A 63114-nucleotide genomic window follows, 5' to 3' on the forward strand; every position below is an offset into this window, starting at 1 on the left:
TGCATCTCGTTGTGACTAGCCGGTTAACGAATGAATCTCTTGTGATGAACATTGCACACTAGCTAGAAAGTGTGGAGTCTCGTTTGATATTGGTGACATTGCCTTGTGTGATGAGCTTACCTTGAACATTGTGTGATGACACCTAGAATTAGCCCCGTTGGTAAGGTTGACTAGGTGATGCAAGCTCTTGAAATGATCTTAGGCAATAAATTCAAAGAGTGAAACAATATACCTGTTTTTGTGGCCAACCTTGTGAGATGTATGCACCTTGCTTGAAACCTTATGAGCCTTATCCTTTTTTTGGAAGAAACTTGAACAATTGTGACCCCTCTTTATCCATTCACCCATAACTCTCATGAAGTGTGGTTTATTTGAATAGCCAACTTAGGCCAAAAGCCCAAGTTGGGGGCGTGGTGAAAAGAGAAGGCAAATCTAGAAGTGTGAAAAATTCCCCTTTAAGCAATGGTCTTGAAAAAGATGGAACCCCTCCATGTAAAAAAAAAAGAAAGAAAAGAAGAAAACAAAAGAAAAAGAATGAAAAAGTTGTGAAATAAAGTAGTCAAAGTTGCAAAATAAATAGGGTATTCGGTAGTCCATTTGAAGTTGAAAAATGGGGTGAATTATGAGCATGATCAAAATGTTGAAGAAAAGGAAGAAATTAATGTCCAGACAACATTTCACGAGGGTAGCAACCACTAATCCTAAATGAGCATACATTTACATTCAGCTCTGTTACAAGACTTGAAAAGACCTTTGTGATCTTGAGTGAGCTGAAGCGAATGTTGATTGGAAAATAAGGGCAAACCTATGGGTGAAGTCATGCATGTGTTCATCTCTTTGAGTGTGTGAGTTGTATGTGATTCCGGAACTATAAATTGTTGAGGAACTTTGTGTGAATAGAGAATCATTTTTGTTGTGAGGGCATTTGAGTACCTTTGTTGAGCTTGAACTAGCATTTGAAGCAAGTATTGTGAACTTGAGCATCTTTGATAATAGTGACTCACAACTTGATTCTTTGAGTGTACAATTGATCATTGCATGTGTAAGTTTAGTCTTGTTGTGTGCATTCATATTGAGTATTTTGTAGCACTATTTGAGTTGGGGTGTTGATGAGTCCGAGATTTGGACTTATTTAGAGCTTTAATTAGATAGATTTAGTTTCCTCAAATACTTAATTTACGTCGTTAACTAATATTTAATCCTTGATTTTCAGGTATATGGATTGAGGAACAAAACAAGGACACTAACATGCAAAAAGGAACAAAACAAACTGAAGAACTGAAGAAAGGCAAACCTAGTGATCGCCAAGAGAGTTTGGCCACTCGTCGAGTGGCTAGTTCCACTGCCTAAACTTCCAGTGTACCAGCCCTGAGGGAAGAAACCAAGTCGGCGACAGGAAGGAGCAGTCGGCAAATTTCCGAGCAGTTCCTCGAAGTAGTGATAGATCGCACAAAGTTATAGAACCCAAGGATGCTGAGTGCCAAAGCGAAAAGGGGATGGAAGAGATCAAAAGGGTGGCTCGTCGAGTGGTTTGGCGAGCCCGACTTACTTCGCCAAATGTCCATTCGTAGCTTATTTATGGCGAATATAAATTAGATTTTGAACAATTTATTTTGAATATGAGAACTTATGATGAGCATCTAATCTAGTTTTAGAAGTTTCTTTATAGTTTTCCTTAGCTTTGAAGATTTGAAAAATTCAATTTGGAGAATTTGGAATTGGATTTCTAAGATTACACATATTGGAGCATTGTAAAGACAAAATCACTCTTACCCAGTTGATGGATAATCGATTCGGTAATGGTTTTTTATCCTTTTATGATGTTTAGCTAATACCCCAATTCTTGGAGTGTGATCATGTGATTATGGGCTGAAATATTTTATGGGTATTGCTAATTGCTAGTTTAAATGCTCTTTAAAAGCGAGTTGAATCATTAATTGTAGTTTAATTTAAGAATTGTAGTTGCAAATGCAGTTCTATATTTGTGTTCTTGGCTTGCTCGAGAGAGAGAGATTTTAGAACTAAGATTATTGATTAATGGTTTGTAGGTATTGGGTTGACCTGGGTTTAGCTCTAGAGAGTGAATCCTAAACCCAATACCACACATTTAGCTTGAGAGAGTGAATGGATTAAGGTGTGGGTTGTTCTTCATTGTCATGCTTGTTGATGTTCGAAAGAAATCACATGATTCGGAATAGTTGTTCGAGAGAAAACTATCTCCCTTATAGTTCGCATCTTAGTTAAGAATAATAAAATTGAACAATTTAAGCAAATTATAGGCATAATTAAGGATTTGATTTGTCCAACACTAATACATGTCAACTATAAGTTGATAAAAGCAATTGCGTTAGAACTACATGATTCAGGAGTGCCTCATACCTTTTAATGGAGCAGTAGAATTCCTTACTTGGTCCGTTGTTTTCATTTACCAATGCAAAGAGTTATTTCCTTTTATTTAGAGATTCAAAAAGATGTCTTGTAACACCATAACTCAATTCCAAATGATAACTCTATTGTGGTAAATAAAATAATCTCTTCTCAATAATGTTATCTTAATTGGAAAAATCTGGCAAGAAGGGGTGTGAAAAAGTTATCCTACAAAAGTCATACATCTAAGTGAACACAAGTAAGTTGAAATTTTTGAGAAATGATGCCCAATCTTTGTAATGATTTTCATTGTGACTTAAACTTTGATATGGAGATAACAATTCTTTGATGCAAGATTCTTGGGATGTTATTAGAGAGCCTCACCTGCTTGATAATACCCTATAATCAGATTCAACAGAATATATTTAATTAAATCGAGACGTCAGTTAAGAGAACTTTTAGCTCGCTCTACATAAGTTATGTCGTAATTAAGTTATCCGACATAAGTTGTGTAGTATATTTAAGACATAGTTCGCTAGACATAAGTTCATAAAATATTTTTCTCACTCAACATAGTAGGAATTAAGTTATGCAGTACAACATACCTTATTATACCTTTTAGGAGATAAACTGTTGTTTCAAAAATTGAACTTTTGCCTCACTTAACATGAGTTCTGCAGGAATTAGGTTTTTTTACAGTACGACATAACTTGTTATGCCTTTTGCGACATAATTTATGCGTTTTGAAATTGAAATGACCTCCATACAAGTGCCAAAATCTCGGTTCATGATTTGATGGGTTAATGTCACGCCCCGAGCCTACACCATGGACGTGGCCGGCACTCGAGAACCATTGTTGGCCCCAAGCAAACCCTTCACTTGGCTTAACTGTTAGTGGAATACTTACTCAACATAAAATGTACTGAAATACACTCTTAACTGAGTTGTCTCAATATAGAAACTCATAATGTTTTAGAAATAAACTTTCAACTAGCCAAAGTGGCAACATAAGTCTCAACATGAACAACTAAAAATGAACAAGACTCATTAACTAATATTGTCAAACTATCTATGAAGCCTCTAATACTATGATGGATTACAAGACCCCCAATCATCCTAACAAAACTGAATAACAAACATAATAAAGGGATCCTCCGGAAACAAGGAGGCTCACCAAATGACTCTGGAACTCGACTGGATCAACGAAGCACTGGATGCTGATCCTGATTACATGTATCTGCATCATAAAATGATGCAGGTCAAATTGCGGCAGTGCATTGAATGTATGTGGATGTGAGTGGGAATCTAAATCAAGACATAAGCTTGAACTGGAACGGAAAGAAATACTTACCTTGTCTCTACTCAACTCAACTCATTTCAATATAAAGCAGTGAGAAAGATGCAATATAAATAAAGCTTTTAAAACAATAGATATCAACAGAATGTATTGAAAAATACAATAATAACTCTGTTTTGTATATAAAAATACAAGTAACTCTGTGGGATATTCTCTAACCGACAACCATCACTCTGAGCTATGTGATGATACAACGTCTAACCTACGCTGCCAGAACTATCCTATACTTTGTCGGGGTATAGAACCTACTGCGAAGTGGATCCGCTAGTATATGCTAAAAATCATTAAGGAATCATCTAAAAAGTATGATCCTTTCTACCCACGTTGGTTACATGGTTTATGGAGACTTTGAGTTATCTGAATTTGTCCCCATATCGGTGCGCAATACTAATCCCAAAATATAACTAGATCATATGTTTAAAATCATAACTCTTTATATGGTTTGCGATTATTACTCAAATATCTCTCTTAAAAGAGATGGTACTAAAATTACTCATGGAAACACTTTTGGAAATCGGTGTTTCCTCTCATCTTAAATATGAAAATATTTACTCTTGGGAATACTTAGTTCCCATATATAATTTTAAAGAAAATGAAATCAACTTTACTCTTCCTCAAACTTAATGCTTATGTTTTAAAACAAGTTTAAAACGATTGTGAAAGACTTTTTGAAAGACTCGAAGAACTCTCAAAACTTAACTCTTAACTCTACCTTGAATTAGAATTATGCATTCAAGGTTAAGATTTATTATAGGTAGGATATCGTGATGATTAAATGAGTTTTAGATAGTTAATAATTGGAAATGGTTGAAATGTACTATTTGGGAGCAAGTCCGCGATGCGGAGATGAATTATAATATTTGGTCGCGAAATAAAACAATGGAGTCTGCATTCTCTCGGCGATGCAGAGAGGAAAGCTTATTTCACTTTTGAGAAACAGGTCCGCGACATGGACCTAGTACTTTATTTTCTACCCGATCTTTTATTACTCATTTTTCGACCCTAATTCGCGTAGAATCGAATGGTTTCTTTTCCAATCACTTAGATTCGAATACTCAACTTATGTAAACAATAATATACTCCAAACCACCCTCAATTAACTAACTTTTATCTCAAGAACTCATTCAATCCATCCTAATTCAAGAACGGAAACAGTACTTTCAAGAATCAATCAAGAACTCAAATTCTTCAACTTTAAGAATGAAACTGTCACGCCCCGAGACTACCCCCTGGACACAACACGGGACCTAGGATCACGAGAGACCCCAAGCTAACCCTGCTTGCATAATCATGAGCATACTAAAGATAAACTGAGAAATAAAACTGTGCGGAAGCTAAATAATATGAAAGTCTAAAATTATAAGGAATACCCATATACTAAATCTGAATATATGAAAACTGTGAGTATGAGTACAAATGAGAAATCAAACTCTAACACTATAGGTGAATCTAACTATGTCTGAAATAAAGCCTCTACTGACTAGAAATGTTGGGACATGCCCCTGCTAGATCTAGCAAAACTAAAAGTAAAACTAAAAGCGATAAAGATAGTCATGTCACTAGTCCTCGAATAATGAGGACTCGCCACTGATACTGTTGAACTGAAGAACAGGAATCGATCTATGCGTGATTTGACTGCTGAGGACTTGAACCAACATCACGAGAAGATGTAGCGCAGAGTATGTGTCAGTACTTGAAAGGTACTGAGCATGAAGGATAGAGTAAAACTGAATAATGACATAACTGAAAATAATCATATATCTGAACGATGACATGAGGTAAGAATGATACAACTGAGAATATTGAACATGAAATATTGAATGCAATGACCAAGTCTATAACATACTGAGACTGATTACTGAACTATACTAATAACATGGACAATGCAATAGAGTCTTACTGAAGTGTAAAGGGGCTACTAATAACCGACATAAAACCACATGAGCTAAATGTGGAGTCCGATGGGACTTAGGGGTGCCTAACCCTAGTCCACTCGGTATTAAGCTTCCCATATGATTAAGTAATTTACCACATTATAACTGAAATATTGTAGTACTGGATAGCTCAAAACTGACATGTAAACTGAGAATGCAACATTTTTATACTGATAATAATGCATTCAAAATCTGAGGCATATGTATACATAACTGAATTTACTTACCTAGCATGTGTAATTCATGAACTAAAGGAACAACATAACTAGGGTTCTAAGTTTATGCATGAACCTGGGCAAAGAAATACTACAACAATATAATAGGATTTGGATCATTCTAACAACCGAAACCCAATAATTCTAACATTCAAGAAACCCTAATTCTAGAAAATAATAAGGGAATCAAGAATCTGACTGAAAACTAGGGACCTAATGGGTGGAAGGAACCCACTAGTGAAATTCCACATACCTAGTGATGAATTCAAAGGAGAAATCCTTCGATTTTGGAACCTTGTTGGGTTCTTGAACTATGGTTTGGTCGCCTCTTTCGTCTTTCTAAGCTCTAAGTCTCTACGTTTTAATTAATGATTTTATCTAGGTAAGTTCTAGTTATGTTTCTAAGCATAAATTGATCAAAACCACATAGTTTAGGGATTAAAAGACATAGTTTAGGGGTCCAACAAATAAGGAAAAGACCAAAAGACCCCTGGCTTAAAAGTTGTCAGGGTCACCGACGAACGGAATTGACGGACCTTCGATTGACTGACGGTCTATGCTGGTAAACCGTCAGTCGTGACTGTAGGCTGAAGGCTGGAGGTCTGACCTACGGTCTGTAGGTCCTGGCGTGGCTTGACCCTTAGCCAATTTTTCTAAGGCTTCTGGGAGGAGGGTCGCAGGTGCGAACCACGAACCTGTAGGACTGACTGTGGGTCATCCTATGGTCCGTGGATGGTGCCCGTGGGTACCACCTGCAACACCTGAAAGCTGTAATCTGGTCTGTTCTTGTATACGGGGTGTTGCATTATCTCCCCCATAGAAACATTCGTCCTTGAATGAATACTAAACTAGCTGAAACAGAGGGAGAGGGCTGCAATCCCTAGCACTAAAATACTGAAAATTATTTATGATAGAACTAAGTTCCAAGAACATGCAATTATGCTGAAAATGCAAGTGCAAATTGAAGGAACATGATACTAAGACTGAATTTATGCATGACTGACTAAAAAACTGAAGAGGAACTATTACCTCAAGATGGAATGGAATCGGAAGGAAAGACGTGACGATACTTGGCTTTCATGGCGGCTTCTGCTTCCCAAGTATCTCCCTCTACAGACTGACTCCTCCACAAAACCATGACTAAAGTGACTCCTTTGTTTCTCAACCTTCGAACCTGACGATCAAGGATTTCAACTGGTTCCTCTTCGTAAGTGAGACTATCCTTCACAACCACACTTTCCAAAGGCACAATAGACGTTGGGTCACCTACGCACTTCTTCGAAAACAAAATGTGAAAAACCAGATGCACTGCTGCTAGTCTTGTTGGCAACTCTAATTCATAAGCCACTTTACTAACCCTTTTCAAGAATTTGTAAGGGCCTATATATCTAGGACTGAGCCTCCCTTTCTTTCCAAATCACATCAACCCTTTCATAGGCGACACTTTCAAGAAAACACAATCATTAACTTGGAACTCTAGTTCCCTTGTCCTTACATCTGCATAGGATCTCTGGCGACTCTAGGCTGTCTTAAGTATATCTCTAATGAGTTGCACTTTCTCCATAGCATCATGAACTGAATCTGGCCCTATCAAGGCTGCTTCACCTACTTCAAATCAACCAACGGGAGATCTACATCTATGCCCATACAAGGCCTCATAAGGGGCCATCTGAATGCTGGAATGGTAATTATTCTTGTAGGCGAACTCTATAAGAAGAAAGCGATCATCCCAACTACACTTCAAATATATCACAAAAGCTCTCAACATGTCCTCTAAGGTCTGAATGGTACACTCTGCTTGACCATCCGTCTGCGAATGAAATGCTGTGATAAGGTTAACTTGAGTACCAAGACCTTTCTAAAACGACTTCCAGAAATGAGAGGTAAACCGAGGACCTCTATTTGAGATGATAGACCAAGGAACCCCATGCAACCTAACTAACTAATTAATTTAAAGCTTGGCATAGTCATCCGCAGAATCTGTAGTCTTGATAGCCAAAAAGCATACAGACTTAGTAACTCTATCAACAATCACCCAAAATGAGTCATGTTGTCTGCGAGTACGAGGTAAACCTATGATGAAATCCATGTTGATCACTTCCCACTTCCAAGTAGGAATGTCGATATCTTGAGTGATACCTCCTGGTTTCTGATGTTCTACCTTGACTTGCTGACAGTTGGGGCATTTAGCCACAAAATATGCTATATCTCTTTTCATACCATTCCACCAAAACAATTCCCGTAGATCACGGTACATCTTAATAGCGCCTGGATGGATAAAATATCTGGAGTTATGGGCTTCTGCAAGAATCTGTTGTTTCAACTCGCCCACCTCAGAAACACACAGTCGACCCTGGTAGCGAAGCACTACATCGCCCCCTTGGGAGAAAACCTCAACTCTCTGCTGATGAACTGCACCCTTTAGCTGATGCCATATTGGATCACTGTCTTACTTTTTCTTAACCTCCACTACCAATGAAGATTCTGCCCCATTGTGAACTTTTACACCACCATCTGATATGCTCATAAGGCGAACTCCTAAGCGAGCAAGCCTGTGAACATCTTTTGCTAGCTCCTTTCTTTCTTACTCAACATGTGCTAAACTACCCATAGAACGTCTGCTAAGAGAATATGCTACTACATTGGCCTTACCAGGATGGTAATGCACACTCATATCATAATCTTTAAGTAATTCAAGCCATCTCCACTGGCGAAGATTCGACTCTTTTTGGGTGAACACATACTGAAGGCTCTTATGGTATATGAACACATCAGCATGAACACTATACAAGTAATGTCTCTAAATCTTATGTGCAAACACCACTGCTTCTTGCTCGAGGTCATGAGTCGGATAGTTCTTCTCATGCAACTTAAGTTGTCTTGAAGCATATGATATAACCTTACCTCGTTGCATCAACAGACAACCTAGGCCGACTCTTGATGCACTACATTAGATAACATAACCGTGTGAACCCTCTGGTAGAGTCAAAACAGGAGTTGTAATCAACCTAGTTTTCAATTCTACGAAGCTTTTCTCACAATTATCTGACCACTGAAACTTGACTTTCTTCTGTGTCAACTTAGTCAATGGAGAGGCTATGGATGAAAACCCTTACACGAACCTTCTGTAATAACCCGCTAGACCCAAGAAACTTCTGATATCTGTAGGAGAGGTAGGTTTGGGCCATTGTTTCACTGTTGTTATCTTCTGAGAATCCACTCGGATCCCTTCGCTAGACACAATGTGACCAAGGAAAGCAACGAATTGCAAGCAAACCTCAAATTTTCTAAACTTAGCGAATAACTGGTGATCTTTGAGAGTTTGCAGAACAACCCTCAAATGATTCGCATGTTCTTCCTCATTCCTAGAATAAATGAGGATATCATCAATAAAAACGATAACGAACAAGTCCAAATACTACTTGAACACTCTGTTCATCAGATCCATGAAAGTTGCACGAGCATTGGTTAGTCAAAATGAAATAGCTAAAAATTCATAATGACCATACCGAGTTCTTAAGGCTGTCTTCGGAATGTCACTATCTCTAACTTTGAGTTGATGATAACCCGATCTGAGGTCTATCTTTGAGAAATAACTAGCACCCTAAAGTTGGTCAAACAAGTCATCAATCATGGGGATGGGATACTTATTCTTGATTGTGACCTTGTTCAACTGCCTATAGTCAATGCACATTCTGACAGAACCATCTTTCTTCTTCGTAAACAATACTGGTGCACCCCATGGGGAAATACTAGGGCTGATGAAGCCTTTATCTAGAAGGTCTTTCAACTGCTCTTTCAATTCCTTAAGCTCAGTTGGAGCCATTATGTAAGGAGGAATAGAAATAGGATGGGTATGTGGAAGGAGATCAATTCCAAAGTCAATTTCCCTTTTAGGAGGAACTCCGAGAAGATCTTCTAGAAACACTTCTTGGAACTCATTGACTACTGGAACTGACTCAAGAGTTCGGGTTTCTGAGCTTGAATCCTTAACCCAAACTAGATGAAAGAGATGCCCCTTAGAAATCATCTTTCTGGTCTTAAGGTAAGAAATGAATCGACCCATAGGAGCTAAGCTACAACCCTTCCATTCTAAGATTGGTTCGTCTGGAAACTGGAAACGAACATCCTAGTTCTACAATTGACTGAGGCATTACAGGAATGTAACCAATCCATGCCTAGAATGATATCAAAATCTACCAATTCTAACTCTTCAAGATCTGCTGAGGTGACTTTCTGGGAGACTGTCACAGGGAATTTTTGTATACCCGTCTAGCTATGACTGGGTCACCGACTAGAGTAGAGACTGAGAAAGGTTCTGAGAGAATTTCTGGACTAACACTAAATTTGACTACTATGTAAGAAGTTACAAAAAACAAAGTAGCCCCTGTATCTAACAATGCATAAACATCAAGATCAAAGACTCGTAACGTACCAGTGACTACATCAAGAGAATCTTCGTGATCCTGGAGAGCCTGAAGAGCATACGACCTATTTTGGCGCTGACCACCACTTATACCAGATGAGTTACCCTGCTGATTCGGGCAATCGGCTAGTGCTGCTAAAGTTCTGGGTTGAGTTGTACCATTATTACCTCCTTGACCCTAATTAAAAGGACAATCCTTCAACCTGTGACCAGACTGACCACACCTAAAGCATCATTCCTTTCCAGCAAGACACTCGCTCAGATGGTTCTTACCACACTTGAGGCAAGTTGGGTAGGTTCTGGTGCCTGAAACACTACCTTGAGTCTTAGAGCCTAACACCCTACCTTTCTGATCATTACGGAACTTGGAGGATAGAACACTAGCTAATGAAGGTGCTAGAGTTGAAGGTTTCTGCTGATACTACGAGTGATTTCCACCACCCAATTTTTTTTTAGAATAATCATAGTTACATGTCCTAGCTTTTTTATTCTCCTCAGCCTGCTTCCTAAGCTTATCAGCCTCAACCCACTGAGCATGAGTCATAATCCTAGAGATGTTCATATCCTTGAGAAACATGGCATTCCTAAACTCTATCTTCACTAGATTGGATACCCCATACATGAACTTATTCATTTGAGCCCTGGAGTCAACAACCGTGTAAGGAGCATACCAGGAGAGTTGGGCGAACCTGAGTCCATACTATTGGACCATCATAGAACCCTGCCTCAAATTCATACAATCTTGAGCCTTTGCCTCTCTCAACTCTTTTGGGAAAAACCTGTCCAGAAAGGTCTCACTAAAGCAATCCCAAGTGATAGGAGCTGCATATGTACCCTTGTTCTCCTTCCACTAAGTATACCAGATATGAGCTACATCCTTAAGCTGGTAAGATGCCAATTCAACCCAATCATTTCCAGTTACCTGTATCACTCCAAAGATATTCTTGACCCCATCAATGAAGCTTTGGGGATCCTCACCAATCTGTGATCCTAAGAACTCTAGCGGATTCAACCTAATGAAATCAGAACTCTAGCTGTAGCTGACCAAACATTAGCATTTGTCGAAATTGAAGCCTGCTAATTGTTCTGGTTGGTCACACTATGAGCCAACAACTGGATAGCGTTTCAAAATTTTGCATTCGAAACTTCTTGATCTAGGACTTTAGGAGCTGCACTTTCATTCCTAGAATTCACATCTTCCCATAGGCTCTATGAGGAGGCATGATCTGAAAGTACCTAACGAAGGATTAGGACAAGAAGTTGGATCATACCTCACGCACGATAAGAGTAGAAATAAAATGAAGTTTTCCAATAAAATACTTTGTAGCCTCTCTCTCATTAGATGTGGTGCACTTCACCCCTATGAAAAAGACTCTACTTAGTGCGGCTTTTCAGACATCCTAAGAGTCCTAAACCTAGTGCTCTGATACCAAGTTTGTCAAGCCCCAAGGCTACCCCCTGGACGCAACAAGGGACATAGGATCATGAGTGACCCCAAGCTAACCCTGCTAGCATAATCATGAGCATACTAAAGATAAAATGAGCATTAAAACTATGTGGAAGCTAAATCATATGAAAGTCTAAAATGATGGGGAATGCCCATATACTAAATCTGAATATATAAAAATTGTGCGTTTAAGTATAAATGAGAAATCAAACTCTAACACTATAGCTTATTCTAACTATGTCTGAAATAAAGCCTCTACTAACTAGAAATGCTGGGAATGCCCCTGCTAGATCTAGTAAAACTGAAACTAAAACTAAAAGCGATAAAGATAGTCATGTCACAAGTCCTCGAAAAATGAGGACTCACCACTGATACTGCTGAACTAAAGATCGGGAACTGATTTATGTGTGATCTGACTGCTAAGGACTTGAACCTACATCATGAAAAGATGTAGCACAGAGTATGTGTTTGTACTTGAAAGGTACTGAGCATACAGGATAGAGTAAACCTGAATAATAACATATCTGAAAATAAACATATATCTAAATGATGACATGAGGTAAGCATGATACAACTGAGAATACTGAACATGAAATACTAAATGCAATGACCAAGTCTATAACATGCTGAAACTGAATACTGAACTATACTGATAGCATGGTCAATGCAATAGAGTCTGACTGAACTGTAAGGGGGCTACTAATAACCTACATAAAACCATATGAGCTAAGTGTGGAGTCTGATGTATATGCCCCATCAAGAGGACCCAATATACCAGGCCAAAGGTATAGAGGCATGTTGGCATGATAACTAAAATGATGCCCACAGAGGGGGGGTTACAACCTATGGGGCACATAGTTTCTGGTACTTAGGGGTGTCTGACCCTAATCTACTCGGTATTAAGATTCCCATATGATTAAGTAATTTAACACATTATAATTGAAATACTATAGTACTGGATAGCTCAAAATTGACATTCAAACTGAGAATGCAATATTTGTTTACTGATAATAATACATTCAAAATCTGAGGCATGTATATACATAACTGAATTTATAGACCTAGCATATGTAATTCATGAACTAAAGGAACTACATAACTAGGGTTCTGATTTTATGCATGAACATGGCCAAAGCAATACTATAACGATATAATATGATATAGATCATTCTAATTGTTGAAACCTAAAAATTCTAACATTCAAGAAACCCTAATTCTAGATAATAATAAGGGAATCAAGAATCTAACTGAAAACTAGGGACCTAATGGGTGAAAGGAATCCACTAGTGAAATCCCACATACCTGTTGATGAATTCCACGAATAAATCTTTTGATTTTGGGGCTCGAACTAATGGAACTTTGCNCTAATTCTAGATAATAATAAGGGAATCAAGAATCTAACTGAAAACTAGGGACCTAATGGGTGAAAGGAATCCACTAGTGAAATCCCACATACCCGTTGATGAATTCCACGAATAAATCTTTTGATTTTGGGGCTGGAACTAATGGAACTTTGCCACGTCCTTGAACTAGGGTTTGGTCACCTCTTTCTTCTTTCTAAGCTCTAAGTTTCTTAGTTTTGATTAATGATTTGACTTAGGAAATTTCTAGTTATGTTTCTAAGTTTAAACTGATCAAAAACACGTAGTTTAAGGGTAAATGGTGTAGTTTATTGGTCCAATGAATAAGGAAAAGACCAAAAGACCCCTGGCTTAAAAGTTCTCAGGGTCACCGATGGACGGGACCAACAGACCATCGAGCAACTGACGGTTCGTGCAGGTCAACTGTCAGTCATGACTGGACGTTGATTACTGGGGGTCTGACCTACGGCCCTGGACCATGGACCATGGTCTGTCCTACGGTCTGTAGGTCCTGATGTGGCTTCATCCTTAGCCAATTTTTTTGAGGCTTCTAGGAAGAGGGTTGCAGGTGCGAACCACGGACCTGCAGGACGGACCGTGGGTCCTCATACGGTCCATGGATAGTGCCCTTGGGTGCCACCAGAAACACATGAAAGCTACAATCTGGTCTATTCTAGTATACGGGGTGTTACATTATCTCCCCCTTGGAAACATTCATCGTCAGATTAAGACTAAACTAGCTGAAACAGAGTGAGAGGGCTCCAATCCCTACCACTAAAATACTAAAATTGATTTCTGAGTGAACTAACTTCCAAGAACATGCAAATACGTTGAAAATGCAAGTGAAAACTGAAGGAACATGATACTAAGACTGAATTTACGTATGAATGACTGAAAAACTGAAGAGGAACTATTACCTCAAGCTGGAATGGAATCGGAAGGAAAGAGGTGAGGATACTTGGCTTTCATGGCTGCTTTTTCTTTCCAAGTTGCTCCATCTATGGACTGACTCCTCCACAAAACCTTGACTGAAGCGACCTCTTTGTTTCTCAACCTTCGAACCTGACGATCAAGGATTTCAACTAGTACCTCTTCGTAAGTGATACTATCCTTCCTAGCCACACTTTCCAAAGGCACAATAGACGTTGGGTCACCCACACACTTCTTCAACAACGAAATCTGAAAAATCGGATGCATTGTTGTTAGTCCTGTTGGCAACTCTAACTCATAAGCCACTTTACCAACCCTTTCAAGATCTTGTAAGGGCCTACATATCTAGGACTGAGCTTCTCTTTCTTGTCAAAGCTCATCACCCCTTTCATAGATGACACTTCCAAGAAAACCCAATCATTATTTTTGAGCATCTAGTTCCCTTCTCCTTACATCTGTATAGGATTTATGGCGACTCTGGGATGTCTTAAGTCTATCTCTAATGAGTTGCACTTTCTCCATAGCATAATGAACTGAATCTGGCCCTATTAAGGCTTCTTCACCTACTTCAAACTAACCAACGGGAAATCTACATCTACGCCCATACAATGCCTCATAAGGGGCCATGTGAATGTTGGAATGGTAAATATTGTTGTAGGTGAACTCTATAAGAGAAAGGTGATCATCCCAACTACCCTTGAAATTGATCATGCAAGCTCTCAACATGTCCTCTAAGGCTTGAATGGTACGCGCTGCCTCACCATCCGTCTGCGGATGAAATGTTGTTCTAAGGTTAACCTGAGTACCAAGACCTTTCTAAAACAACTTCCAGAAATGAGAGGTAAACTCTGGACCTCTATCTGAGATGATAGACCAAGGAACCCCATGCAACCTAACTATCTCATTAATGTAAATCTTGGTGTAGTCCTCCGCCGAATTTGTAGTCTTGACAGCCAAAAAGCGTGCACACTTAGTAACTCTATCAACAATCAGCAAAATAGAGTCATGATGTCTGCGAGTATGAGGTAAACCTATGATGAAATCCTTGTTCATCACTACCCACTTCCAAGTAGGAATGTCGATCTCTTGAGTCATACCTATTGGTTTCTGATGTTCTACCTTGACTTGCTAACAATTGGTGCATTTAGCCACAAAACTTGCTATATTCCTTTTCATACCATTCCACCAAAAGACTTCCCGAAGATCATTATACATCTTAGTGGCACCTGGATGGATAGAATATCTAGAGTTATGGGTTTCTGCAAGAATCTATTGTTTCAACTCGCCCACCTCAGGAACGCATAATCGACCTTGGTAACGAACCACACCAACTCCCCCTTGGGAGAAAACCTCAACTCTCTACTGATGGACTGCACCCTTTAGCTGAAGCAATATCGGATCACTATCTTACTTTTCCTTAACCCCCACTACCAATGAAGATTTTGCCTCATTCTGAACTATTACACCACCATTTGATTTGCTCATAAGGCGAACTCCTGAGTGAGCGAGCATGTGAACATCTTTTGCTAGCTCCTTTCTTTCTTCCTCAACATGTTCTACACTACCCATAGATAGTCTGCTAAGAGCATCTGCTACTACATTGGAATAACCAGGATGATAATGCACACTCATATCATAATCCTTGAGGAATTCAAGCCATCTCCTCTGGCAAAGTTTCAACTCTTTTTGGATGAACACATACTAAAGGCTCTTATGGTCTATGAACACATCTATGTGAACACCATACAAGTAATGTCTTCAAATCGTAAGTTCAAACACCACTGCTTATAGATCGAGGTCATGAGTCGGATAGTCTTTCTTATGCACATTATGTTGTCTAGAAACATATGTTATAACCTTACCTCATTGCATCAACACACAACCTAGACCGACTCTAGAAGCATCACAGTAGATATCATAACCATTTGAACCCTCTAGTAGAGTCCAAACAAGAGCTGTAGTCAACCTAGGTTTCAATTTTGTGAAGCTTTTCTCACAATCATCTGACCACTGAAACTTGACTTTCTTCTGTGTCAACTTAGTCAGTGGAGAGGCTATGGATGAAAACCCTTCCACGAACCTTCAATAATAACCCGCTAAACCCAATAAACTTCTGATATATGTAGGAGAGGTAGGTCTGTGCCATTGTTTCACTGTTGCCATCTTCTGAGAATCTACTCAGATCCCTTCGCTAGACATAATGTGACGAAGTAAAGCATGATTGGCGTGTGGGTGAATGAATCCAATACTATGAGAAACTCACATACCTCTTAGGGATTAAACCCTTGGCGAAAATCCTCAAGAAAATCTCAAGTACATGACGAACGCTTGAATCTTCTCCTCTTTTCTCCTCTTCTTGAACTCCTCTCAAAACCCTAGGGTATTTATGATTTTTAAAACTGAACCAAATCAAATTAGACCCCTAAATATTACAAATTTTCGAATTAAATATGATAGGGTAGGGAAAAGACCAAAATACCCCTCATATTTTCGGGTAACTTTCTTTAACTGGAGAACCCAACTTCAAATGGGCATATCTTCCTCATATGAGCTCGAAAATTAGCAAACTATGTGGAGTTAGAAAGAGGATTCCAATACCTTTCATTTGATATCTTATGGGTCACCTAACTCATCATCTACCGAAAGTTATGGTTGTTTGAAGTTGACCCAAAACTCACAACTTAAGCATAACTTGCAATCTTTCAAATTTTGCTATTTCCAATTTAGTTCTTTATATTTTTAGCTCTTTCAAATAGCGAGGCGTTATAGTTAATTTGTCCGCCCTTAAATGGTCTCTTAAAGCTCCTTCAAACGGCGGGGTGGTTAAAAACCTCAATTCTCATAGAGCTATGTACTTTGTTATTATCTAAAATTTAGAAATCTATGGAGGTCTTTTTTTCCTCATTTGTTATATATTACTAAGCTTATTTATTTCAAATGTTTCATTTTTCTTTACATCACATTTTCACTTTGGACATTAAAATTTCAAGTATGATCCATTATTTTACTAAAATACCTTTTGAAATTATTCATTTTCATTAATTAATTCCATAAGTTACTACATCACTTATAACTTATAACTACGTTGTTGGTAGCATTACTTTCTTTTATTAAGTCACCACATTAGTTATAATTGTTCAATTCCAAATGAGGAAAAACTTATCTCACTTAAATATGTATATATGTAAGGTATATTTTAGTCTTAAAAAAAATAATTTTCTGCTTCTGCTTTTTTAAAAAGCATAATTGTTTAGCTTCTTACCAACAGCAGAAAAAACTTCTTCTGCTCCATTTAAAAGCAGTTTTAAGAATTTGTCAAACGCTTAATTTTTCAAAATAAGTACTTTTCTTCAAAAAGAAACAATTTTGGCCTCAACAACAATGCCAAACAAATTCTTAATGGTTATAATCAAAATTAGGTCACTGATGTATTGTAATCTGTACATACCTACATAACTAAAACTTGTATAACTTAAACTTGTATAACTAAAACATGTATAATTAATACCTTCATAACTAATACGTGTATAACTAAATCTTGTATAACTAAATTCTACATAACTAATACATGCATAACTAAATCATGCATAACTAATACATGTATCACTAATAATTACATAACTAATACCCACATTACTAATACTTGTAAATCTCTATCCAGCTACCAAACGACCCTTAAGTGTGAACTGAATATTTGATAAGTATTATTGACATTGTAAATTTTCATTGGCATTGATTATCTGATTTTAACTTCTTCTTTTTTATCTGAAATAAGTTATATTATTTTGTGATAGTAAATCATCTTATTCTTCTTTCGTAAAAAACTCATATGACCAGACCCACTAGAATGTCATAATTGAAGCATTTTTCTTCATTGACTGCCGAATATAAAATCCAAAACAAGGTTGGAATCAAATCAAAATTAATTTGGTGAGAAATATATCAATGGTAGGTTATCCCACTAGTAATCTTTATTTCAAGGGATGGAGGTGTTAACATGTAAAGTAAAAGTAATTTCCCCTTAAACATACAATAGGAGCATTATCATCAATTTCTCCTTTCTCCGACGTTTGAGGTTCTATGTTCTCATGAGATTGATGTCGGTGGCGTGACATTGTAGATAGCTCCAGTTGTTTAGATTTTACTGGTGCGGTATGAAGTATGTAACTGTAAAGCAATTTATAGACGGATAATAATCGAATTAGATAAAAGGAGTCATATATAATGTGAATTCTTTTTCGTTATATGATTAGGTCTTCGAAAAGGTAATTTCTTTAAGCTGAAGGATTGGAATAGAAGACACATTTATCCTTTAGATTTGTATTGTTATTTAATTCCAAATGATTAATGTGTTACTACATTTTACTTTTCATTATTTGTTAAACAAGTAACAAAAAATTCACTACAAGAAAAAAAAAATTTAGAGAAAGAAAATCTAGTCGTTAAAAATCTATAATGACCAGACAAAAATTGATCGTCCCAGATCGTTACAAGCTCTGTCGTTAAAGGTTAACAATCGGATAGAAAATTCAAACGTTAAGTATCATTTAGCAAGAAGAATTAATCTGGTCGTTAAACTTGCTTAAAATGACCAAATTCCCCTTCGTTGATGTTAATTGGTCTTTAATACCTTGAAGTAAAAACAACAAAATTTAGTGGTTATAAGTACTTTTAGCAGTCAAAATTCCTTCGTTGATTACAATACTTTTAACAACCAAAATTTCCTTTCACAAATTTTGATTGAAATAATTACATATATAATTTTTTATTTTCTTTCAACAGTTCCAATAAAGTAGTATCATTTCATTTTCTTTTCACATACAGTCAAGATTTTATATAAAATTGTATTGTTAACAAAGAATTGAAACATCATATTAATTTAAATTACTGAAAAACATATGTTTTCAACCCAATATCTAAAAAATATGAATGTTCGACATAATATCTTAAAAACATACATGTTCGACATCTATCAATTCCTTAAAATTTGAGAAAATGAATTTGTAGAATAGGTACAAACAAACGTCTTTGCACCAACTATAAGAATATAACATTCTCTTCATCTAACTCCACAATTCTTCAACATCATGTTCTTTAATCTTCAAGTTTTTCATTTGTTAAAAGAAAATTTTCAAGTCAATTAGTAACAATACATTGGATAACTAATAACTTAGTTATAGAACATAAATCAATAATTTTATCATTGTTACAACAAAAGTATGGAGTAATTTCAATGTATATGATCCAAAGAAGACAATGATTTAAATACATGTAAAGAAAAGACTAAGGTAACTGAATATCTAAATCCCTAAGAATCGGCTAGAATATTATATACAAGGAAACATATAACTTTATGATTCTCTAACACTCCCCCTCAATCTGGAAGATAAATATTGATCATGCTCAGCTTGTTGCAAAGGTAATCAACTCGAGTTCCATTCAACGCTTTTGTAAACAAATCAGCTAGTTGCTCTCCTATCGTCACGTAGCCAGTGGAAATCAGATTTTCCTGAATCTTCTCATGAATAAAATGACAACCAAATTCAATATGTTTAGTTCTTTCATGATACACCAGATTTGAGGCAGTATGAAGAGAAACTTGATTATCACACCAAAGTTTAGTTGGTGTATGATGCTTTCACAATTTCACTTAAGAGATGATGTATCCACATAATTTCACATGTGGATTGGGACATATCTTTATACTCGGATTCTACACTGGATCGAGATATAACATCTTGCTTCTTACTCCTCTAGATATTTGATTCCCTCTAACAAAGACACAATTGCCTATTGTAGATCTTCTATCAATTTAGGATCTAGCCCAATCAGCATCAACAAAACACTCCACACGAGTATGACCATGACTTTTATACAATATGCCAAGTTCGGAGCTCCTTTTAAGTAACATAGAATATGCTCCACAGCTTCCCAATGTTTGACTGTAGGTGCGGACATGAACTGACTAACAACACTTACCGCAAAAGCAATATCTAAACTAGTCACAGTCAAGTAATTTAACTTCCCAACCAACCTTCTATATCTTTCTGGATCATTAAAAGGATCACCATAATATTTCATAAGATATACATTGGGTACCATTAGAGTATTGCAGGGTTTAGCTGCCAACTTTCCAGTGTTTTCAAGCAGGTCAAGAATATACTTTCTCTAAGACAAAAAAAATCCCTTCTTGCTTTTGTTCACTTCTACTCCCAAGAAGTATTTCAACTGGCCCTAGTCCTTTGTATGAAATCTAGTATGCATAAAAGACTTAATGGAAGAAATCCCTGCATAATCACTTCTTGTGATAACAATGTCATCAACATATACAACAAGAAGGATAAGACAGTTGTTGATTGTCAATAGAAGACTGAGTGATCACATTTGCTCATTTTTAGCCCAATATCCTGAACTACCTCACTGAACTTGCCAAATCTAGCCTGGGGACTTTGTTTCAAGCCATATAAGGACGTTTTCAAATAACACATTTTCCCATACTCCCCTTGAGCAACAAAACCAGGTCGTTGCTCCATATATACTTTCTTCTGAAGATCAACATGAAGGATTGCATTCTTAATATCTAACTGATGTACATGCCAATTCTCAGAAGCAGCTAGAGAAATGAACAAGCGAACAAAAGTGAGTTTGGCAACCGGAGAGAAAGTGCCTTAATAATCTACCCCATAGGTTTGACCATATCCTTTAGCCACAAGTCTAGCCTTAAGTCTTGGTATAGACCCATCTGGATTAACTTTAACTGTGAAGACCCAATTACATCCCATTAATTTCTTTCCCTTGGGTAAATCCACCAAATCCCATGTGTGATTTTCCTCTAAGGCATGTATTTCATTAAGCATTGCATCAGACCATCAAGGATGATTCAAAGCCTCTTTCACTATTTTGGTTACAGATATAGAGTCTAGAGAGGCAATCAAACATCTAGACGCAGAGTATAAGCCATCATAAGAAATATAAATTAGCAATAGAATATGTGGATTTGCAACTACGAGTACCTTTGCGAAGAGCAATAGGGAGGTCAAGATTTTATGCAGGATTTAGTGGCAAATGGATTGTTATAGGACATGTATCATTGGTCTCTCGCCTCCTCTAGTAAACTCGAACAACTAGTAGTCTTACTACCGCCGATGGAGTAGAAACTGGTGGGACAATAGTCGATTGATCCTCAATGGGAGATAGAGAGACAACATTTCATTCTTTCGTCAAACCACGGGTAACTTGATAGACTAACCACTCATCTTCCTCCTCCTAACTTGTAGAAATTGGAGGTTGTCACAACCTAAGGGTACCCTCTAGATGTAACATGGGGTATAGAACCCTGAAGGACTCCATACAAGCCATTTAGCTCTCATAACATAAGAAATAGAACAACAAAAGTAAAATGAAGTCCAAGTTCAAAACCTTTTATAAAAGCAAAGTGGAAGTCTAATACACTTCTCTCATCATAGCCATCTAATACAATAGAATGAAATCGGGCCTAGCCCATACATCATGTTCAAAAGAGAAATACAAGAAATGGAATTAAACAATAAACTCCATCCTCGAAGTATGAGGACTCACCAAAGCTCAGAAATCTCGAACTTAACCACTAGCCACGAAGCTGAGTACCCTGACTGTCGGACCATACATTTGGGAAAATATAGGCAAGAGTATGTGTTAGTACAAATAATGTATGAAGTATGATAGTCATGCATAAAACATTTAAATCATGGACATTTCATTTCATGACATGCAATTGACCAAACTAAACATGATATAAAAATTAGAAAACATAAGTCATAAATCCTGGTCAATGCAAGCTAACTTCATCTTTAAAACCTTTGAACTCATATGTGATACTTCTTGAAGTAACCTCAGTTCATTATTACTTGTGGGGAATTATCCTTAACCGACATAGAGAGCATGTGAGCTATAACATGATCCCCCGGTGTCTCCCACACCGAAAAGGGTTGTCCTACTTGCCAAGGTAGAACCATGAACTTCTAGCTTAAGTGGATACACTAGCTAATCAACCTATGGGGGAACATAGATAAGTGATAAGAAGATTGCTACTAGAAATTCGACCTCTACTAATGGGGGATCTTCCATATCATGAGATTGCTTATAGAAACCCAACCTCTACTATGGGAGAGCTTCCATCTCATCGTCAATATCCACTCGGTGCTAAGCATAAATACCATGGAGTAGTCATTTCTTACTTGACTTCATTATTCATGGAAATGTGCCCTAGGACAACCAAACCAAGCTTGTTCATTAGGATAGGTCTTACTCTTTGATTCAATAAGGTGAGAAAGCCTTTCAACCTAAGAATCCTTTCTATGTGAGAAAACCATTCACATCATGCTATTATGTGTTTATGAGAATATCCTTTCACAACACAACATTATCATTGGTACTTTACTCTCAAAACACCCTTAAAACATTTGCATAGAATTCATAAGAAAATGCATAAGTCTATAATTTACCTTTTGAGGATAAAACCCCACTTTCAATCATCAGCACTTAAAAAACATGGGTTGAAGAAAAACCTAACTCAATTCGGTAATTCTAATCTTTGAAATTGAGGGGTTTGAGACTATGGATGGAAGGAATCCATGGATGAAAACTATCATACCTTGAATTTAAAATCTATCCTTCAATGGAGCAATTGAGACCTTGACTTGAAACCCTAGGTTGAATCTTCTTCTTCAAGTTTCTAGAGAGAGAAGTAATTGGAGAGGAGATTTTGGCTTTTCTTTTGTGAATTTGGAAAAATGAAGTAAATGGGTTAATTTGGGGTTGAAAAAGCTTATATAGGGGTCTTAGTGAAGGGTAAAACGACATAGTATAGAAACTAATTAAATAGGAAAAGACCCAACTGCCCCTAACAATAAGTGTCAGGTGACCACCAACGGACCCCAGTCGGCGGACCGTGGTCTGAACCACGGCCCGTCCTGGTGGACCGTAGTTGGTCATCAGAAACAGCAATTTTTGGCAAGTGAACCACGGACCCGACCACGGATTGTGGTTTGGCCTACGGTCTGTAGGTCTAGCCATGGTCCTGTACCTCAACACCACTCTTAAGCAGGGCCATCCACGGACCATACTTACGGTCTGTGGTCCCTAAAATTTGATCTTTTTCCCTTTGTCGGATACGGGGCGTTACAATATCTCCCCCTTGGGATCATTCATCCTCAATTGAGATTCAAACTGGTTCTGAAAGAGTAGGAGAGGAACTAACAACTCAACCTACAATGCAATGCATACAACGAAGGTGGAACTATCAACTCCAAGCTAGGACGTTCTCAAAACATCGTAAGAGGGGTGAAACTAACTCTATCAAACCATTATGCAAGCAATGCACATAAACAAGGGGGAAACATCAATTCCAAGCTAATCATACTCAAATGCATTATAAGGAAGTAGGAACAACATCTAGCAACCCAATATGCATGAAATTTAAAAATTTCTTATGTTCAAGGAGGAACTACCTTCTCTAAGCTAAAAGAATGCTCAACACAATCTCATGGAGCCCATATGCAATTTACTCTCAAAAAGCATAGCTAAAGCATGTTCATCAATTCATCTCATGAAGTCTATAGACAACTCATACTCAATGCATAACAACATGAGGTAAATCAATCATATAACTCATTTTCTTTCAAAACATAAGTTTTCATGAACAAGCATCACATAAGGAAATCATGGAAACATATAAAACACATGACTCCCAATAAAAGGACAAATCAAGAGGAACTCATTAGCTCAAGCTAGAATAGGAGTAGAAGGAAAGAGATGAGGATATTGGGACATCATATCAGCCTCGGCCTCGGCCTCCCAAGTAGCACCCTCAACTAACTGATTACTCCACAACACTTTAACAGAAATTATTTCCTTGTTTCTTAACTTCTTGACTTTCTGGTCTAGAATCTCAATCGAAACTTCCTCATAAGAAATACTTTCATCAAATCCCAACCCTTATAGGGGAACTATGGATGTCGGATCTCTAACATATTTCTTAAGCATAGAGACATGGAAAACAAGATGCACTGTTGCCAACTCATTCGGCAAGTCTAACTCATAAGCAGCATTACCAACACGCCTCAAAATCTGATATGGGCTTACATATCGGGGACTAAGCTTCCCCTTTTACCAAATCTCATTACACCCTTCATGGGTGAGATTTTCAAGTAAACGCAATCATTAACATCAAACTCTAGATCCCTTCTTCTCACATCGGCATAGGACTTTTGTCGACTTTGAGCCGTTTTCAACTTTTCCCTTATAAGCCAAACTTTCTCCATTGATTCTTGTATCAATTAGGGGCCTATTAGGTCAACTTCATCCATCTGAAACCATCCTATATGATACCTACACCTCCTACCATATAAGGCCTCAAATGGAGCCATATTGATACTCAAGTGATAACAGTTATTGTAAGCAAACTCAATCAATGGCAAATGGTCGTCCCAATTACCCTTAAAATCGATAACACAATACCTTAACATATATTCCAAAGTTTAGATAGTACGCTCCGCTTTCCCATCGATTTGGGGATGAAAAGTCGTGCTAAGCTTAACTTTCATTCCAAGACCCTTTTGGAATGACTTTCAAAACTGAGAAGTGAATTGGGTAGTACGATCAAAAATAATGGACAAAGGCACTCCATGCAACTTTACCATCTCTCTCAAGTACAAGTTGGCATAGTCCTCCACTGAGTAGGAAACCTTAGCGCGAAGGAAATGAGCCAATTTCGTCATCTGATGTACTATCACCCAATTAGAATTATTTTGTCGCTGCGTGCAAAGCAAACCAACTATAAAGACATATGCAAGTCTTCCCACTTCCAAGTAGGAATGCTAATGTCTTGGGAAAAACCTCCTAGTTTCTGATGCTCAACCTTCACTTGTTGGCAATTTGGAAACTTAGCCACAAATCTTGCAATATCTTTCTTCATCCCATTCTACTAATAGACCTCTCATAAATTATGGTACATCATGGTGGCTCCCGGGTGAATAGAATACTATGAACTGCGAGTTTCTGTTAAAATATATTCCCTCAAATCATCCACCTTTGGAACACATAATGACCTTAGTATCTAACTACCCCATCTCCCTCTTGGGAGAAAGCCTCAATGGATTTCTTAAGCACCGTTTCTTTCAATTATACCAAAATTGCATCAAGACCTTGCTTGGCTTTCACCTCTTCCACAAAAGATGATTTGGAACCATTGTGAACCATAACACAACCCTTGGTGGAGTGCACTAGTTGAACACCTAATCGAGCCAATATATGAACATCTCGAACCAACTCTTTCTTTTCTTCTTCTATATGAGCAACACTACCCATAGATAACCGACTAAGAGCATCTTCTACCACATTGCCTTTACCGGGGTGATAAAGAACACTCATGTTGTAATCATTCAATAACTCCAGCCACCTTCGTTGGCGAAGATTCAAATCTTTTTGTTTAAACGCATATTGCAATTTCTTGTAATTGGTAAACACATATACATGTACTCCATACAAATAGTGTCTCCAAGTCTTTAAGACAAAAACGATCGCCGCTAATTCCAGGTCGTGAGTAGGATAATTCTTTTCATAGATAAGTTGTCATGAGGCATAGGCAATAAATTTCCCATTTTGCATAAGCACACACCATTTCCCAATTCTCGAGGCATCAGAATAAACCACAAAACCATCCGTCCCTTCCAGTAAGGTCAACACCGGAGCGGAAGTAAGTCTATCTTTCAACTCTTGAAAACTCTTTTCACACGCTTTAGACCATATGAATTTAGCCTTCGTTTGAGTCAAAGTCGCCAGATGAGAGGCAATTGAAGATAATCCCTCAACAAACCTTCTATAGTAACAGGCTAAACCCAAGAAACTTCTAATATTCAAGGGAGTTAGAGGTTTAGCTCTTGACCGCATCCGTCTTCTTAGGATCTACCTCAATACCCTTACTAGAAATAATATGACCAAGGAAATCTAAGGACCCTAACCAAAATTCACATTTGCTAAACTTTACAAAGAGTTGTTGGTTCTTAAGAATTTGCAACACGATCCTCAAATGATCAATTTGTTCATCCTTACATCTTAAGTAAATCAAAATATCATCAATGAACAAAATCACAAACATGTCAAGGTATTGTCTAAACACTCTACTCATCAAATCCATAAACTCCACTTGAGCATTAAACAACCCAAATGACACTACCAAAAACTCATAATGACCATATCGATTTCAAAAAGCTGTCTTCGGAATGTCATCATCTTTCACCCTCAGTTGGTGATAACTAGATCAGATATCAATCTTAGAGAAATAACTTTCCCTTGAAGTTGGTCAAACAAATCATCTATACTTGGAAGAGGATACTTATTATTAATGGTCACCTTGTTCAACTATCGATAATCGATACACATACAAAGAGAACTATCTTTCTTTCTAACGAACAAAACTGTAGCACCCCATGGAGAGAGACTCCAACGGATGAAACCCTTATCTAACAAATCTTTCAACTCCTTAAGTTATGTCGGAGCCATACGATAAGGAGGAATAGATATAGGTTGTGTATCTTGGAAAAGTTCAATAACGATGTATATTTCCCACTTGAGAGAAATACCAGGTAAGTCATCTGAAAGCACTTCCGGAAACTAATTAGTAACGGAGACCTGCTCGAGAGAAGGGGTTTCAAAATATACATCCCTCACCCTTACTAGATGGTAAAAGCAACCCATAGAAATCATCTTTTTAGCTTTAAGATAGGAGACAAACTGACCCTTAGGCATAGAATTTCCCCCCTTCTACTCTAGGATAGACTCATTTAGGAACTGAAACTTGACTACACGAGTTCTACAATAGATAGAACCATAACATGAGTGCAACCAATCCATACCCAAGATAACATCAAAATATAGCATATCTAGCTCTACCAAGTCAAAAGGAGTAACTCTATGGGACAAGGAAACGGGACACTTTCTATAGACCTTCTTAGCCACAATAAAATCACCAACAGGAGTAGAGACATAAAAAGGATCTAACAACACACTTGGAAGAACATCAAACCTCATAGCCACAAATGGCATCACAAAAGAAAAGGTAGAACCAGGATCAAGTAAAGCATATACATCAAGCCGGAAAACATTCAACATACCGGTAACCACATCGGGAGAACTCTCTTGTTCACCTCTAGTCTAAAGTGCATAGAAACGGTTTTGCTTAGGAGCATTGGAACCCGCACTACTAGTAGTAGCTTGCTTGCCCTCTCTTCCTTTAGCCGTAAGCATTAGGCAATCCCTCACTTTGTCACCACTCTTACCACAACCAAAGCAACCATCCGTGTCGACTAGGCACGTAGCCTCGTGCTTCCTTCCACACTTAGTACATTTAGACCTAGGCAATGAAGATCCACTACCATTATTCCTTTGAGGCTTAGGGTTAAACACCCTATCTTGGTTGAACTTAGGAGGAGCATTGGAGGAACCTTAACCGGAAAAGCTTTGTCGAAATCTAGGATGACATTGTCCATCAGACCTTGCATTTGTGAAATTTCCATCACCGATCTTAGCCCTTTTTGCCTCCCTAGACTTTTCATTGAGTTTCTTCTCTTTAATGTATTGTGCATGTACCATGAGATAAGAGATGTACATGTCATTAATGAGCATAGAGGTATGACACTTTTTGACCACCATTTTGGACACACCCGAAACAAACTTACTCATCTTAGACATTGAATCAGCAACTATTAAAAGAGCACACTTAGACAATTAAGTGAACTTTAAAGAATATTCCCTCACATTCATACTTCCTTATGAAAGGTTAATGAACTCAAGCACCTTGGCTTCCCTCATCTCAAGGGGAAAGAACCTATCAAGAAAAACAGCCTTAAGCTTCTCCCAATCAAGAGCACCTGCATCTTTCGGTCTCCCTTCTTTCCATTGGTTATACCATATTTGAGCCACACCCTTTAGTTGATAAGAGGTCAATTCCGTCTTTTCCAAGGGTGTAAATCCCATGATCATCAAAACCTTATAGACCTCATCAATAAGCTCTTGAGGATCTTCCTCAACTTTGGAACCATGAAACAAGTCCCTCACTCTTGAAGCTGTCGTGCCCACATTTGGGTTCACAGGAACCGCAACCTCCCTATTGGCTTGGGTCATCATGGCTTAAGCCTACACTTTCCCTAAACTTCTCATTCGACACTTGCGCAGCTAAAGGATCAACCGGAACTTAAGGAGCTTCGGGAGGAGCTTCTTGTTCCACATTCTCCGTCACATTCCTTCTAGTATAATCTCTGCCTGAAGCCATATCATGAAGAACATAGGGTAAGGATTAGGAGAGAGACCTTATAGAGTTAAACTCTATCGCAAGACTTAAGAGTAATGAAAGAAGTGGAGTTTCCTAATCATTTAGTAGCCTCTCATTGATAAATGTGATGCACTTTGCACTCATGCACAAGACTCTACTAGACGTGGCTTATAAGGCATCCTAGAACCATTCTATACCTTGCGCTCTAATTACCATGTTTGTTACAATCTAGGGTACCCCCTAGATGTAACATGGCATATAGAACCCCGAATGACTCCATACAAGCATTTAGCTCTCATAACATATGAAATAGAACAATAAGAGTAAAATAATAATCGAAGTTCAAATCCTTTAATAAAACCAAAGCGGAAGTCTAATTCACTTATCTCATCATAGCCATCGAATAAAATAGAATGAAATTGAGCCTAGCCCATACATTATGTTCAAAAGAGAAATACAAGAAATGGAACTAAACAATAAACTCCGTCCTCGAAGCATGAGGACTCACCAAAACTCAAAAATCTCAAACTCAACCACTAGCCACGAAATTGAGTACCCTCACTGTCTGACCCTACATTTAGGGAAATATAGGGAAGAGTATAAGTTAGTACAAATAATGCACAAAGTATGAAAGCCTTAAATCATGCAAAAAGGGGACATTTCATTTCATGACATGCAATTGACCAAGCTAAAAATGATATAAAAGACTTAGAAAACATAACTAATAAATCTTGGTCAAGGAAAGCTAACTTCATCTTTAAAACCTTTGAACTCATATTCAATATTTCTTGAAGTAACCTTAGTTCATTATTACTTGTGCGGAATTAACTTGAACCAACATAGTGATCGTGTGAGCTATAACATGATCCCCACTGTCTCCCACATCGAAAAGGGTTGTCCTGCTTGCCAAGGTAGAACCATGAAATTCTAGCTTAAGTGGATCTTGTAGCTAATCAACTTATAGGGGAACATAGTTAAGGTATAAGAAGATTACTACTTGAAATCCGGCCTCTACTGACGTCTCTGACCCATTCAAAGAAGATCCTGAGACACGTAACAACACTCTTCCTGAATCAGGAGCTGCAAACTCCCAACGTTTCTCTAACAAATTTGAATCTGCTAACATAAAATGACTTGTAAAAATGTCCGCCACTTGATTCTCTGATTTGCAATAGAATAAAACCACTTCACCGTTTTTCTGCACTTCCCTCAAGAAATAAAACTTGATGTTGAAGTGCTTGGTCCTTCCATGAAACACGGGATCCTTGGATATGGCTATAGCATCTTGATTATTCACAAGGATCTCAATGGTCTCTGCTTGCTCCAGCTGCAAATCGATCAAAATTTTCCTAAGCCATAGTGCTTGATTAACAGTGATTGTTGTTGCGATGAATTCTGCTTCAGCTGTTGATTGTGCTACTATTTCCTGTTTCTTTGAGCACCACAAGAAACACCATGATCCAAAAGTGAAACAATAACCAGACGTGCTTTTCATATCACCTGTTGACCCGCCCCAATCACTATCAGAATATCCACGGAGTTTGAAATTCTGACTTTTGCTAAATCTAATGCCATAGGTTAGAGTTCCCTTAAGATACCTAACTACTCTTTTGGTGGCCATCATCTGTAACTCACTTGAACAATTTAAAAACCTGGATAAAACACTCACAGGAAACAAGATGTCAAGCCTTGTTGTTGTGAGATACATCAAGCATCCAATTAAGCTTCGATATACTCTTTCATCAACTAGTTCAGCTCCATCATCCCTTTTTAGCTTTTATTTTAGATTCATTGGAGTACTCACACTCTTGCATTCTTCCATTCTAAATCTTTTTAGAATCTCCTTCATGTATTTCTTTTGACAAACAAAAAATTCATTCTGAGTTTGCTTGATCTCCATTCCCAGAAAATAAGTCATCTCGCCAAGATCAGTCATCTCAAAGACTTTCATCATTTCCTCCTTGAATTCTTCAATCAGCCCTATATTATTTCCTGTCACAAGTAAATCGTCGACATACAGAGAAATAATAATAATGTTAGAGTAAAATTTCTTGACATAAAGAGTCGATTCACTTAAGCTTTTTTCAAAGCCTAAGCCTAGAAAATGATTATCCATTCGGCTGTACCAAGCTCTAGGAGCTTGCTTTAGTCCGTATAGAGCTTTCTTTAACAGATAAACCATATCTTCATGTCCTGGTACGCTAAACCCTTCTGGCTGCTCAACATATATTTCTTCCTGTAGTAGACCATTCAAGAAAGCAGACTTCACGTCCATTTGAAAAATCTTCCAATTTTTCTGTGCCGCAATGGCCAAAATCATCTGAATTGTATCCAATCTAGCTACTGGGCAAAAGTATCAGAAAAATCTACTCCTGAAACTTGTGCATAGCCTTTCACCACCAATCTAGCTTTGTGCTTGTTTACCAAACCATCTGGATTTAACTTTGTTTGAAAAATCCATTTAACTCCAATCACTTTTCTATCTTGGGGTCTTTCCACAAGCTTCCAAGTTTGGTTCTTTTCTATCATGTTCAGCTCCTCCTTCATTGCATTTGTCCAATTTTGATCCATTTTTGCTTCCTCATATCCTACAGGTTCAAAAACAACAACATTGCATCTTTGATAGAGAGTGACATTGTTCCCCTAATAGGTTGATCATCCACCAAGTCATCATAATCAAGTTGTGAATTATGGTTTTTAACTCGGGACTCGTCATTCCATTCCCATTGCTCATCTTCAAGGAATTGAATGTCTCTACTTACCATAATCTTGTTTGTTTGAGGTTGAAAGATCCTATAAGCTTTAGAAAATAAGATATAGCCAATGAAGATTCCCAAATCTACCTTCTTATCTAGCTTGTCTCTCTTAACCTATGGAACATAAGAAAAACATAGACATCCAAATATCTTGAGGTTTTTCAAAACAGGTTTGACACCATACCATGCTTCAAATGGAGTCTTTCCTTCCACTGCCCGCGTAGGCAGTCTATTCAGCAAGAAAACAGTAATGTTTGTTGCTTCAGCCCAAAACTTTTTTGGTAGATTCTTCTCATGCAACAATCATCTCGACATCTCCATGATTGTTCTATTTTTTCTCTCACTCACTCCATTTTGTTGTGGAGAATAAGGGATAGTAAGATGGTGCTCAATTCCATCTTCTTCACAAAAAGAATTGAACATATCTGAGGTATATTCACTTCCATTATCTAACCTAATGACCTGAATCTTGCAGCCACTCTGATTTTCTATCCATCTTTTGAACTTCATGAAAATTCCAGCAGCTTCGGACTTAAACTTCATAAAGTAAATCCAACACATTCTTGTTAGATCATCAATGAAAATAATATAATACCTGCTGCCATTGAGTGATGGAGTTCTTTGTGGACCACAAAGATCGGTGTGAGTGAGTTGCAACTTTTCTGTAGCTCTCCAAGTGGAACTTTTAAATAGAAGTCTAGTATGTTTGCCAAGCACACAAGCCTTACAACTTGAGGGGTTCTCCTCTAAGTTTGGTAAACCATTTACCATTTTGCTCCTTTGCATAAACAATAAAGCTTTATGATGAAAGTTCCCCAACCTTTTGTGCCACGTTTTTGCTACAGTGAGCTAGCTTGGAAAAGCTATGTGTTCCTCGTTCAATAGACTCAAGGAAAAACTTTTTCCCTGTATTTTAATTCTGAATATTTCCTGACCACTAGGATCACTGATCAGGCATGCTTTATCTTCAAATAATAATTTGAATCCATTTTCTAGGAGTTGCCCAACACTTAATAAATTCTGATCAATTTCAGGAACAAATAAAACTTCATAAATAAGTTTTGTGCCTTTGTAACTTTCAATTGCTACAGTCCCCTTTCCTTTCGCTGGGAGGTATTCTCCATTTCCGATCCTAACTCTTGATTTAGCTGATCTACAAGTTCTCTGAAAATCTTCTCATCACTGGTCATGTGGTTTGTACAACCACTGACAACAAGCCAACTTTCACTTGAATTTTTTCTTGTGAAACAGGTTGCTCATCTTCTTGTTTGTCTGTAATCTGTGCATCATTTGGTTGTTGTAGTCCCTTCTCTTTGCAAATAATCTCAGCATGACCGAGCTTGTGACACTTTCTGCATTTCATATCAGGTTTACTCCAACACTTGAAGTGTGGATGATTTTTCCTCCCACAATGTTGGCAGGAAGGATATTTGCCTTCTCTGTTGTTGCTAGTTGCAGTAACACCATTTCTCGTTGTTGTTGCTTCGTAGTTTCCATGATTCCCTTTCTTTCCTTTTCCTTTGTTTCCCCTGGCACTTGAACCGAACTGCAACTTGGCTTGCAAGGCTCCCTCAATGTATCCCTCATGCCTCATCAATCTTCGTTGTTCTTGTGCCTGCAGTGCACTCAATAACTCTGCCAAGCTAAGCTTAGACAGATCTTTAGTATTTTCCAATGAAGCAATAGTTGCCTCATATCTCTTAGGTAAAGTTACAAGTATTTTTTGAACTATTCTATTATTAGTAAGTTCATTTCCAACTATCCTTACCTTACTGGCAATCCCAAGCAACCTAACAGAATAATCCTTAATGGTTTCTGATTCCTTCTATGCTGCATCTCGAATTCTCTAACCAAGTCCAATACTTTCATTCCTTTAATTCTTTCACCTCCCTCGTACTCTTTCTTGAGAAAATCCCAAATTGCTTTGGCTGAGTTACATGTCATTATTCTATTGAAAATGGTGGCAGAAACTACAGCAAAGGGACAAGATTTAGCTTTGGATTTTCCTGTCTTCTTTTCCTTGTGGGTTCTAATCTGAGCCATAGTTGGATTCCCTAGCAGAGGATGCACTTCGTAGTCTTCCTCGACTGCCTCCCAGAAATCACTAGCCTTCAAATAAACTTGTATTTTCACTGCCAGGCTTGATAGTTTTATCCATCAAAAATTGGTGGAGCCATAGCAGAAAAAGAGCATGCATTCTCCATTGTTTTAATGGTGTTTTGCAGAGAATATTTTATGGATAAATACTCAGAAAAGAACCTCGCAAGTCTCACACAAGTCCCTTAAGAAGTAGGGCTCTGATACCAATCTTATTAATTGAAATCTGAAGAATAAATTTTTATTGAACTTCAAGCTGATTAAATAAATAGAGGAGCAGTACAACTAACACAGAACATAGACTGCTAACATGCCTATAAAATAGGAACAACTATAACTAGTTAATAGGATAATGAATAAAAGAAAACTAATCTCCTAATAATCAGCTGAAGTCTCTGACCCATTCAAAGCAGATTCTGAGATACGTAACAACAAAAATGCATAATTCCATAATTTACTTCTTGAGGTTCAAAATCCACTTTCAATCATCAACACTTAGAAAAAATGGATTAGATATGGATTTCATCATAAATACATGTGAAGCTTGCAATACATGCTTAATTTCATAAAACTCTTCCTTGAAGATCAAAATCCCACATCATATAATTCATAACTTGAAAACATGGGGATTACATGGGTTCATGGGAAATCATCATAAAATCATAGTGTTTAATTAGTTCATGCTTAAGAGATCATAATTCAATCATTTAAATCAATAATGCAACGAATCCATGACAATTGAAGAAAACCCTAACTCAAATAGGGAATTCTAATCTTTGAAATTGAGGAATTTGGGAACTCCATGGATGGAAAGAACCCATGGATGAGAGTTATCATACCTTGAATCCAAAATCCATCCCTCAATGAACGAATTGAGACCTTAACTTGAAACCGTAGGTTGAATCTTCTTCTTCTTTAAGGTTCTAGAGAGAGAAATATTTGGAGAGGAGATTTGATTTTTCTTTTGTGAATTTGGAAGAATGAAATGAATGGCTTAATTTGGGGGTTGAAAAAGCTTATATAGGGGTCTTAGTGAAGGTTAAAATGATGTAGTATAAAAACTAATAAATTAGGAAAAGACCCAACTGCCCTTAACAATAATTGCCAGGTGACCACAGACGGACCCCAGTCAACGGACCGTGGTCTGACCCACCGCCCGTCCTGGTGGACCGTGGTTGGTCAACAGAAACAACAATTTCTGGCCAGTGAACCATGGACCCTGACCACGGACCGTGGTCAGGCCTATGGTCCGTAGGTCTAGCCGTGGTCCTGGACCTCAACACAACCCTTAAGTAGGGCCATCCACGGACCACACCTACGGTTCGTGCTCCCATCCACGGGTCGTGGGTAGCCCTCATGGCTGGCACCTGCAATTTCCAAAAAAATTGATCCTTTTCCCTTTTTCAGATATGGGGTGTTACAGAAGTGCATAGAAGAATGGTGTACACTCGAAAAATTCCACCTCAGTTCAAATATCTGTCAAGTTAAGTGGAATAACACTGATACCCCTTTTGGACGCGACAATAACCTAGGAAAACACACTTCAATGCCTTGGGATCCAACTTGGTAAAAAATGGTCGAACATAACACGTGCATCTAAATACATTAGGTTCAACCGAAAAAAGTGACTTGTTTGGAAAGAGAACACTATAAGGCATATTACTAGCAAGCACAATAGACGGCATGCAATTAATAAGAAAGCAAACCGTAGAGACTACATCAGCCCAAAACTATTTAGGAACCTTCATTTGGAATATAAGTGTTTGAGCTGTCTCAAGTAAATGTCTATTCTTTCTCTCAGCAACTCCATTTTTAGAGGGTGTATCAACACAAGAAGATTGATAAAGAATACCATGTTGTCTCACATATGACTGAAATATTTTTGACACATTTTTCTTAGCATTGTCATTTCTTAGAATACTAACTGAAGCATTGAATTGAGTTTTGACTTCAGCACAAAATGCACAAAAGTGAGTAAATACTTATGAGTGACTCTTCATAAAGTAAACCCAAGTCATCCGAGAGAAATCATCCACAAAAGTAATAACTTATGCCCAGTTTTAGAAATGATAGGACATGATCCCCAAACATCATAATGAATTAACTCAAAAGTTGACCCAGCCCGTTATTTTACCCTTGGTTTAATGATGTGCAATGATGGTTTGCAAATCGACATGATTCATATTCCAATGAAGAAATATTCTAAAACTGAGGACATAACTTCTTTAATAAAAGTAGAGAAGGATGTCCCAATCAACAATGTGCATCATATGAAAACACGACACTAGAGCAAACAACAACTTGAGACTCCTACTCATCAAGGATGTAAAGATCATCAGATACATGTCATTTACCAATAACCTAATTTTGTCTTAAGATCACGAAATAGGCAATGATCAGGAAAGAATGAAATATAACAATTAAGGTCTCTGGTAAGTTTACTAACAAAGATCAAATTAAAAGCCAATTTTGGTATACTTAACACAGATGACAGAGTAATAGAGGAGGTTGGCTTAACAGTTCCAAATCCAACACTAGTACAAGTAGACCCATCAGCTATAGTGACTGGAGAGGGAGCTCTGTGTGATTGAAAGCTAGAAAAAATACTAGAATTACCAGTCATGTGATTTGTGGCACCTGAATCAATTACCCATTTATTTTAAGAGGTGATAAGACATGTTTCATCTAGCTTAGCAAATGATGTAGCTGAAGTGAATTTCTTTAATGATTCTAGATATTGAGATAATTTTACAAACTCATGTGTCGAAATTGAAATCATTTTATCAAAAGATGAACTATCAGTAGCAGCAAAACTCATTCTCTTATTGGACATTCTACTTCTGCAGTAGCAACAACACTAATCCCCAACAAATATTTTCCAAACGAAACAAATTCAGTAATGGAACTTCTTCAAAGAAAACAAATAGAACATGTACGTAATAAAAGTCAAATGTAGATCTTTGACCAATGGAACAAAACTTGGTGCTTTCACAATACCTGCCCAAAACTTCAAGCAAACACAAACTGCACATTAAAGATGGAAGCACCAGATAACAATTTATAGAACTCCAGAAGTAGGCTGGAAGAAAGAGTGAGGCAATAACCAGATTCTTTTAGCCAGAAACAAGTGTTTTCTTCTCAGATGGTGGTCTGTTCGACAAGCACCAATAGATCTTGACCGAAAATAACAATAAATGTTGGAAAAAGATGATCGACAGAAAGAAAAATCGATCACAAATATACCACTTGCCGTCACGCACTTGCTGGAAAAGTGTGAACTAAATGGAGTCACCGGAACGTGAGACTCACGAGGTTAATTTTAATGAAAGAGTTACCAGATAATCACTATTAACTTCTAGCTAAGAAACAGTGCCTCCCGGCTATGGAGATGACTCAACTTCGACTAGGCAACGCTAACTCAGCCGAAGCTATAAACTTGGCTCTAATACCATGTTACAACAAAAGTATTGAGTAATTTCAATGTATATTATCCAAAGAAGACAATGATTTAAATATAGGTAAAGAAAAGACTAACTAAGGTAACTAACTATCTAAATCCCTAAGAATCAGCTAGAATATTATATATAAGAAACATATAACTTTGTGATTCTCTAATAATCATTAACAAAGTAGCAAAAGGTTATTTGCTTCACATGGAAAGTACTCTAAGAAGCATGTTTGACTCAAGATAATCACAACTGAAGGAAAATGCACATTGTCAACAGATGCTATATGTCTAGATGATATATAGAAACCAACAGTCACCTACTAAAATTGTGATGCACATTGTTAGACGAAGGAAAATACACATTGTCAACTGATTCTAATAGCAACAGTATTAGTGATGCCACCACCATCACCGATGAAATACCAGCATTTGTGTCGCATTGGTAGGAAATAACAGAGTCTTTGTGATGTTGGTGTTATAGTTGTCAAGAAGTGTGAACTTAGAGAGTACTTGAGAATTGTCTATCAAGGTAGTTTTGTGGTCATGTATAAGTCCCTAGCTAGTTTGTAAATCATTTAGGATTGAAATTTCTTTTTTGTCATAGGTTTGACGGGATCAGATAGACATGTAATTTTTCTTATTTCTCTAGGCTAATTGATGACTATTTTTGTTTAAAGAATAGTGTTCCTAATGATTTTAAACAAAAGAAAACAATTAAAGGAATCAGAGTTTGAAGCCATTAATATGTTGGTTTTGACTTGTCATGTCCTTCTTTTAAGTCCTCTCGTTATTATGTGTACCAGTGAGAACAACCATTTCTCTGAATATTACTAACTAACTTATACAAACGAAGTAAAAATAGTATCATATTGTTCCACCATGATCACGGTTAGAGAGTAAAGAGATCATACATCTAGTGAACAAGCACACAAAGTGTTAAATAAAAGATTATACCCAAAGAAAGTTATCGAAAAACTACAAAAAATTTCCAATAGTATCATCATTGATTCCTCAGTTCCTGAAAGATAGTTTTTAAGAGGATAACAACAACAACTATACCACAATCTCAAATTAATTGGGGTTGGCCATTTAAACCCTTTATAACTATATTCCACTTTATTAGAACATGATTCATTCAAATATTGTGATGTACAACCATCATTCATGTCTTTGTTCTAAGTGACCTCTTTCGAAATGACATTTCTATTGCAATAAGCGAAAGGAAACCTAACACATCGACGATGGTACCATCATAGATAAGTTGGCAGCACAACTATTAATCAATTCCTTAAGTATGATGAATCTGTTGAAGCCAAAGATAATGAAGGAGCTCTCTCCAGCAGCCTAGAGTTAATAAGCACCTCTGGTCCAAGAGAAGATATTCAAGATTGACTAATTCTTTTCGATTATCCTATATTAAAATATCTTGCATCACTTGTAAAGCCTTAAGATTTTAATCAAGTGAGGAACACCAAAAGTTTGGTGATCGTGTGCCAACAAAACCTTGAGTCCAACAACCATCTTTTTTTTTAATAAATTACATCCATGAATGGATGTGCATCTTATTTCTTCCAGAAAAAACTTACATCTTGATGCACCATTGAGTTCAAAGGAACTCAACAAAAGTTGCTAGTTCTTTGACTAGCAATATGTACAAAAGTAAACTTAACCAACAAAGAAGTTGGCCTTGACATATTTAATTCTCATGCTAGGTAATTAAGCTTTATCCAGGTGATAAGCTCCTTTGGAACTGTTGGGGATCTGCTATCAGTTTTGAAGGATATGGCTTCCCTCATTTATGGCACCAAATTTGGCTAGTCTATCTGCCACTTGGTTAGCCTCTCTAAAGCAATGTTCAATACTACAATTCATATTGTTGATGATCTGCACAATATCTTCGATTATAGTCTTGAGTTTAAGATTGTTGGTGCCTCTATTCTTTATCATATCCACAATTATCATAGAGTCTAGCTCAATTATTCAATTAGTCAACCCATTCTGAGCACACAACTCTATCCCATACTTAGCCGCTTTTGCCTCTTCTTTGTTATTGATGTCACAGTCCACTTTGCCGCAAATGCCATAATCATGTTGCCATATTCATTCCTAAATATGCCACCAATGCCAGCTCCATTTTTGGAGAAACTCCTATCAGTGTTGAGTTTCACCTTTCCTATGGTTGGTTTAATCCATTTGATTATCTTCCATTCGGTAGTATGTCTAAGATGCTCCACTATTTCGCTGAAATTTTTCTAGGAGTCTGCCATCTCAAATGTTGGAAAAGCTAACTTGATAGCCATCTTGAGGTTCAACCAGATATTTTTGTCCATTCCTCTATACCAAAACATCTTTTGTGTACCATATTTACAAGAACTCCTTTGTCTCCATTTCTCCCATTAGATTAAAATAGGAACTAGGTGTAAGGTCATTTTGTGGATGCTTACATTTGCTCTGGTCGACCACCATTTTCTGAGAATTCATTTGACGCTCCAATTTGTCTAAGTACATATACTTAGGGGTACCCCAAAAGTGTTCCACATATGTCTAGCTATGTTGTTGTCTATAAAAAGGTGTTGCCCAGTTTCCTTTTGTTTTTGTGCACAACAAACACAAAGACACTCCCTGTCAGTCCCAAACTTGCATAGAGTATCATCGAAATGAAGTTTTCTATGGATGATTCTCCATGCAAGGAAATAAATTTTAAAAGGAAGTTTAGGATGTCATACTTGACTGGTGGTGAAATCCTCTTCTTTGTGCGTTCTAATAATGTTCCACGCCGACTTGGTAGAATATATGCCTTCTGTCTCAAGCTCCCACATAGCCATGTCTTTCTTGGGGCACTTACCAATATGGATATTAGCTACGATACTAACCATTTGATCAGGAAGAAATTCAGCAAGCTTATTCATATCCCAACACCCTTCTTGAATGAATTCACTAACTTTTGTTTTAGAATAAATGGACTGGTTAGTGAAAATCTTAGCTAAAGCACCCTTTCCAGTCCAATTATCCCACCAAAAATTGCACCCTCCATCATTGATCTTCCAGACAATGTGTTCTTCAACCTTGTGTTTGATTTGCATACATTTCCTCCAAGTATTGGATTGAGGAGCATTAATAGCTTTAGCAATAGGGCCTACTCTGGTACAATATTTAGCCATAACAAACGAGGCCCAAAGAGATTGTTGGGTCCTCAGGTTCCACCATCTCTTGTATGCAAAGCATTCCCTGATGTCTACAAGAGTTTTAGTACCTATATCTCCCACATCCTTGGTGTTACATAATTTATCCCACGCACTCCAATGGTATTTGTTTTTGTCTTCCTGAGTCCCCCAAAAAAAGATAGCGATGAACTTTTCAACGAGAGTGAGAGTAGTTTTGAGGAGATTGAGAGCTGCGAGAGTATATGTAGGGATAGCTTGGATGACACTTTTGATAAGTAAAACCTTCCACCATAGGATAAATGTTTAGCATGCCACCCAGAAAGTTTGGTGGTGATTTTGTTAACTAAATCATTAAAGTAACAGATTTTCCTCTTTTCGATACAGATGGGGGACCCCAGATATGTAAAAGGAAATTGCTTGTGTCTAAAACTTGTTTTATCAGATCCTATTGATCCTAGAGGGTGAGATTTTACTGGAAGTGCAGAAAAAACTCTTCTCCTGATTAACCTTTTGCCCGGAGCTTTATTCATATAGCCTCACCTATTTCATGACAACTTTAATAGACTTTCTTTTGCCAGCAGTGAAAATGTTAGGACTCTTAGAGAAGGATTAAGTCACAGGACGATGAACACAAAAATCTAAATCAATTGACTTTGACTTTCCTTTGTCTTTGTTCGAATTCCTAGATCAACCTATTTTTGTGTATAACTTCAGCTCATTGAAGGGAGACGGAAACCTTAGAGTTCAATGGAAGAGAGAACTTCTATCTCTTGCTTTTTACTAAAATATGACTTACTGAACTTCGATCTCTTGCTTGTTCCTCGTATTCCTCCTCATCTCTTATCAGCTCATTGTTGATAGTTTCAACATCAACATTTTCTATATTCACAGTTTCCTTGTTCTTGTTCTTTCGCTTTGCTTGAGGTCTACCAGCTTGAGTATTTTGTTCTACATCTTCAGCATTCTGGTAGTTAGCATTCGTGGCCTTACCATTATCTTTGGCATTGCTTGTTTCTCCTTGTTCCGCTCTCTTAGCTTTAGTATTTTCCCTTTTTGCCTCCATGATCCTCTTTCTCTCCAAGATCCAACAATCATTCATATTTTGTCCCAATTTTTTGCAGTGTTTGCAAGATTTTGGGATATTTTCATATTCCACCTTCTGGGTAAAACCAGTTAGTGGAGAGCCTTCATGTTCGAGCCCCACCCAAACCTTGTTTAGCCTTGGTTTGAGTAGGTCGACTTCTACCCTCACCTTTGCCATGCTGGGTCTTGTCTTACTTTCTATTGTAGCGTCAAGGGATAGAGGCGTCCCAATGGGGATAAGAAGTTGTGTAACATATTGCCAGTTGTGCTTATGAAAGGGTAATTCAGGTAAGAGAACCCATACCGGAACGATGGGGATGCCCTCCTCTGGCTTGAAGTCGGGGGTCCATTTTTGCATCCACATTTGCAATCCCTCTATTTCAATCATTCTTCTATACCAAACATTATGAAAGTCTTCATCATTCGAGCAGTCGATGAACACATTATAGTTGTCGTAAACCCCAAATTTGACAGAGCCTTTGAGCGCTACCAATTCCTTGAATTTTGATCTAATTTTGTCAATTTGGGGACTAGGTTTCAAAAAATTTCCAACAATGGTTCTCCTACAGTCTTGTGCCATGATTCTGTAATAGTCCGCAGCTTCGAAGATTACTGCTGGAACACCGTTGTGAGTTGTTTGCCTTGCCATCACTTTTTCACGTTTTTGGGCAGATGGAATTGTTGTCGACGACGTCACAGAGACGAGAGGCATATGAAATTTTCTCTTGTACTGAGTCGTTTGGTGGTCCAGTCCCTTTAGGAGTTTCTAGTTTCCCCCTCAGTCCCACCAGACCTTGTCTGTCCGGTGGTTCCATGACGGAACAGGGAGGAGAGAGAGTGTAGAACTAGTCGTTAATAGCCGTTGTGAACTTTTGTCCAACAACCATCTATTTTACATGGTTATATGATGTTAGAATTTTAGGTTTACGGGCACATATCACAGGTTTAAACAACTAAAATAAACGCAGAACATACAATTTTATACACTTTAGTAAAACAAATCAACAAAATAAAGAAACAGAAAAATCGAAGAAGCTAGGCAAAATAATCAAAGAAAGCAGAAGTGTGATTCTTACAAAGTCGAGGAGGTTGAACACACTCAAGATCAATCATCACAACAGCACGAACTGAAACCTGAAAGAGAGAAATTAGAATTAACAGTTTGATTAGAAGGAGATGATATCTTACTACATAAAGAGTGATAAACATACTCCACAAGTCTGCTGCTTCTAAATAGGGTATAAAAAGGTGGTTGTGTGAGGGTGTATAGCATCTTATGCACAAGGTTAGATCCTAACCCACTCTTTTGCTGATTAAAAATATAGCATTTTGAATTTGTGTGGACTATTGGATTGATATTCTCTTATTATTAGTGTGAAAATTTAAGCTTGTCGTGACCAAAATAACAAGCTTAAATACGAAATTTTTAACTATGCAGTTCACATAAAAAAACTATATCATATTATAAGGTAAAATTACACTTTTGAAGGATAATGCAAATTTGTTCCTAGAAAGTATAAATTAACAAATTTATTAAATAATAACAATTATTGCATCTCATTTTGCAGTATATCAACACATCAATAGATACAACATGCCAACGTGCCACACCAAAAAAACTACTGGAAAAAACCTAGATGGTTCATAAAGCATAAACAAAATGGAGCTTTTCACAAAAAAAATTCATATTCAAATTAAACGACATAAACTTACTTTGAAGAGAAGAAAACTCTAACAAAATGTCCACATATTATTACTCCCAACAAAGATCAGTAAAAATCAAGTGAGGATTGAAGTAAGAAGAAAAGTTGGTTGAGTTCTTCAATAAAAAAGAAAGATGTTGATTTCCGTTTTAATAGGCTTGAACAGAGACCTAAAGCTTAATTTCTTTTCACAAACCTGAATATCAGGAGATGTAGACCGCCCTGATTTTTCTCCAACCATGATCAGTTCATAATTCTATGGATTTGTGGGTCTCTCTAGTTTAACGGTCGAGTATCTAACTCCCGTATTGGAAAGGGTGCAGAAATGGGTGTGGTTGAGAGAGTACAAGTCATGGGTGTCAAATGGGTATACATAAACTCAACTAGGAGTATCTACATTTCCTCATGTTTTCTATAATCAAGCACAATGTTTAAAAATAGACATTAAATTTATTTTCATGAGGATTAAACAAGAAATACTAGAACAAAAATATAAAAATAATTTATATAATAACAAATTCATCCAAACGAAATCAATGCTCAACCATCACTCGCAGTCGCAGCATACTTGTAAGGAAAAGCCATCATATTTTTAGGCTTCTTTGCTTTTTCATCTCCTCAACATAATGGCTCTTCACTTGCTGCAACCGTGGCAATGCAGGTACGTTTTCTTTATTTGTTGCCATGTTTCCATATGTAAATATAATATAATATTCAATTTAATCTATTAATCTGTCTTCTTGATTTTCTTCTATAATTTTTATATTTAATTCATTTTAGTTTCAAACTTTTTCATCTCACACCAATTTAATCATACAAACAAAATACACTATATAGCACAATTCATAAAATTCATACTAAAAAAGGACAAGTAATAATGCTAAATGAGAAACAAATAATTATTTAAAAAATATATATTTTTGGACTCACATCAACACCTCACACTTAAATTTTTGCTCTTCTTCGAGCTAGCATTAAAGCTCCTCTCAAAAAAATCATACTAGTAATGCCACCATTTTGGTTGATACAAACAATTAGGCCATCCACAAATTTTTAACATCAAATACACTTCTCAATCATTATGGAAGATATACAAATAAACAACAAATCTCTCACCTCCTAACCTCAAGGAAGGACACTGAACCTATCAAATTTCAGCTTGCTCACCTACTTTCATCAAAGAAAGCTAGTAAAACCACGTATCTATCATGAAACAGGTGTCCTCACAAGAAGAAATAGTCAACATACTCAATTTAAAAGAGTGAATATAAATTAAGGACTTAGCATCAAAGAACAACTCTCACACTCACAAATAAAATTCACATGTATGCACAAAGAACCATAGGTTTGCTCATTATGTACATCTCCACTAATTAAGCATGCTTGAATAGAATCAAATAGGACTTTGATAGGTTTTAATGAAGGCTTGGGGACGGGTAGAAAAACAATATAATAGTGACTTGCACTTCCCTAAGCACTTTGCACTTCTAGACTTCATCACCCATTATTTATATTTTTTTATTTTCAGTCCTCTCTTCAACAATTATTTCACAAGAAATTCTCGTTATCTCAAGAATGCTTCAATTATGTTTTTTTTTTCTCTTTTTTTTTTCTTTTTCATGCCACATTCTTTTAAAGGAGGATTTTGACATCACTTTGTAGCTATCATTGATTACTTTTTTTACTGAACCGTTCATTTTCTTCAGATTTAACACTTATAATAAGTCTATGCTACAATACTCAAGGAAGCAAAGTGCCAAAATTAGGGATTCAACAAAAGAGTCGAGGAAAAAATAAGGCTATCAGCAAAAGGTCATAGGCTCAAGAGGCTAACTAGTGATATAATGTCTGAAAAGGCTAAAATTTACAAAAACAAATCAAAGAAAGTCTTTTATCATCTTCTAAACAAAGAAACAATTTTATTCCGCTTCAATAACATGCAGTGCAAATTCTAGACAAAGATGCAAAATATGAAATAAATTCTCCAATTCAATAGTCCACGCATAATCTCAAAGCATAATCCGCAATCACAATATAAGCATATGGCATGGGTTCCTAGGAAATTCATCAAAAACATACAATACAACTCAATTCATGCATAATAAGATCATATAGATTGAATATAGCCACAAACAATTGAATCCATTAAAAAACATGCAAAATCCTAGAATTTGGATTTAAATCATAAAGGAGGTTCGAAAAAATCTTTGGAACTCAATGGATGAAAGAAAATCATACCTTGATAAATCACAGGTCTTGAGTTTGCAAGAGAAAAGTTGAAGTTTGAAGAACCCTAAAATTTCCTTTGAGAGCCTTGGCGAGATTTTCGAGAGAAAACCTTGAGAGCTGTTGTGAGTTTTTGGTGAATGGAAAGGAATGGGTAGATTTCTAAGAGTAAAATCGGTTATAAGATTTAGTTATATGGTCAAAATGTCATTGTTTAGGAGTTAAAATAGTGGAAAAAACCCAAATGACCATAACTTAAAATATACCTGAAGTGACCTACAATCCGTAGAAACTTCTACGGACCGTTCTGATCTTTTGTAGAGCAAGTACTGGAGGTCTAAAATTCAATCAATTTCCACTAACGGTTCCTACAGTCCGTATATTTCCTACGGGCCGTAGACACCAACCGTAGAACCTAAAGTCAACTAGAATTTTCACTGAGTGTGGAACCCCTCATACGGGCTGTAGAACCTTCTACAAATATCTTGATGGTCCGTAGTAAAACTTCAGAGACTTCAAAACTCTAAATTCCAAGACCATTTCCTACGACTATCTTCTACGGACTGTAGGACCTTATACGGTCCGTAGGTGTCTTCCGTACAACCTGCACCATTGCCAAAAATGCAATTTTCCCTTCCTCGTCAACTTACCATTTTCAGGGGTGTTACAAACCCAAAATCTAAGTTCACGATGACATACACCCTAAACCTAACCCGGTGTGTAAGCTAAAGAATCCAACTCAAGAATCATCTCAAATGTTCCAGAAAAAACACTACAAGAAATTAAATTTATTGTGACGACCTTCACTGGCGACCACTTTAATTGCCACAATCTATTAGTGTTTAGTGGCGACTCATAAATGTTGCCACAACAAGTGGAACCTTTAGTGGCGACCCTTATTGTTGTTACAGAAAGTAGGATATTTAGCAGCGATTTTGGTGAGATCACCACTAATTATATTTTAAATATTTATTTTTCAAAAATAAAAATTGGGTTGAAACGACATTTGTGGCGACCGATAAATAATTGCTACAATAAATATATTGGGGCGACTCATGTCGCCATTACTTTTGCTTAAATTTTTGGAAAACAAATACCGTAGTAATTTTAACTTAAAAAGGAAATGTTTTCTTCCATTTATTTATATCTCTCACTTACCAAAATTACTTCTCCCTGATACCCCAAAACCCTAGAGGTGTGAGGGCCACTGAAAAGCCCTATTTTCCCAAATCCAATTTACCAAATCCATTGTTCCTCTTTCCTAAAACCCTTCCTGCTAGTCGTGCGTGTCATTCAAACCCCCTTATCTCAAATCGACGTTGTTTAAGAAGACTTCAAATTGTCGAGAAGTGGCATATGTTGTTTCCTTGGTTTCCTCTCAGATTCGTAACTTGGTAAAGATTTTTTTGCTTTTGCATTTTTACTTTCTACTTGATATGACATCGTTCTTCCTTATTTATGGTTGTGTCAAAATTTAATTTGATTTTTGGAGTGTTTTCTCATTAAATTTTGGTTATTGTTTTAGTAGTCAATATTTTGTGTAGATTTCCTTTTCAAATCTGGTAATGGTGTAAAATTGAATAGAAAAGCCAGATCCTTTGAATACGTTTGAGAATTTCGCTCATAGACTCTAGGTTTAATGACAATTTTCAGCATCTACAAGTTAAGAGGTCTGTTTGTTTTGACAATTTTCAGCATCTATATTTAATGACAATTTTCAGCATCTATGAGAATTTCATAGATTGAAAAAATTAGAGCTTATTCTGATTCAATTGGCGTTTTGAGGTTTTCTTGATGTATTTTGATTGAAAAGATTAGAGCTTTTTGTGGTTCAATTGGTGTTTGAAAAGTTTTATGCTTAGTTGAGGTTTTTTATTTTCAATTTCCTCCTATTAGAGAAAAAAGATTCAAGAGTTAAGGTAGAATTACTGCAGTTTTTGTACATTTTAGTTATACAGACTTATATTGCAAAGTCTCTTTGGATTGAGCGTCTTTGTTGGTGAAATGGTGATACTTGTGTGACTTTTTGGTTATAAAATAAACTCGAATGACTTTTTGAGATAAAATGTCGTTAGTTGAGTGGCCATCTGATAAATTTACTTGTAATATCGCAAATTTTCATACAAGATATATCCGGTTAAGATCCTCGATTTCTAATCGTTTTCCTTCTTGGCATTTGTTTCTTAGGCACTAGAAATTAAGAAGACTACATCAAGCAACAAGATATGACGTTACACTGTATGCGCAAGTGAAGTTGTGACGTTCGTCATAAAAAAGCCAAAAATCAAGACAATCATTTTGGAATGTGGTTGGTAAGGAATTCAATTTGCTATTTGATTGATCCACTCAATTTATTTTTCCATTTTTGTTTCTTTCCAATTTCTGATTGTAGCTATATAACAAAGAAGACAGCATATTCAAGACATCACATTATGGTAATGTGGACATGTTAAAATTAAAAGTCAGGGAAATTCAAGAACATAAAGAGTATAGTAAATATATTGGTTCAGTTTGTTTGTGTCTGTTGCTATCTTATTATTTATAGATGTAGTTCAACCTACACTTATTATATGTCAATTCTCAAAGTTCCTTGAAATGTATTTTTTTTTTCATTATTTTAATGCATCTTATATAGCACAATTCAAGGCTAAAACAGTAATAGCTTATGTTCTCTGTTCCTCACTATACGGCATAAACATTTCATTAGACTAATTCATCAATAGATGCATGACACAACATGTCAAATCTTTATCAGCATAATTAGCAATTTTTCTACTAAACTTGTATATGCTTTTTCAATATGACATAAGGGAGAAGATTAAGTACATAAATATCACATTATTGGATAAAGCTATTATATTGCTTATCATTGTACTAATGCAAAGATTGTCTAAGGCCTTATAAAATTAAGTACCATGTTTGTTTTCTTTATCCATTTTATTTTACTGCCTTCCAACATCTTGGAGTACTATTTATTATATTTACATTTAAAAGTATACATTGTATATTATATTTTCACTTAAAAGTCTTTTGTGTTGTATCTCTTAATATTAGCATGTAAGAATCTTTTTATCAGTTGTAATGTATCACTTTGGTGTCATAAATTTGCTCCACATTGCTTTGGCTAATGCTTTTTTGTATTGGGTTAATGTGTTTTTATTCGTTTCTTACATTAAACTTTTGCCAACTTGTAGAAAAGTAGCGACTGATTTTTCAAATTTCAGAATTTCTCAAGCTTGTTCCATTTCTTCTGCAATTAGGATTTGGTAAGTCTAAATTCATTTTCTTACTTATTGGTTGGTGACATGATTTCAATCTTGGGGATCATTATATTGTAGATTATCATTTGCTGTCCCTTTTGCATTTGTCTTTTCATAGTGTTGGCATGGTATATCTCTGTTACCACTTTGACATACTTCAACTATCACCCACTAGTCAAATAACTGCTTAACTGTGTAATCTTTAGATGTGCTACAATATCTTGTGTTTTGATATGCGATACATTGTTCTCCTTTTGTGTTTATACCCCTTTCTCCATTTTCTTAAAAGAACACAATGTTTATTTTTAACAGATGGTTTCAAAGTGAATCTTTGTTTTTTTTTCTTAACAGGGACAAGGTTCTTTGATGATGGAGAAGTGTTGATAAGGAGCTTGAAGATATTATGATTTTTTGTAGTTGAGAAATATTTTTGACGTTGCTTCCATAATAAAAAAAAAATGGACAAGTATAATATTATATTATTGCAGCAATTAATAGTACAAAAAATATATTAGTTTTTTTTAAAGAGAAGTTCTTATTTGTGGCGACTTATTGTCGCCTCTAAAAGTATATTTTCTATTGTGGCGGGTTAATGTCGCCTCTGGTACTTTTCAGTGGCGATTTTTGTCGTTGCTAAGGAAGTTTATTTAGTGGCGACCCTCTTGGCTTACCCATTGACTATTTGTTTTTGTTGCGATAGTAAAAACATATTGTGGCGGCAGAAGCTGTCACAAAAAGAACGTTTTGTGGCGACTTCTGTTTGTCGCCACAAATAACCTTTTGTTTCGGCTGTAACACCAACGACCCTTCAGTTGCCACTAAATGTGTTTTTGTGGCGACTTTTGGGTTTTTTGTGGCGATATTTGCTGCCACTAAAAAACTTATTTCTTGTAGTGAAAGGTAAATACGCATATGATACTTTTAGAATGAAGTCGAGTCATAAATGAAGAAAAACCAAAATACAACATAGAATTACCAAAACTTGGTATCATAAGTTTTAAAGAGCAATCTAACACAATATTTGAATACAAAATACAACACTCATCTTTGAAATATACATACATGTAGAAATGAAAGATGAAGTTGTGGTGAGATCCTCGTTCGGGCCTTTATTCAAGCTTCATCTTTCATTTCTTTCTTCACATATTTCAAATACAAGTGTGGTATGTTGGATTTAGATATTGTGTTTGATTTCTCTTTAATAGTTATGATACCAGGTTTTGAGATTCTTTGTTGTATCTCGATTCCTCTTTGTTTATGACATTACTTCGTTCTAAAATTCTCATATTTGTGTTAACATTCATTTTCACAACATTTGAGATAATTAGTTGGATTTTTTGGCTTATACACTGGGTTGAATTTGGAGTGGGTGCCATCATGACCTCGATTTTTGGGTCATGACAATTAGTATATTTTCATGTTTTTTTGTAAGTAATACATGTGCATTTCGTAGTTGGGCGTCGATAGATATTACAAGTATATTGTTTTAAGTTGATTTTCAATTTCACTTTTATTTATTTATTTATTTATCAGGACATAGAAAACAAAAATGAGAATAAACACATGTGATGACATATTGGACAAGATAGTGATTCGTGCAACAAAGATTCTGATACAAATAGCCAAAGGTAGTTCATTCTCATTCAAATTTGGATAAAGGTTAAAGGGATCAAGAGATATGAAGAGTCTCAATACAATTCACCCATTCCAAAAGGTAATAAGACCTTATTTTTGAAGAGAAGAAGATATAATGTACAAAACACCGGACAAGGCTTTCTCATAAATAGTCATTGATGGTCAGAATTTTGTTGTTGTTCCACTAAAAGTTGTAGTGGCAAACCATTAAAAACTACTTTTCATCATCATATTCTTAAGTGCAATAGACCATCTCATTTCACTATCCTTTGTTTGAAAAGAGATGTAGCTACTAGATTGTCCAGAGGTGTTCGAACTAGAGTTGATATATGTGATTTGGTAATGAACTTACAATTTATCATTGAAGACATTTCTGATTTACAAATTAATAAAGTTGTAAATCGAGCGTTGGACCATTTACACTATGAAAATGATTTGTCTGTAAAATATGAGAAATGATGAAATCTGTGGACTTATTTACATAGAGATAGATAGGGATGGAATATGTCAAAAAAATCCCACAGATGCCATCCCTTTTCATTTTTTACACATGGATCATTGTCACATTGCGAACGATCTAATGCTCGACTAATAACTTTTTTATTTTGGAAATCAGAAATGTGCTCAATAAGGAACTATGAGTTCCTTACCAAAACACAGATATCCACTTTGGTTCCAACACATCTAGGCAATCTAATAGTTGCATCTATTACAAAACAAAGAGCATGTAAATGAGGCGGTCGATTGCGATTAAGAAAATGGTGATCACGAACTTTTGTTAATGATTTGGCACTACACATTTTTAGTTTAGCAACAAAAAATATTTGACCGTCAACGGTTGTATATGAGAAAGACATGTCAGGTACTGTGTACCTTAGAGCTTATTCTTTATGAAAACAAGCTCTTATTTTCTTACAGCAGTGGCTGATCGTTCTAGATTCTTCACAACTCTTTATTCCTTCAACCCTTTAAAAAAGTTAACACATTACTTCATATCGAAGTTTCATACGACAACCAATTTTTGGGAAGTATCTCATGTCTTTCTTTTAGGTAGTAAGCAAAGGCATAAGATAGTTACATAAGAGATTTTATCAAATACCCCAAGCCTCATAATATATTTTTCAATATGCAACAACAACGACAATAAATTTAATGTAATCTCACTAAGTAGGGTCTGGAGAGAGTAGAATGTACGCAGACCTTAACACTACCTTAGAGGTTGAAATATTATTTCTGATAGACCCTCCACTCAAGAAAAAATATTCCAAGTAGAATAGGGAGAAATAACATAAATGAAGATAGTCATGGAAAAATACTACAATAGTCATAACAAGCTCCAATGATAATCAAAGCGTTACCAAAATCAAAGGAAAAAGACACTACAAGAGTAATACTACATAGTAAAGAGGAATGATACTAATAATAGTAACGAGGAATGAGAAAGACAAGACTCAACTAACTAACTAACCTCCTATCCCAATATATGTCCTCCATAACCTCTATCTAAGGTCATCTCCTTGATATGATGAAGCTGCTTCAAGTTACGTCTAATTATCTCTCCCTAATACTTCTTCAGCCTATCCTTACCTCTCTTAAAACCATCCATATCCAACCTCTCAAACCTTTGTACTAGAGAATCTATACATCTCTTCTACATACACCCGAACAATCATAGTCTCAATTCCCACATGTTATCCTTTATTAGGGCCAGTCCTATCTTTTTCCGAATATCTTCATTCCTAAGTCGGACACTTCTTGTATGCAAACAGATACATCTCAACATCCTTATCATTTCAACTCTCGTATATTATGAATGTGGAAGTTCTGTACTAGACAACACTCCAATCCATACAACATGGCCGGTCCAAATACCGTTGTAGAACTTGCCTCTAAGTTTTGGTGGAACCTTCTTATCAAATAGAACTCCACACGTAAGCCTCCACTTCATCCACCTTGCACCTATACAATGTGACATCATCGTCAATCTACCCATTCACTGGATAACAGACTCAAGATACTTGAAACTTCCTATTTTTTGAAAGACATGAGTATTAAGCCTCACTTTATACCAACATTAGGTGTTATGTCACTGAACTTGCACTCCAAGTATTCATTCTTGGTTCTATTCAATTTGAACCCTTTAGGCTCTAAGGCCAACCTCCAACTTAGCACTAACTCTGCCTGGAGTCTGGTCAAATAAGACTATATCATCCACAAATAACATACACCAAGGCACCTCACCTTAGCTAGGTATGTCACGTCAATTCGTCCATCACCTATGAAAATAAAAATGGGCTAGATCAACTCCGTCACAACTGAAAAGTACTCTGAGTGACCTCCCACAGTTATTACCCGGGTGTTGGCTCTATCATACATATCCTAGATCACCGAATGTACCTAACAGGTACACCTTTATCCTCTAATCATCTCCATTGAACATCTCTAGGGACTTCGTCATAAGCCTTTTTTATATCAATGAACATCATATGAAGGTCCTTCTTTCTCTCCCTAAACTGCTCTAGTAGTCTCCTTACAAAGTGAATGGCTTTAGAGCACCATAACATGAATCCAAACTGGTTCACGAAAATGAAATTAAACAACCTTGTAAGCCAATCCAACCCTACTTTGCCTACATTCTTTAGAAATTCCACCAGCATCCCATATGGTTCGATCACTATTCCTTAGGCGCCTTATGGATAAAACCCTAAAACTCCTCAACCTTAATAAACCTATAACACCCAAAAATGCGATGCCTGTATGAGTTCTCCAATTTTCTCCCCTCCCCGTTCAAGGGTTTATGAAAGTATGACTGCCACCTTTGTCTAATGAGTGTATCTTCCATAAAAAAAACATTTTCTTCCTCATACATGCATTCAAAAGTTGTTATCTTAGCTGTCATAATCGTTAACTTCGCCTCTTTCTATCCCACTTTATATATTTCCCCTTTTTTTTTCTACTTTTCCCCCTAATCCTTAATTTCCACTAAACTCACAAAAGTTATCTTCTTAGCCTCCACCTTCCTTTGGAATTCTCCATACCACCACCACTCCCCTTGAATCCACTATGATCTACCTTTCGAGACCTTTTACATCTCTCTGGCTTCATCCCTAATGCAACTAGCATTCTTATCCTACATACTATTTGCATCACTACTACGTCTCATGCCATCATTACTAACAACTTTTCCCCCATCTCGTGGGAATTGTCCATTGTTAAGCTACTCCATTTTACCCTAGGTCGGGCATCCATAACTCTCTTCGCTCGCTTATCTTTAAATCTCTACATCCATCACCAAAAGTTTATGTTGGGCCGTAAGGTTCTCATTCAGGACAACCTTGCAGCTTATACAAAGAACTTTATTAATTCTTCCTGAGGAGAAATAGTCATTTTGAGTCTTAGCCACAATACTAAGAAAGATTACCAAGTGATCATCCTTCTTTGAGAATCTCAAATTGACAACTACCAACCCAAAAGCTCTTGCAAAATCCAAAAATGAGACATTTTTTTAATTATACTGCGACACTCATTTTCCGCAAGTGAGTTGTATAGTAAGGTCATCCAAACACCACCAGAATGGAAATAATTGAGAAAGAAAGCAGAAAGGAGAAAAGAGAATAGAGAAAACTCTACAAAAATTAAGATGATTATTCAGTTGGCTACTAAACTATCTATTAATACATTATTCATTTGTCTACTAAACTTTATATTCAATACATTGCAACTGTAATTGTTTTTATTAATAAGATATTGAAGATCAAGCATTAAAACCATTATCAGAACAAACCTTCTGCAAAAAAAATTGTGCATGATCTACTTGCTAACTTAAGAAGATATGATCTTTAAAGTGAATAGAATGTCCTCTTTCTACCTTAGACAATTTATATCAGAATCTTTGTTGCATAAATTACTCTCTTGTACGGTATGTCATCAGATGTATTTTTGTCAAATTATTGCATTCTCGTCTTCGTTTACTATATGTATTGATAAATAAATAAAATTAATGCAATTTTCATACAACCTATTATACAAATATCGTACAGTTTGACTGCAACTTTGAACTTTAACTAATCGGGACTGAAATTTTGTACACAACTAAATCAAATAAAACCCTATATAGCCCCTAATTATACATTCGAACTCCTCTTGTTATTTCAGTTCTTTTGAGATGTCACCCACTCAAAATGACCTACGTTTGTAAATCCTGAATTATATCATCCCTACAGAAAATCATTTGGTTCCGTCTGAAAGCATAGAAGAAAAATGTAAGAATGTTAAAAAATATGTGGACCACGTTAATCACTTACTAACACATATAAAAGATTAAGAAGTTTATCATTCGTATCTAATCTTTCAAATATACTTGAAGGAGGAAATATACTTTCTTAAGAAGTTACATTCTTGAGGAGAAATGAAGGCGAAGAAGATCTTAATTGTAAAATTTAGTTATGATTTATAAATAAACATCACAAGAAAGTGAGATTAAGATGCATACCTACTAAGTCATCTTGTTTATCAATACAGAATCCATCTTATTTATCAATGCGAAAGCGTGTTTCAGACATGTGGAACATTCAACTTTGTCTTCCTCTCATTTCTTCTCCTATAACTAGCAATTGTATGCAGCAGTTTTTGTGATGCTAAGGAGATGAGAGGAAACCTAGCCATATTTTTACAGGCACCAATCCTTGACCTAATGGGCCTCCCCATAATAGGCTTATAGGTCTTTAAAAGGGTCTACACTATTGCCAGCCTATATCAAATACATGAAGTTATTTAGGCCCAAGAAGGAATCCAATAGATACGCGGTCTAAGTCATGTTTAATCTGTTTGATAAACCTCAATTGTTAAGTTAATCTTAGTCAATATTTGGTAGAACTTCCAAAATTCTTCCACTTTGTGCAATCATTAACTTAATCTTAAAATTTGGGATAAGGCATATGTATTCCCCAAACTATGATCGAAATCTCAGCGACACATCTTAACTTAATTCGAGTCCTATTACCCACCTAAACTCATTTTTGCTAACGTGGTATCTTCAACGAGATAAAGTTGATTGTGTCACTACATAAAAAAATGATCTTTAGCGATAATTAGTTAACGACAAGAGCGTAACTACCGTGAAAAATATATTTTTAGCAATATTTAACACTCTTTATAAATGTCCATAAAGCCTATAGAGACACTGGATCCAATGGAAATTAACTAATGCCGGTAAAGGCTTTATCACTCTTTGTTAATGTGTATATTTATAGCTACTAAAAACTATTTTTGTTGTAGTGTGTATAACACGCGCCGTCACGTGTGTAAATATTTTTAATTTTTAATTCTTTTATTTTATTCTTTTAAATTTTTCTAAAAAAAATTAAATTATTGTTTTTAGAAAAAATTTCTTATTTTCTTTATCTTGTATTAAAGTAGTGATAATGCATAAGTACCTCTTAGACTATGACCGAAATCTCATAGACACACCTAAACTTAACTAGGGTCCTATTACCCCCCTAAATAATTTAAAATGGAATAAATACACCACAAACGCTGACATGACATAGAGAGTGTGCACACTCTCTTGAAGGCAAGTGATGAATGCACAAATTGGACACGTGTCTTTTTTTATTGATAATTTTATAATTAGTTAGTACACATAATTATATTTATTGATAAAAAAATTTATATATATATATATATATAATCATTTTTATTTCTTTCTTTGTAAAATTTTTATTTTAACTTCTTTTCACTTTAAACTTTTTTTAATTAATTTATTATCTTTTCATTTTAATTATTTTTAGAAAATTATGTGTATTTTTTAAAAAAAAATAATTGAAAAGTGTCTTTTCAGTTTGACATTTTAATTTTTTTTTATGTTTTATTTGATTTTCCTCACTTATTTTGATATCCGTTCAAAATTAACTTATTTTAAATACCAGACATTTGAAATCAAATCAAAACGAAAGACAAGGAAAATCAAATCAATAGAAAAAAATTGATACAAGGTAAACAAAATGTGTATTAACTTAATTTAAATACAAGATAAAAAAACTAAGAATATTTAACAAAAAGATTAAGATTAAAAAATTAAGAATTTTTTTTTAAATTTTTTTTTATAAATAATTTCTAATTAAAAAATAAAACTAATAATATTTACACACATGGTGGGCGAGTGTGTACAAACACCATCAACTTGGGTGGTTGAAGGTGCCACATCAGCACATATGGTGCACAAAAATGCAAAAAAAATAAATGAGTTCAGGGGGTAATAGGATCTTAATTAAGTTTAGGTGTGTCTCTGAGAATTCGGTCATAGTCTAGGGATACTTATGCCTTATCCCATTAAACTAAGTTAATACACATAATTTTTTTTAAAAAGCATCCCTATATTTAAACTCTTTTTGTTTTTTTTTCATTTTTTCTTACTTCATTCATTGTTTTTTCTCTTTCTTTTTTAATGGAATAATTACATAATTAAGCTAACATCTAGTAGTTGATTATGCTCCATAACTATAGTTAACTTATTTATAAATAATGGTTATGGTTAAGGAAAATGGCTATAACTCAGCCCCACATTCTGTATTAAAACATGTAGGTTTCATCTTTCCCTTTTATACAAATAAAAACTTTTTCTCTCTTATCCCACCATCAATTTATCTCCTAAAATCATTCACTTTCCCTTAAATCACTCAACCACATTAAAATTTAAAATTTGAACATTTCATTTCATCCTTCTTGATCGTGCAAAATCAATTACATATAACTTTTATTTAGTTTTTTTTGTATGACCTTCATTAGTTGTTTTTTATTTGTATATTTTATTTCAATTTTTCCCTAATTTCTTATTTGTTCAGTAAAAATCTTGAATACCTCAGTAAAACCACTATTCACAATCAATCCGAACAATCTCCATTTAAGAGTATTATGAACGATGAACTATGATCATGTGTTTGATAAGGGATTTTATGAATGTTTAGGAAATGATGAAGTTATGTTTTAAGGATGCTTTTAAGTTAAGTATCAATGAGTTGTGAAAGGTTTTCTCACAATTTGAAAGGTAAGCATGGTTTGGATGCTTAGGAAGGTGATACGCTCAAATTACACCTCCTTACAGAAGTATAAGCGATCGTTATCAAGTAAAGAACCCAACTTGGAGGTTGGGATCGATCCCACGAGGAAAATGGTTAGGACTTTACTTTAACTAACAATTATGTTCAATTAGTCAAATTATTTCCAGAAACAGGTAATAAAAAGGGGGGTTGTGCTTGTGTGAAACAAATAGTAAGAACTTAATAAGTAATCAATAATCAAACGCAACTTTGATTGTTATCAAGATAAGAGAAATAACTAGGGTATACGTGTTCCCCACAATCTCATAACGCAGTAATCCTAGTAATAGCAATCCTTTTCTAGTGTATTACATGCAAAGTGATAAGTTAGGTATCTCTAAATCCTTGGACCGGCATCTAGAGAATTTCACCCCGCACCTTGATCCGGCTACGTGTGTATAATTTACTAACCCTTACCTTTACCACATATTAGACATCATAATCGATGTTTGGCTTAGTTATTACTTCGCACCAATCGACACTAGCCAATTACACAGTATCACACTAAATCTATGTTGATAATTCTTTTCTTGTTAGTTACCTCCTTGGTCCGGCAAGTAGTAACAAGGCGAGTTCTAACGTTGGCCACCGTTAAAAAGACTTCTAAACGAAAGAATTATCAATACATGCAACACACTATTCAAGAATTACTTATTTACTATTCATACTTTGTTAATCAATCATGGTTCCCACAACCCTAGTTGTGGATTTAGTTACTCATATTGGCAAGAACACAATTCATAATTGTAGATGAAGAAATCATGAACTTACGTAAAGAGAATGATCAACCCAGAAGTTTAACTTGAATTGCAAAACCAAAATCTTCAAAACGAACTTGGGAAATCAATAATTGCTAAAGTTGCCAATTAATCTCCAAAGTTACAAAGTAAAACTAGAATAATAATGTCTAACCCCCCAAAACGAGGTTTACATGTCCTTTTTATAGAAAACAAATCCTAAATAAAAAAGGAAACAAATTAAGGAAAGTTTTGTTCAGGTACGCGTCTTCAATCCACGAGACCGACTTACGGACCGTCGATTGATCTACGGTCCGTAAGTCCCTTCCGTCACTCGGGACTTAGAAAATATTTCAGCTTCCAAAAATGAGCTTCTCTGAAGCAAACAACGGACCAGCAGTACGGACCGTAGATCGACCTATGGTCCGTCAATCCCCTCCATAACTCCATACTTAGAATCTTCAAAAATCAGGTACTGGACCCTCGCAGTCGCACTCTACGGATCAACAGTACGGTCCGTAGATCAATCTACGGACCGTCAATGGGCACCGTGGTTCCACACTTAGTCAGATTTCCCTGATTTGTCTTCAATACCATGCCTGCTGATCTACGGTCATAACCTACGGACCGTGAATGGACCTACGGTCCGTAGATCACCTCCGTGGATGCCTTTTTCTGCATTTCCTTCAGCTGTCTCTAAACTTTCGCGCCTGAACACCTTTCCTGCAAAGCATGATAAAAACACATAAAAACCAATATAAAAAGGTCCTAGACACACACAACTTGTAAGTGAAATGTATTAGAAATACCGTAAACTCACGGTATATCAACACCCTCAACTTAAATTCGTTGTTTGTCCTCAAGCGACGCACTACAACTCTAAACGACACTTGTATAGAAGCAAACATTTCTAAACTCAAACACTCACACGGCTCTCTACTTCCTCATTGTTCGGGTGCACATTCGTTCTCTTAGACTCGACAAGCCAACTCATGTGGATCACATCACGACACAGACCAACCAATTGACACACAACAGACACCTTCTCATTGTCACCCAGGTACCAACTTTCCAACGATGTAACTAGTGCCCTTACTTCAAACGAAATCCTCTTTTCGCAAAAATTTAATTTCATTCATGGTACAAGGATTTATTCAACGCTCACGCTCAGAAGTAATTTCAAATACAGTTAGTGCTTACTTCCATAAGCTTGCCCTTATTTTCACTGCTTAGACTCTTCAAACTAGACTCTAGGATCACCATAGGACTTTATTGGCTTGTAACGTAGGCTCAGGGTCAGGTGTGGTACATTAGGGTACTGTTTAGTGACTTTCTGCCCTCCTTGTCATTACACTAGGCTTTTAACCTCTTTTTGCCCTATTTTTGTCATATTATTGCTTTACCTTCTTTCCCTTAATTTTCTTCAACCACGGATGTGACTTTAGACTTAGTAGCTCATTTTGCTTTTATTTTATCGTTCCTTTTGCTTTTAACAAGTCACATCCTTTCCTCATGTTTTCCCTTTCTTTCTTTTTTTTCTTTTTTTTTATTTATTTATTTTCACACTCTTTTCATACCCATTTTTCTTTCAGTTTCCTCTTTCATAGCCACCCTCAACTTATGGATTTTCCGTTAGTTGAGGTGCACAATACCCGATGTCAGGTCAGGGCCAAGATTGAAGTTACTTTTTACATTAGCCACCCTCAACTTAGGCTTTTGGCCTAAGTCAAAGTGCACATGTCCAAGGAGGGACCGGGGCCAACATAGTAGATTATGGGATAGTGAGTTCGGGATTTTAGAAAGAAATGGTTTATTTTTTACTCAAAGTTGGATCAAAGGGAACAGTTATTTCATTTGGTTGAATCTTTCTAGGCATTTTGTGGATTTTTCAGAACAATGGCCTATGATCACTTCCTATCCTCTAGATTGAATTGTCTTAGCAGGACTAACCGGGCAAGTTCTAGTTTTGCACAAAACTATTTGAACAGTCAATGATTCTCACCCACTCTTGGCACATAGTTTCATTATCAGATTATCAGATAATCTGAAGGGTATCATTTTTCCTAAGCCATCATGTTTCATTCTGTATCATGCTTCTACACACACAATCCTAAGACATGTCGGTTCAACAAAAATTAAACAGTCTTTTGGGGGAAAAGAACACAGGCAAGAAAACCCCAAGAGAGGATTCATGAGTTGGGTTACTCAGACTTCACCCTATCACTCAAAATCCATTTACCCCACCCCCAACAAAAATAGATGCAATTGTCCACAATGCATACATAGACAGTAAAAGAGAATGGATTTGGGTGAAGCAAACCTGTGGCGCAAAGCGCCGGCGAATCATCAACAAGCAGGGGGGTCCAGTTTCTCGGAGCCCTCTGGAACATCAGTGGGGGCACCCTCAGTAGTGCCCACCTCAGAAGAGGAGCCTGGGACAGTGTCGGTGTGGTCTGGGATAATGGGGTCACCACCCTGTGCCTGCCCCACAGTGTCTGCAAGATCGGAACCCAATGGAGGTACCTCAATCTGGGGCTCTCTGCGAGGTGCTGCCACATTGGCCTCATCTCGAATAAGGTCGATGTCCAATGCCCCTGTAGGGTGGACTAACCTGTAGCAATGCCATATCGACACTCCAGAGTCCCTGCACAAATGAAAAATCAGACATGGGAAGGGGTAAGTAGTGGAGGTCCTGAAAGCTCTCTCGTGAATCTCTGCCAGCAGCATGCGGGCAAAGTCGATCTCTACTCCTGCTACCAATGCTGCAACCATCACCGCTCTGTCCTAAGTGACTTGATTGTCAGCTTTTGTAGGCGACACTCTGTTACGCACCAGCAGCCAGAAGAACTTGGCCACAAAATTTAACGTGGCCTTTCGGATGCCCAACCGTGGAGCAGCGACCCATTCCGCCCGCTCGCCATCTGCAGCAATGTACCTGGCCAGCCATAGTATCATAGCCTCTCGCCGCTCAGCATTCCTCTGAAAGGCGCCACTCTGCACGATGTCCCAGCGGTAATCAAACTCTGAAGTGTTAGGAGACCAAGAGTGGCCCGTGGTAGGACCATAGAGAAAACGGCTAATGGTGGCTGGGTCTTGAGCCATCCAGTCACACTTGTGAAGTTTGAACAGCCGGTGAATATCTGGAACAGTATGCAAGCTCCCCGTGAGGACTCTGCGCTCCTCTTGAATCAGTCGGGCCATCTTTTGTTTGTCATTTACCATCATAGCATCCCGATAGATCTGTCATTGACCCTCTACGCACCACCTATTCAGCTCATCGGCTACAGGAGTGGGCTCATCATTTCGTGGTGCAGGTATGGACTCTGAGCTAGTTGTCTCGTCAGATAAGGCTGCTTGGTCATTTTCTCCAGACCCTGTGGATGATTTGGCATTGGACCCTGTAGCATGGACAGACTCTAATTGTGAAGAGTGGGCAGACTGGGAGCCTGAGGTATGGGTAGACTCGGACCCGGACATAGGTCCCTCTGAACTGGAAGCAGCTCTAGTTGGTGACTTGATCAGTGTGTGCTCCTCATCAGACTGGGAGACAGTGACTACGTCGGGGAGCACCTTCCGGTGGGTGCTTCTGGGTGCAGCGCGAGAAGCCCTAGGGTTGAGAGGCACATATGCTGGGTCAGAGTCGTTGTCGATGTCCTCATCAATCAACCAGAAACTAGGGGCAATAGATTTGGACTTGCCCCATTTTGAGTAGGTGACCATCTTCTTGGGTGCCATCGTACCTGCGGGAACGATATTAGTGCCAGAATTAACCATATGCAGCAGAAGAAACTTTTAGAATCGGTAACGACCCTAAACTAAGTCCACAAAAAAAAATTGACAGATGCTACAGTGGTCATCCACGGAGGAGACCTACGGTCCGTGGATCTCTTCCGTGGATCAGGGGGCCTGACATATAGGTCGCAGATGGAAACCACGGAAATGCAGAACGGTCCGTAAATGGACCTACAGACCGTTGTCCACCTCCGTGGTTTTACACTTAATGATAATTTTCAGGTGCATCCAATTACGAACCCCATCTACGGTCCGTAGATGGGGTATCGTGGAAGCCATCAGTGCCAGGTATCATACATTTTTGGCCTTTTATTTCAACATTACCACAACCTCATCATGCATTTACAAATTTAAATTATGCTAGTTCGTCATTCTTAAGATTATGAACGATTATTATACCCAACAATTTAGACTAGATGTGGAACCCTAAGTCGAAACTAGCATATAGTATTTACGAGCACATACACTAATGTTATACAATCACCATCTATCGTTCCAAGGGCATTGTAATATTCAAGTTTATCATGCACTTTCATTTAACAATTACCCAAGGTCAAGACCCAACTCCCGACTCTTTATATTCAATCTATGAATCGAAATTCAAAGTGAAGGTAAAGTCTATTACCTTACAAGCAACAAGGACTGGGGTGATTGCATAATGATACTATGCTTAGCAAGACCAAGGAGTCACCTCTTCGTTACTGACCAAACACCGGACCCTTTTTGTTAGATTATGGGATGGGTTGTTTTTGTTATGGAAGGGATTTTGGGAATTTATGGAGGAAAGGATATTATATGGTAGTTATGGAGTGATTTGGGGAGTTTAAAGAGTGGGTGAAACGGTTGTGGGAGTAATGGAGGGAATGGAAAAGGTTTGAAACATGGGGGCTTTTAAGTAATGGGGGTCCGGGTCGGGTCAAACAACTTTTTAGGGTTTGGACTCACGAGACCCCGTCTACAGTCCGTGAGTCGATCTACGGTCCGTAGATAGGAACCGTAGATCACTATTATACTTGCACAAATTTAGGGACTTACCTGGGATCTACGGATACCATTGACGGTCCGTGGATCAATCGACGGGCCGTCGATGGGATCCGTAGACCTCTGCACCAGACCATTTTCTGCAGATTCATTGTGTGGTGTACCTGCACATGTAGCAACCAATAAGCTATTATTTTTTTACATTTTCTGGACACTTTTTAGACATGGACCCTATATTAATTCTTGCCAACACTAAGAACTAAAACACTAAAGCACCTACCTACATTGATACAAAGACGCAAGTAATCAAAGAAAGCTAAACTACTAAACGGAAAACAGAACCCTATCGTTGGCCAGATTGTACATCTTGGGTTGCCTCCCAAGCAGCGCTTGATTTAACGTCACGGCACGACGCAGGTGTCTTGATTACTCAGACTTCATCAAGATTGCAGGCCTCAATCACTTCTTGCACAGTTTCAGCATTTCCCAGATAGATCTTGATCCTTTGCCCGTTCACCACAAACCTTGTTCCATCCTTATTTTCAAGCTCAATCGCTCCATGCGAGAGCACTTTTATGAGCAAAAATGGCCCGGTCCACTTGGACTTGAGTTTGCCTGGAAATAGGCGCAACCTAGAGTTGAATAGCAGCACACGATCACCAACCACAAATTCTCGCTTTTCAATTTTTTGATCATGATACCTCTTCATCTTCTCTTTGTATAAGGCTGAACTTTCATAAGCTTTTAGGCGAAACTCATCAAGCACGTTCAAGTCATTCATCCTTTGATT

General features: G+C 36.9%; 2 long non-coding RNA genes across 2 annotated transcripts; one reads left to right on the top strand and one right to left on the bottom strand.

Annotated features, from left to right (window-relative positions):
* Window positions 1-21470: 21470 nt before the first annotated feature.
* LOC125867758 (uncharacterized) lies at window positions 21471-54315 on the bottom strand. Its single transcript, XR_007446666.1, has 4 exons — window positions 54210-54315; window positions 41970-42027; window positions 28854-28916; window positions 21471-21668 (listed from the first exon to the last, which is right to left on the bottom strand). It is a non-coding gene; the product is annotated as an uncharacterized LOC125867758 (long non-coding RNA).
* On the top strand, window positions 46000-48574 carry LOC125867757 (uncharacterized). Its single transcript, XR_007446665.1, has 4 exons — window positions 46000-46216; window positions 47010-47134; window positions 48017-48088; window positions 48434-48574. It is a non-coding gene; the product is annotated as an uncharacterized LOC125867757 (long non-coding RNA).
* Window positions 54316-63114: the final 8799 nt, after the last annotated feature.

Source organism: Solanum stenotomum, chromosome 6, assembly GCF_019186545.1.
Source record: "Solanum stenotomum isolate F172 chromosome 6, ASM1918654v1, whole genome shotgun sequence".
Lineage (NCBI taxonomy): Eukaryota > Viridiplantae > Streptophyta > Magnoliopsida > Solanales > Solanaceae > Solanum > Solanum stenotomum.